General features: G+C 42.9%; 1 protein-coding gene across 1 annotated transcript; it reads right to left on the bottom strand.

Moving 5' to 3' along the window:
- Positions 1 to 19,959: 19,959 nt before the first annotated feature.
- col18a1a (collagen type XVIII alpha 1 chain a) lies at positions 19,960 to 55,599 on the bottom strand. Its single transcript, XM_061088763.1, has 40 exons — positions 55,266 to 55,599; positions 45,529 to 46,070; positions 42,633 to 42,722; positions 40,582 to 40,653; positions 33,813 to 33,891; positions 32,296 to 32,426; positions 31,649 to 31,675; positions 30,778 to 30,984; positions 30,666 to 30,692; positions 30,464 to 30,526; positions 30,266 to 30,343; positions 30,094 to 30,144; positions 29,799 to 29,921; positions 29,609 to 29,671; positions 29,324 to 29,368; positions 28,439 to 28,570; positions 28,227 to 28,298; positions 27,662 to 27,688; positions 27,431 to 27,529; positions 26,896 to 26,931; positions 26,589 to 26,708; positions 26,293 to 26,328; positions 25,696 to 25,755; positions 25,480 to 25,557; positions 25,309 to 25,344; positions 25,153 to 25,206; positions 24,783 to 24,854; positions 24,386 to 24,460; positions 23,528 to 23,558; positions 23,113 to 23,157; positions 22,948 to 22,982; positions 22,723 to 22,854; positions 22,365 to 22,518; positions 22,122 to 22,186; positions 21,796 to 21,924; positions 21,552 to 21,584; positions 21,145 to 21,465; positions 20,638 to 20,835; positions 20,323 to 20,438; positions 19,960 to 20,173 (listed from the first exon to the last, which is right to left on the bottom strand). The coding sequence occupies exons 1-40, from the start codon at positions 55,594 to 55,596 to the stop codon at positions 19,960 to 19,962; spliced, it is 4,299 nt and encodes a 1,432-aa protein (XP_060944746.1). The 5' UTR covers positions 55,597 to 55,599.
- Positions 55,600 to 72,089: the final 16,490 nt, after the last annotated feature.

Genomic DNA, 72,089 nt, shown 5'->3' with positions numbered 1-72,089 from the left:
TCAGTGACCCACTGCACAACGTGAGACGCTGCTGTCAGTGGGATTGTTTATTATGAACAGGTCATAACTCGTGTCTGGGCTCGTTTGTTCCCTCATCCTAACCTGAATGTTCCCTGTCAGCCTCCACCCGCCCAGCACGTGTCCCAGGACTTTCCTTCTGTCTCAGGATCCACCGCCTCACTTCAATTTACCCGCCCACCAACACATCTGTTCCCCCTGTAACTTCCCAGATTATTTGCTAATGTCATATTCCCACTGTTCTGCCCTTTCTGTGGACTTTCTCTATACCTCCTACCTGTGAGAACTTACCAAAGACTGAATATAAAGATGGACGATATGACCAAATTCTAATGGCTGCGGTATAGGTCATAAACCCCTCCACGTTAGTGTATGGGACATGAATCAAAAATAAAAAAGTTACAGCTCACGTTCACGGTGAAACATCAAATTTTTAAGCATTGATGTTCATTAGCTGCTTGGTTTCTACAACTATAAATATACAACATCTTTCTTGACCAGAGAATAAACATAATAGTATATATTATATTTGATTTATTCAATAAATTGCAACCCTTGAGTTGTTAATGTCTATGTGACTATATTAAACGTTTCCGCAGGAGTAAATGTTAAAGGGGCAGTTGAACAGAACTAACATTTGTACAGACGGTGTCATGTGAAAAACACAACTAGCGGTGACACAATGTGAACAACAAAGATCAGAGTTGTTTATGCTTTTGTTGGCTTGATGAACAAAAGGAAAATGACTTCTCTCCATTTGCAGAGTGTTCTTAGATTAAACCTTTTACATTTTTCTTACCGCCATGTCCTCATTTCACAATTTGCATTTGAAACTATTATAAGTGAGTTTATAAGTCTGTCCAAATGGTTCATGTGCAGTCATAGTTTGTCAAAATTACCTTCTAATCACAGAAAGAGCTTGTGAATGAACTCAGTGCTTTTAAATGTGTCGAACGCTCTATTCCGTTCTGTAAGTGTGATGAGATTTAAACTGTAAAAGAAACAAGTATTTAATCTCTTATATTCTTAGCCACAGTAGAAGTTCTCTGGGGACAGAACTCTTAGTCTGTCTCCACCATGATTTCAACTGAAATAGCTCCAGATTGGGTTGAAATACTCAGACGTCCACGGTGTTTATGTAACAAATCCCCTGACTCTTCATCTACTGATACAATGAGGACAAATTTGTTTAAATAAAATATTTTGACCAGATAATGATCTTGCAAATTTATTTTTATCATCCTCTGATATACAGTAGAACTAAGTGGCGTTTACATGCTACCATACTAAACAAAGATCATATACTGTAAAGATGGACAACCCAATTAAGATAAAAATATCCCTGATACAAACACTGACTGCCACGGTAGTGACGTCACCTTGATAAACATGCTCGTCCAATCCTGAGTCAGTCTCAGCTGTCGATCATAATATTTTCCCCCATTTTTATGTCATCAAATAACAGATTAAATAATGTGCAGCTATGGAAACAGAAGACGAGTCGCTGTGTTGCAGCAGGAAGAAACAAACGTCTGAGCAGAGAGAAAGTTCACAAGTGCTTTGCTAAGAACGTACCAACATTACGTTGCCAAAAATTCTCCCATTCATCATTTGCTTCAGACCATTAAGACCTCAAACCAATGGCAGTTAATGGAAATATGATTGAGAAAGTATGAGGAAGGATTTGGAGGATGGGGACACACGTACATTTTGTTTTTTCTACGGGACAATATGTCCGACAGGATGGAATCTCTGCAGGGAAAAGGTGGGAGTGGTTGAAAATTCTGACTCAGTGGGTGGGTGCAGGATTTACAAAAAAAAAAACTCTAAATAATTAATGAAATCACATGTTCGAGACCCAAATATGGTGCAAATAATGATTCTCCATCACAGCCTGGATTACAGGGATAGTCTAAATGTATCACTTGAGAAGATTCTAAAATAAAGATCCTCACTCAGTAACAAATATAAACACTGGATCTGAGCATTAATTGAAAAAACTGGGTTGAAGGTGAAACTCAGTAAAGAACAGTTGTTGGGATTTCCAACTTTTAAACATAGGTTGTGTCTGACTAAACTTTTAACAAATAAAGATAGAAGCATTTCAAATTCTATTTGTACTCTTAACAATGAAGATAGAAGTATTTTAGTTAGATATAAGGCCTTAGTACAAATGATTTTATAATAACCTTTTCCTCTCCTAATGTTTAATCTACAAATTATAAATGTGTGCGTCAAATTGTTGGTCAGTCTCACAGCTGTCGTGATAGGACGTCTGTTGATGGTGAAACTCAGTAAAGAACAGTTCATCTCCTGGGTTGAATATTGATAATTTTGTCAGTGGTCAATCCTGATCACCTGAACTCTAAATAACCTTTCTATCAAACTGCTGTCTGTGTTTTGTGATCCATCCTTCTCATGTGACGACCTCAGTTAATTCCAGTCTGTTTCCATGAGCACAAACAAGTAAACACTCTTTATAATATGAAGATCTAATATGTATTAGCAGGAAAAAACGTGGAAGCATTTCAGCGTTGCATCATTCTGCAGACACGTCGTTGAACTTTTGACCTCTGGCTTAATCTTAATCCAAAACACCATCACAATCTGAAAAAGGCCGGGCTTCAACACGTGTCAGATGGTTCCTCAGCCGGAATCACAAGATGAGAACATTAAAGCTCAAGTCTAATAAAAACATAACAACACCAGGCTCATTCTGCCACAGCGGCTCCTCCGCGGGTATGTGCTTCGTCCTTTGATCACCGCAGCTCTCCTAATTCAAAGCCAACAATAACGTGTTCTCGTGACTCCACCTCCGGAGCTGCTTCACCAAACCCCCCCCCCCCCCCTGTATTAGCAGGTGTAAAAATAGCACGGGCACAGGGGCCTATTTATGACCACCCTTGACCCCCCGGAGTGATGCTAGGAAAGCAGCAGGGAAGGCCAACGCTCTGCTCCTGCTCCACCTCTCTCCCTCCTTAATGCTCAGCCTCTTCCACCCCCCCCCCCCCCCCATTCCCAAGACTTCATCCTCTCTGATTGATCTTGCCACCCTTCACTAGCTTAAACTACAATCAGCCAATGGCTTTGCACAGAGACCAAAAAAAAAAAAGAAAAGGGCGCCCTCAGTTTTCACCGATCATAATTCTCTCTAATAGCTCCAACTTCTAAAAAAGCTGCCATGTTCAATTTTCAGCCTCTGGCAAATGCCTCAACACCCCCCCCCCCACCCACCCCCCCACCCACCATCGCATTCTGATAGGAATTATGACTCGCGATGGACTGTTTTTTAAGTTCACAGCCCGGCTCAGTGACAGAACGCTGCCGACCAATCGAATATGTGAGAAGGAGGAGGCGGGCAAACAGACAGTGACTGCAGGGAGGCCCAGTGCATTGCGTGGACAGTTTCCTGTCAGTGTCAACAACCACAAGTTCAATTCCTGCATCTAACTGCCCATACACACATGTACAGTGGCTAAAACCCATCGCAAACATAAGATACAGTCACTGACTTGAACAGGCAAATATGGAGGCGTGGCTATAGTTATTGGAGGTTTAGAGGTTCACAGGTTTGCAGCGGTGTCCATCCAATACCAACAGTGTCTGAGCAGCCAATCAAAAGCCTGAGTACGTCATACAATGGACAGAGAAGCAAGATTAAGAAAATCTAGAAATTAGTACATAAAGCATTAAGTACTCAAAAGGCACTTCTGGCAAGAATGAGTGTTGTAATATGGGAAATATATTTAAGTGTGTATTTACAGACGTCAGTATTCATGATTGAAAATCAACAATTACTATATATTATATCACCTCAATATTAACAGCTATGTACCACTTCAGATTGTCCAAACATTTCCTTGTTCTTTCATTCTCATATTCATACAGACGATATTGGTCTTCAAATATATAACAGGCTATCTACATTTAATTGTAAAATACAATATTATAAAGTTAGAGGGGAAAGCAGCATTGAAGTCAGCAAGCGTTCTATTTTATTCCCTTAAGAGATGTAGGTCTTGAGCTTCTGTTTGATGGCACCACAGCAGATTGGGCACTTGATGAGTGACTTTGAACACTCGCTGCAGCTGACCAGGTGACCGCATGGGATGAAGACGATAGAAATGTCTCTGTCCATACATATTTTACACTGTTTTTCCCTCTGCAGCTTTATCAACTTCTCCAGTGGGTTTAATCCAAGCCTCAATGACAAAGAGCAAGATCAGCCAAAGGCAGAATATCGTCAACATTCAGGGGAACTCCATCAAGACTGAAGATCTGGTGCCACAGTTTGGACCAATCCCCTGAATAATGTGAACACCCATTGTCTGCCGGGTCCAAATACAAACCGTGGAGAAAATGGAATGAACCATTATGTCACAGGGGGAAAGTGTCTCACGATATCCGAGCAAACATCAGCGTTTAAAGAGTGCAAGCGAGGACCAGGAACAGGTGTACAACCGGCCAACGCTATTTCACAAGTTAAGTGAAACACGGGGGTAAAGCGACAGAAGCAAATTGGTATATTTATCATTCCAGCAATAACTTCTTCATGAGGCAAAAAAGATCGGGACAGTAAAACACACGTTAGCCAGAGGGATGTGGTGGGAGCGTCTGCAAAAAAAAAGGTCATGGTGGTGGATTACAGACGAGAACAAAACGCAGTTAAATACCAATGTGATAAAAAGTTGTATCCACTGGTGTAATTGATGGATTCACTGATTAATAATCTGCTCCATTGGTGCTAGTGTGTAATTGGTGAATGTGTGTTTGAAGTGACCTCGAGATGCCTTGTTGTCGTTGTGTTTAATTTTGTGAAGCTGGTGCCCCAGCATGTTTATTAATGTGTGTGATTGTGTGTGTGTGTGACCGAAGTGGGTTTGTCTTTTATCTTAAAACCCCTGGGACCCCATGGAGGTCTTCCACCAGCCACGGCCCCAGATGGTGAAACCCCATTTAACATATTTTCTGTTCCACAAACTACACTGGTGTGTATATGCTGTGGTTCATAGAATCAATCAGATCATTACATTTCATAGACTAGAAGAATATCATACCATGTCCACAACATTAAGTGTGTGGAGAAAAAAGGAATAACAGATACGCTGATTTTGTGTAAGTGGTAATTCTTTCATTTTCAAGCCAAGGGGGGCAAACATTACTGGATAACCTGGTGTATTTCAGATGATACAGAAATGTTCATAAGTGTTCAGATCCCACAGATTCTGAGCTTTCAGAGCTTTGATGTGACTTCATGAGATGAGTGAGGACGGGTCAAATAAATGTAGAGAAAGGAGCAAATTGAAGGATTAGATGATGATGATTAAATCTAAAATAACATCCAGCAGAAATAGAAAACATAAGGATAGATAGAATAAATAAATGAATTAAATCCTGTAAAATATATCAATGTATATTATTAATTCAGCCTCAGTGTAGAATGGTAAACTGAACAGTGAGGTTCCTTAATATAGTTGAAAAGACAATGAGATTCAATATTCAAACACCAATTCCCAATGTTTGGATTCATTTTATGTATAAAAGGTCAATTAAAGATGTAAATTATGCTTTTTTTTCTCTACCTATGCATTTTCAAAGATTAAAAGAAAAGTTATTATTCTTGATAGTATCATCAGACTTTGTTGAATACGTTATAGTACTACTTTGTAATTGTCCTTGTTTTGCATCACAACCTGATCCAAAACAACTAAATGATCGTTACAAAGATTGATGGAATATTTATTTAAGCCTCGGAAAAAATACATAGAGGGATAAGACCATCATTTAACAATGGTGCCAAGGGTACAATAAAGAGTTGATACATTGAAGAGTTAATACATTGAATAAATAAGATGTTGATAGATGTGACAGGGGAGATTTATTCATTAATTTAATTAATAATAATAAAATGATGCTACTCCAGAGTACAGTTAGTTTCCCATATTAAGTCTAAAGTCAACCGAGTGAACTCAGCCATTCCTCCACAGCCTTTTGTTTGTGACCATTTGCCCTCAGTCTCCATGTGTGTGTGTGTGTGTGTGTGTGTGTGTGTGTGTGTGTGACCGCTACCAAGACGGCAGCCAGTCGGTGTCGTGGCCTTTTCCACACTGTGCCAGTCCCGGCCCAGGACGGAGCCGGGCCAGCAGGAGATCCGGAACGGCTCGAACAAGCCAAGGCACAAAGGGACCAGCTGCTTGCAGAGCAGCGGCTTTACATGGAAGGAAGTGGGGGCTTACTGAATAAACTGGATACATGCACTCCCTTCTTTTTATAGTGCGGTTATTCCAAATGGAATATTACTGGGTGAGCCAGGCACACATTGACAAGTCACTATTTATTTATTTATGTGTGTAATTACTCACGATTCACCGGAACCATAATGAGCAAGTATCCCATGATCAACCAGTGAGTTGTGTGCTTCCCCAGCTTTAATCCATCTTTTCTCAGTGACATTGTTAAGAAGCAAAAAAAGACAAAAACCGTGATGATTCACATTTCATTTATTTTCTGCCACTTCATGTCTTCGTTTGTGTGTTTTGGTCGAATCGATTCTCTGCACCGGCACAACACCTCGAAACCCAAAACTGACATCTGTGGCATTGTATGTGACGTGAAAGTGTAAAAAAAACCGCTGAGCCACACTCATTGTCTGCATTAGCTCAACGCTGCTCGACGGCGGCTGGAAGCAGAGGCTTCTGAAGGCAGGCGAGTGCACAACACATCACACAGGCTCATAAATATCTCATTCTACAAGGGGATTTCACGTATGCATTCTTATGAGAGCTTACACTGGGAAAGTTGATGTGCGGTAAGTGCATTAAATATAGCTGCAAACCGAGTTGCCAGGCTAATGTGGAGGAGGGGAGAACAGTTTTGTGGAAGATAGCGAGGCCATTTTATTTTATTTCACAGCTCTATGGATGTTTCTGTGAGGTTTATGCATTGATTTTCATAAATACACGAGGTCTATGTGGGGTAAGTTGTGTGACATGAAGTACTAGAGATACTACGGATATATTTTTAAGCATTAAAAGTGAAAATAAGAAAGTATTTGACTCCATTCATTCATCAAAATGGAACAAATTCCACAAAATGCGTGTTTTTCACCTTCATTTGAATTTGTGTTATTGATATAATGAGCGAAATCATTCCATTCATTCTGGGGTCCACTACAGCTTAAATGTCATGTATCAACAAGCTTTTTCTAGATTGTTTAATTAGAATACAAACGAGAGTCTGCATTTGGACCCAAAGACAGACGAGAAACCGAGGGACAATGCAGACAAACACCTGCATGTTTTTTTCTTCCAGAAGTAAAGACACTCAATTTACGCGTCCTAATAAACCCACTGCTCCACCAGCTGAGTGATGATATGTGACGCAGGGAAACAGCATCGTAAATATCCGCCTCCCGGACGTGTTTATGGTCGGAAAGCTCATAAAAATAAAAAAAAGACAAAACGGTCACAGTCAAATTCTGAAGTCAGGGATTTCAGTTTTTTTCATCTAGTGTTTCAGCACAAACTATCAGAATAAAAAGCCTTTCAGTGAAAGCAGGGCTCCCTGGAGGTGACCCCTGTCGGGAAGACCCTCCCCTTCAATTTTCCCAAAAGGCTTTTTTTTCACAGTTATGAAAATGTTGTTAACGGACAGAAAGGTCAAACTACCTGCTGGGGAACGCCAGTTTTTATAAAGATTAAAGTCAGAGGATAAACTTAACGATACAAATATAAATATACTAATAAAATGAAGGAGAAACCTGCGATGTGGAATGTGGAAGATTTGATCATTCAAATTCACGATGTAAGGGATTCATAAATATAAACATGACGATCAAATAACAACATACGTGACTAAAAACAACAAAAACGACAACACCACATCTCCAGAAGCATTTCCCTCAGTTGTTGACATTGTGTTGTAAGATCCGATTTCTCCAGATATGACAGAGCAGCTTAAAAAACTCAGCGCTGGCAGTATTGATGTCTAAAGCACTTAAGTTGTATCTGTCTCCCTCACACATACACGCATGCATGAACACACACATACTCACACACACACACTCACACACACAACCACACACACACTCCACCTCCCCCTTCCTGGTAAAGTACAGGATGTCAGGATGGAGAACTAAGCAGTTTCTCTCTTTTTTCCTCCACTGCCAGGAATGCTTTATGTGTCACGTTCATCCTGAAGTTCTCTCGATTCAATCAAGCCAGTCCCGGCCCGGTGAGGTCATTACACTTTGTGCAGTGTCATGCTTTCTGGAGCCAGTGTGGACAGAGCTGCGTTCTGTCCCGGCGTCGGGGGGGGGGAAGCAGATACAGATACAGCGGAAGCACGTGGGCCTGTCACGTCAGAGCCTATAAATAACCGTCACCAACAATCGTAAACACTTTTTTCCTAAAACAATCAATTAGACATGCATTTTTCCCCACAGGCACAACACACAGCACCGTGTCGGACGTGTGGCCGGTGGCACAACTAGAAATAAAACACTTCTTTCACTTTCTGGCTGAATTTGTGCATCACAGGGGGTTGAGATGAGCAAAGAGAAGATGAAGAGATTGTGGAGGGAGGAGGAGGAGGAGGAAGTTGATATCTGGGTAGGATATCAGAGGAGAGGTAAAAAATACAAGTGACCTCACTGATATCATCTTTACGGGAGAGGGTCAGGAGTGCTGCAGGGGGGGGGGACTTATAAAATATGCAAACAGGAAAAGCAGAAAGGGCAGAGAGCAGCGAAAGAAGAGAGAGGAAAGACATGATCAAACAAGAGCAGCAGTTTCAGAGTGAGAGGGGGAGGAGGAGAGGAGAGGAGGAGAGGAGAGGAGGAGAGGAGGAGAGGAGGAGAGGAGAGGAGGAAGAGGAGGAGAGGAGAGGAGAGGAGAGAAGATGAGGAGAGGAGGATTTCCTCTCTTCAGGGTTTCTTCATAATGTTCATTTGTTTAAAGACAAGGAGAGGAGAAGATGAGAGGAGGAGAGGAGGAGAGGAGAGGAGGAAGAGGAGGAAGAGGAGGAAGAGGAGAGGAGAGGATGAGGAGAGGAGAGGAGGAAGAGGAGGAAGAGGAGAGGAGAGGAGGAAGAGGAGGAAGAGGAGAGGAGAGGATGAGGAGAGGAGAGGATGAAGAGGAGGAAGAGGAGGAGAGGAGGAAGAGGAGGAAGAGGAGGAAGAGGAGGAAGAGGAGAGGAGAGGAGAGGAGAGGAGAGGAGAGGAGAGGAGAGGAGAGGAGAGGAGAGGAGAGGAGAGGAGAGGAGAGGAGAGGATGAGGAGAGGAGAGGAGGAAGAGGAGGAAGAGGAGAGGAGAGGAGGAAGAGGAGGAAGAGGAGAGGAGAGGAGAGGAGAGGAGAGGAGAGGATGAGGAGAGGAGAGGATGAAGAGGAGGAAGAGGAGGAGAGGAGGAAGAGGAGGAAGAGGAGGAAGAGGAGGAAGAGGAGGAAGAGGAGAGGATGAAGTTGAGGAGAGGAGAGGAGGAAGAGGAGAGGAGAAGAGAAGAGGAGGAAGAGGAGGAGAGGAGAGAAAAGGACATGACAGGAGAAGAGGAGAGGAGGAAGAGGAGAAGAGGAGAGAAGAGGAGAGGACAAGACAGGACAGGAGAGGAAAGGAGAGGAGGAGAGGTGCAAAGAGGAGAGAAGAGGAGAGGAGAGGAAGAAGAGGAGGAAGAGGAAGAAGAGGAAGAAGAGGAAGAGGAGGAAGAGGAGGAAGAGGAAGAAGAGGACAGGAACTTCTTTTAAAGCAGTCAGCATGTGTTGAAATAAGCAGAGTCTTACCTGGTTGTGGTTGGTGGGACGGAGAAGTGAGGAGAGTCAAAGGGTCCCGGGGTGGTCTGGGTGGTCTGGGTGGTAGGTAGGATAGGGGGGTGGGGGGGGTGGGGGTCTCGGTCCGGCTGGGAGCAGGTCCGGAGGGTGGTCCAGGAGAAGGGGAGAGGAAGGATGGAGTGACAGGGAGCAGGGAGACGGGGAAGGCTGGAGGAGGGGGGGAGAAGAAACGCCGCTCGCCTCTCCCTCCCTTTCTCTCTCTCTCTCTCTCTTTTTATCTCTGTTCTCCCTCCGACAACCACACACACACACACACACACTCTGTCGCTGGCAGACACCAAAACCCGGAGTCACTCAGATCATAGGCAGAGGAAAGAGTCTTCACATTTACACACTCCGCCACAGGGAGAGAGGATGGGGCGAAGCTCCTCCCACTCTCCTCCGGGGCAGCCAATGGGAGGCCGCGGAGAGGACGTCAATGAGCCAATCACAGCGGAGGCAGCCGGTGCCTTACCCCAGCCAATAAGTGCAATAGCTCATATCCAGTTGGAATAATTACAGTATGGAAGGAACAGCTTCCCCCTTCTTTCTGAAGGACAGGCCAAGAGTCGCTCTCCAGCCAGCGAGCGTGATTCAGAGCTGCCACCGACATTAGAGTGATTAGATTCTGGACCACTTAACCCAGCACGGTATCCCAGCATGCTCCTCTGCAGACCTGGACCAGCAGAGGAGGAGGAGGAGGCCTCAGTCAGAGGGAAACACAGGATTCCTCTTGTACGCTCAAAACAAGCAAAGACATGAGGACAGATACACACACGTGAACTCAGATTTAACTTTAGCAATCCCCTCGGGTCAGGTGTAGGGTTGCAAAATTCCGGGAATTTTCAAAGTTGGAAACTTTCCATGGGAATTAACGGGAATTAACGGGAATATATGGGAATTAAAGGGACTCTTACCTTTGTTGCATTTGAGAATTACAGCACATTCAAATCATCCCGCCTTCCTCCAATGCCCCACCCCCTCGTTCCCATCCGCGGTGTTTTTTTGAAGAAACTTTATTTACAAGCAGACTTACAATACTGCCTCCGCGCACGCACGTGAGTTTTTGTTTACCAAAGCAATGGATTCGGTAAGTTATATACATTTACATTCACATGCCTTGATGACGCGGGCCCGAATGCGCCACAAGAAGCAGACGGAAACCTGCATGTCCATGCAGCAAACAGACAGGTCTGTCGGCCAATAAGGTCCTTCGGTCCGAAGAATTTTATTGGTTGAAGTTTTCACTAAATATTATGAGAGTGAAATAATTGTTTGTTTTTACTCCTGGTGGGTCTGTCTTGCATTTTAGAGTGTCATTACCTTATTAATACCAATTTAACCTTATCCACAAAAAGTGTAAAAATGCAACAAAGGTAAGAGTCCCTTTAACGGGAATTAACAGGAATAAACTGGATATGTTGTGGGTAATTTATACTAACTGTATTTACCTTGTCATATACAGACATAAATATAAACATTTTGTTTTGTCATAGGCTGATTTGAGCCCTGAGGAAACTTTGGGCACTTGACTATATGCTTCTGCATCGTTGTGTCATTCTTAACATAGGTCTTTGCACAGTATTTGCAAATGTACACAGCCTTTCCTTCTACATTGGATGGGGTGAAATGTCTCCACACATGAGAGAGTGCACGTGGCATTGTTCTGTAGAATAAGATGAGAAAAAAGTTTGTAAAAAAACACTAATGCAATGCCAGAGATATAAATAGTTAGCCAAACAATTGGAATCGTCTGTAAACATATTTTACAATTGATGGATAAATGAATGGAAATAGGCTAGATGAACAGATGAACAATCCTCAATCAGCATGCTAATATATTTTCCTGATTAATATCATGGAAACTTACCTGACTAGTCCTGCACACTACAGCAGGCCTCAACAGCCCTGCTGTAGAGTGAAGGATGCTGGGAGTTATCTGTGCATGTGATGGAAGAATTGACAGTGGAGGCTTGAAACTCAACGTGCAGTGTGTGCTGCATTCCATACATCTTTAAAATAGAGTTTTGAATGATGTTTTTATTGCTCAGCGTTTAATTTGCGTTTTTTTTTTTTTTTTTTTCAAATTCCCCAAATTCCCATGGAAAGTTTCCGGAAAGTTTCCGCCCCTTTGCAACCCTAGTCACGTGCAACAGATTCACACTCAGTGATGATCTCCTGCAGCTCTCATCAACGACTCGGAGCGGATCATATTAGCAAAGTGTGACATTTCATCAGGTGCCATTTCTCACATGTTCACCAAGAAGCACACTTCACTTCCTACACACACACACACACACAGACACACACACACACACACAATCGATGGCTCTGGCTTGAGCCCAGCTTAACACATGATCAATGGTGAACTGTCATGTTGAGGAATGAAAAGCACATCATGAGTGGAGAAGCAGGAGCTCTCATCAGAGACAACGCTGCCTCTTCCTGAACGCCAGGGTTTTGAATAAGAGGGAGGAGGACATCCTGGACTGGGCGGAGCTAAACTCAGGGTTAAAGGAGAATTCCAGTCATTTCCAACCTGGGTCCTGTGTTTATAAATGTGTGTGTTTAAATGAGTGGTACTTACAGAATGTCACCTTAATGGGCTCCAGCAACAGTCTGGTAAGACTTTACAAACTGTCTCACTCCCGTATAACACACAGACAATCACACTCACATTCATCTGTTCTTCTGTTCCACTCGCTGAATTAATTGATGTAAAAAAAATGTAAAAAAAGGTTAAGAGTGAAAGTGATTTTTGGTCTATGACAGTTTTACAGAACTCCTCCACTTTTACTTTGACACATTCACGGTTTGCTCCTTAATTAACCTGATTTCTTATAAGAAATGGTTTAAAAAATATGTAACTCTGTCAGTAAATATGATTGATATCATATTTTAATGAATCAGCAGTAGCAATAAATGCTGTTTTGCATTGCACTGGAACAGTAATTCTTTGCAAGTGTTAAGACCGGTCGTGTGTATCTGCAGGATTTAATTGGAATGTGGTTTTACAGAGTCCTCATTTTCAAATGTCCAGAATATTTCCTCTGCTCAGGGTTGGTTTTAACATTTTTGTTTGAGGTTGAAGCACATAACTTTCACCTAAAAGTGAACCTGGTGCACTTCCATGTTCGAGAAGCTGTGTCCTTTCATCTGAAAAGGACTGAACGATTAACAATTAATCATTTAAAACAACTTAAAACTACTTTTCCATCAATCGACTGAGTGTTTTGGTTCTAATTGAATTACAAAGCTACACAGCACTTAATTCTGTGCCTTTTCCTGTTTGTTGCAGACTATTCTGCATCATATTGATAATGCTGCTTAATTATTAAAAGCTCTTAGAGGAGATTGTAGATAAGACGACCAGATGGAATATATTCTCCCTCCACTCAGGCAGCACTGTTGCATGCATCGAACCTGCAGGATTCCACCTCTCTCTGCTTTGAGTGATGGTTTGCAGGGGCTCTACAAATCAATGAGCTGGTCAATACCTCACTGCATTATCACATGGTCAGGTATGCACAACAACCGTCAGTTTAGCATTAAGTCAAATCCAGATATGTGCCTCTACACCGGAGAGGCTGCAGAGCAGATATCCATCTAATGGTCCACACCGGGGTCTTTACCTGTTTAATGGAATCTGAGATCAGACGCACATGCACGAGTCCTAATCAGAAAGAATCAGTACATGGATATTTACTATTGACGTGACTTCCCTCCACAGACGAGTTTGCATCTTAACAACACAACGGCTGTGAATCAATTTGTGTAATATGCAGACACTGTGCGTTACAACAACAACAACAAAAAAACACACACAACCCAATCAGTACCGAGGCTTCAGTGGAGCGATCCATAGCAATAGAGTCGCAGACTGCAAAGGCAACACTGTCATTTACGGCAGCATAGTTGTACACAACAGGGCTGATGCAGGCCCCGGTCTGCGTGTGAGTGGGAGAGGCAGGGACATAAAAAATTCATTAGAGGATGGAAGGAGATGTCATATCGAATATGTAGCCAGCTGCACTGACGGCCGCGGCTACTGAGCTGTGAGAGACCGGTGAGGTAGGAAGCCGTGTGGCGCTGTGGACCTGACCTGGGTGAATTCTAAATATCACCATCACAGGGGTCTGGTGGGGGAAAACAAAAATATATAAGTGGTTGCTTTGTTGTTTATCATTAAAGGAAATTAGAAATACTTGCTCGGGTTTGATTCAGTCCTTGATGATCAGTTACAAAGACTAACCATGTTGCCAAGGAGCTGCTTTGGCTTGGCTGAGACTTTTGGCAGGAGCTGAAGAATTATTTATCCCCCCCCCAGTGCTAAGTGACATTTTCATGCAGGGGAAGAAAGAATAATTCATAAAACGTGCATTAACGAAAATGCGCCGGCACAGATTGCATTAATTGATTTAAGCAATTACTAGAAATGCAATCAGTCAGAGAAAGACCAGGATTGGGTTGATCGGGATCTTTTTACTTCTTCAGACAACTTCCTGTTCTCGTAGTGACAGAAACACGCTTTAGGTTTTAACTTGAATTCTTTGAACCTTCTTTTTTCAAATGACAAAAGCTATATGGAACCCACCTGCATGAGAGGAAACGAGAGGCTGATGTATGACAGTGTGGTCAAAGCCCTTCTTCACAATGCCAGGAATATCCACTCTGGATAACATCATCCTCCCTCATCAAATATTTAAAGTCAGGAGGGAAAAAAAAAAAAAATAGACTTAAATGCCAGAAGATTCACGGGGGGATTTAAAGACTGGGGGATTGTTACTCATTATCTCTCTAAATGTCAGAGGAAAGTGAAAGCCTTGCAGAAGGACTTAAGCACTTCAGTCACTACACAAATGTTGCTTTAGGCCTCGTTAACCGTTCACTTGACGGGGAAACACGTCGGAGGCAGAATCCATTAATGTGCTGATACTTGCAGTCGTTTCCTAATGATTAATGGCAGCGGTCTTTACCCACGATGGCTGTGCACGGAAATCCAAGGCAGATTTCAGTTCCTCATTTCAGGGGCCTGAGGTACGTACGGAAATAATTTCCCTGTTTACAGGCCATTTAATTATCACCACAGGTGCATAGATAACATTACACGCTGGTGACAACACAATCTCTACACGGCTCTGGAAGCACGTCACGTTATCGCCTTTTCTAACTAGAGTCGTCTGGAAGGAAATGGGTCGAAACTGTGGCTGTACATCACACAGAAGGTTTCTGACACCAGGACGAGCAAATGTCCGAGCAATAGCCGAGAGGGAGCAGAGTGGCTGGACCTGCTGCTGCTGCTGGGTCCCTGGAGCCCCAGCTTGTTGTGCTGGTGCTGGTAAGATGTTGTTATTTTCCATCTGCCAGTTCAGTCTGAGGAGGAAGAGGAGGAAGAGGAGGAAGAGGAGGAAGGCAACAAACTTAATGAAGCACCTTAAAACACGGTGGGTAGAAACATAATGATGATTTTCGAAGCTGGAGTATTTAGCTGAATTTATTTAATTAATTTAGTTGGATAAGGTTTTATGCATTGTCTGATTTAGTTACGTAAATGTGTATACTTATTTATATATCTAAATTAAGTATATTTAAAGCTGTTAACATGTTAAATTTCAATTCCCAATTTCCCTCAGCGATAGAAGAAAGCAGCTCTTACTGTGGCCCGTCAGTCTTTTGTCTTTTTTTCAGTCTTTTTTAGAAATAAGATTCAAGATTCAAGATTCAAGATTCAAGATTTTTATTGTCAAATGCACAGAGATAACATGAAGCAGTGTCACTGTCAATGAAATACTTGGGTCACAGGCTCTCTTTAAGCAATGCTCAGTAATTTCAACCCAAAAAAATAAAATAAAAATAGAAATAGTATAAAATAGAATAAAAAAGAATAAAAAAGAATAAAATAGAATAACAATAAAATAGAATATCAAAAATTTAAAATAGAAAATAAAATATATATATATCTAAATATCTGTTCTGTCGCCATTTCTGCACCAAAACCCTTTTAAAAGTGTTGATTTATCTGGAATCCGACTAAAAAACAAACATATAATACCCAATGCTTACGTTTGATATCACATTAAAAATAAATGCCTGTGCTCTCTCGGGTATAAACCCATGAGAAGGTCACACACTGTGCAGCCTCCTCTGCAGCAGCAGCAGCAGCGGTTGTAGATTGAGGTTAATGTGACGAAGAGTCACGAGCTCCGGATAAACACAGTCCAGAGATCTGGTAACTGCGGCTTCTTGCTCCCACCAGATATCTGCTTGTCACCTTGTTGTATAATTACTGTCGCTGGATCGTTCCGTCGTACTTAGTTATTACTTAGCACCCACTAAATATAGCTTCCCCCCCGGCAGCCTGTGTGATAGCACTTTGCAGCAGAAGCCAGCTGTGGGTTGTTACATCCCAACAACCCCCCACCCACTCTAACCTCAGTCAGTCAAGACTTAATGGATGATATGCCACTCAGTGAGTTATGTTTTTTTTTTTTTTCTCCTGAAGATTTACCCGAGCAGGGACAGTGAGGAATTGGACAGGAGTTATTATGCTAGTTTATTTTCTTTCAAACGAGGGGAATTATTATAAGCCTTATAGCTCTCGTAGGGGCGCTCAGTGGGTTGAGATGCTTAAGCGGCAGATTTGATGAAATTGAGTGTGTGTGTGGGGGGGTGGGGGGTGACTGTATGTACTGATTACTTTTAGGAAGGCTGATTTTTGTTATTATGGGGTTGGCGACTGGATAGATTTGGGCTGCCGTCCTATCAGCGACACGTCGTCTCAGCTGACGTGCCACATGAGGATGATGCCTTCAGGCGTCACGTATTTAATACAGACTCGAGCATAAGTTTACTGAAATGTCAAACTGGAGAGAAACTGACCCCTGCAAATTTTCTACAGTGTCGCTGTCCTATAGGATTCAATTACAGGCCTGTCTATCACACAAATCCATGAAATTATAAATGATATCAACGTGAACGAGCTCACGAGTAAACCAATCAGAGATTTACATGCATATTCACAGGCTCTCCAAGCATCTTAAAAATAAAGTTTTGTAGAATATACAACACAAACTAGTATGTAAATAATAAAAGATAAGGTCAACATTGACATTGGACACTAAAATGATGACAACAGCGAGAACCCTAGATCTCTGGAGATCTAGAGCAGGCCTATAGATCAGTGACCTCAATCGCTTGCCTCTGGATCTAAAGATACCAAGACCTATCGATCGGTCTATCGATACCAGCAGTAGTTCAAAAGAGATACTGCTTATTCTGATTAGGTGCAAAGTATCTTTTTTTTAAATCACATAGTTGGTTTCGAGGTAATTCAAATCAACGCTGCCCTCTGAGGATTTGTAAGACAGAATACAACTCAAGCAGAGGCAACTTGTAAGACTTTCCATCTCGTATCTTGTCTTCACTTCATCTGTCGGAATATGTGTAAGAGAGGAAAATATCAAATATTGGTATTGTGTACATTTCTCACTATGCTAGCTGTTATCTCCAGGGATCATTGCATCTGTCCATCGGTCACTTTGACCAGATTTTCTGAAAACTGACGGGTTTTCAGAGGCATAAAACTACCTGATGGTCAACTTGTTTCAATTATACCTTGATGCCACAGCCCTGTATGGACGTATTGATGAAGAGCTCTGATAAAGTGCGACACCTGCTGGTCAGGCTTTGTAAGTATGGTTGATGCCAAGTCCTTTATAAATGCATTCCATTGTTCTTAATTGTTTATTTAAACAGTTTATCTATCTACTTGTGTAGATTGATCTGCTACAGGAATCTTTGAGCCTTAATCTGCTATGACGAGCTCAAGGTAAGATACGCCCACCACTCTCTTATGGTGGGCATATACTTTTAGAATAACCAGCAAATTAGGGCAACTTTGAATAATTCAGATTAATCTTCTTAATCAAGTATTATCTTGAAAATGCCTCCTAACTTTAAAGAAGAGATTTAAGGGGATTTCAGAAGCCATCGCCAACGACTGGTGACCCAATTCAGTTCTCTTTTGAAATCCACTTTACTTAAACCTACAGCCGACGGATTTATGATTAGCTGGTAATTTCATTTTGAACAAGAATTACAGCCACACGGTAGGGTGCCTCATCCAACCAGTCAAGTTGCAGTTTACATGCATGTGTCTGTCAAAGATCCTTTCATATACTAAAGTCATTGAAAAAATGCTTTATGAAATATGTATGTTCCCCTATTTGGTGTTTGAAAGCTTTAGTTATGACCAAATATGTATTTTGTGACACATCTTGACAATTGACCATCGAAATCGAATCAGTTCTTCCTAGATTTCAATTAGATATTTGTGCCAGATGTTTGGAACTTCCCTCCAGCTGTTCCTGAGATGGACAACGACCATCCAAAAACAGGAATTTAACAAAAGTAGGTATAATGTGTATTTTTACATTATTAGACAAGATTCCTATGTTAACATGTTCATCTGGCAATGTGAGACCTGCCTTAAATGAAGAAGAGGAGCAGAAAGGCTCGTAAACTTGTATCTTTCTAACATCACACTTAGATTTTCGAACATGTTTGAAGCAGTAATATGGTAGAAACATTTCTCAGGAGCAACTAAAGGTTTTACACAATTATTTTTCATAAAGAAACAAACTTGATGTACAAATTCACTTCTCCTTTATACAAGCAATTACTTCCCCAAAAAAAAACTTTAATTAAGACACAGTGATGGAGTCTATAAAATTCTTGTTGATGTAAATGTTTAGGCATATCAATAAAAAAGCAGTCATCCCTCTTATGGTTGTACTGTAGTATAAGGTCACACAATTAACCTCAATGAGCTTCTTCCTGAACACAGGCCACCAGATGTGACAAATAGATATTACCAGTGAATTGAATTGAATTATCTTCCAGGTGGAGACAGACTGTGAAGGTTAACACATGATGTAGAACCCAGAGCAGGACATAAACCTGCTGGTCAGAGCGGGTGAGTGAAGCATGTCAAGGTCACGGAGCCGTGGCCGCAGGTTGTCATGACACCGAGTCAAATAACTCACCACGCTGTGCAGGCCGATGTATGAGCACATCACAATATCGCTGTGGTTGAAAAAGACTTTAATTCAGTGCCTGGGAGAAACAGTACAGCACATATTGTTATAAAAAATGGACATCCACAGGTTGTGTCTCTGGAATTCAAAGCAACGCAACTGCAGAACAACACAACTGCCACTTTAACAAACTGGGTTTTCACTCCAGCAGAGATTGGCCTCAAACAAATCATCTCCAGCTCACTCACTGCTTCTCTGGTGTTTTAGAAAGTGGGGAAAGAATCATTTTTTTTAGTGTATTCATTACAGTAGTGTTTGTGGAACAAGGTCATTTCAATTTGGGGGAGCGATGTAAAAGCATCTGAAGATCACAGTGATATATTCGTAGAATAGTGTGTACAAAGGAAGTGGTTGAGGATATGAGTCCAGTCCCGGTTGTGTCTGATCAGAGGCTCTTCTGGAAAAAGAAACAACGGTTCTGTGCTGTGTAGAATATAAATGTGGGTATTTAGCTTTTTTTTTATAATATTTTACCTAATCTTTCTCGTTCTTACATAACTTCATTTAAAAATAAATATCTATTATCTTCTTTAAATTCAAAATAGTCCTTAAATGTCTGCTGTACCCCATCATAACCCACAATTCTACAATGAAATAGTAAAAATGGTCCATACCTAAAAAATAAAACTGAATGGATATAGCATATTTTTTTAAAACAGTTCAAAAGTTAAAAACATTGATAACGTCAAAATAAGAACATACAACAAACATGTAATATACAGAATTTTTTAAAAAATGGATACAATTTGAGAATGTGTGAAGCTTCTCCGCTGCCGTTCCACCCCTCGACGAAAAATATTTGCCAGTGCCCTGAAGAAGAAACGGACCAACCCCCCCGCCCCCCTCTGTTCGACCCATCTCTTTGGCGTTCCTGGAGGGGGAGGAGCAGACAATGCAAAGCGTCTCTGCCAGGCAAAAGGAGGCGGGGCCAGTTCACCGGACGCCGTGTGATCAGGGAATTGAACACATCGTCTGCTCGGACAGTAAAAACTGGGTTTAACTCGGGGCCCGGGAAAACAAAAAGGGAGAAAAAATTGGACGGGATTTATTTTTTGGAGGGTGACACGAAGGCGTTCTCGATGCAGAGGACGATGTAAGAGCCGGAGCAGCTGCTGGAGGTCTGCTGCAGGAGGTGGCCGCTCTGTAGTGATGAAGCCAGGCCGGTGACGGCGTGGTCGCCTGCTCGCCATGTTTCACAGTAGTGGTCTGTTTGCCTGTGGCCTTTGTTGCTCGATCCGTGCCAGACCATTTTCTCTGGCCTGTAGCAAAAGCAAAAAAACAAGAACAGCTTGAGAAAACTACAAATCCATTATTTGATTCCTGCAAATTCAAAACCAACCAGAAATTGAAACAAAAACTGTACAATGGGCTCATGCTGGATTAAAAGCTACAGGATGCTGTGACTCACCATGCACTGTCCCTGATGATATCTCTACCGTCGAACGAGTAGATCGGCACGTTCTCCCTCATTTTGCTCGCCTTGTCTCCAAACATCGACTCCCAGCTGCTGAACAACACTTGGTCCTGAAAGGAGGAGGAGATCATGTTGAAAATTACATTTCCTCTTTATTACTATGATCCTCATGAAGAGGCAAATACAGATGCAGATACAGAGAAGACAGTTTATTTAAGAAAACCGTGAAAACAGAGCAGTGACAAATAAATGAGATAAATGCCAAAGCCCTTCAGCCGTATCGCTGTGTCCTCAGCAGCAGGATCTCACCTTCAGGTTCATGATGGGGAGGTTCTCCCTGTCCGACCTGCGGACGATGGTGTGCAGGTCCTGCAGCTTGGAGGACAGGAACGCTCGGTAGGTTCCCTTCAGGCCCACAGCTCGGGCCTGCTGGAAGCACAGGAAGTCTGCGCCCCGGATCCCTCGCATGTTACCAGTGTAAGGGGCGTTCAAGGAGATGATGTGTAGCTGTGGAAGAGAGGAAGAAGGTTTAGGTAGGAACAGCAGCCTCTCTTCCACCTGCTCTTCTTAAAGATCAATATAAGGCTAATTATTTCGGCTAAGTTTCAATTTAAGAGTCAATTTGTAGGGTGCTGAGGGGGATTCAGTTTTCTCTGAGCCCTGGGAAATAGATCCACAGAAATCACTGAGTCCTAAAGGTCCCGTATCTGAGTTTGGGGGTTTTAAACCAAACTATCCTGGCTCTAAGTAACAAACTCCCTCATGAAGTAATGCATGAATGTACATGGTGAGTTCTCCTGGTCCAGATCTACTCACTCCTGATCCTGATCCGTCCACATGGCCCCCGGGCTGTGGGAGAGCCGGGCTGGGTCGTCTCTGTGGAGTGACTGGGTATCTGTTGTCAGTGGTCTGGGGGGGTAACCTTCCATCCGTCTGACCCGTCTGTCTGGGGTCTGGGAACCTGGGATCGTAGCGGGGGGGGAACACGGGGTCTACGGCTGGTTGAGGAGGAGGCTCAATGGGACGAATGGCCGAGCCGCCCTGGGAGTAATGGCCAGCTCCGTTGTTGTGGGACTGGTCGTGGGACTGAGGGTAGTGGATCACAGGCGGAGGCTGGACCTCTGCCACCTCGTTCTCCTAGTAATGAAATATGATTTATTAAAAAGATGGTCAAACAAACAGTAAGCAAAATCTGTTTTGTTATTTGGTGGCGTTTAACTCACCAGATCTCTGAAGAATGGTCGATAATCTCCGAGCTGAGGGGGGAAAGAAAGTTATTAGGCAAGAAAACACTTTGTGACTCTTCTCAACAAATAGAGACACACAGAATTGAATTGAAGTCAAATAAACACAAACAATCTTCCTGCTGAGAACTAAGCTCTTTTGTTTGAAAGCCTGTCATGAACTATATGATACGATTCAGATCATTCATATTTCCAGAGGTGAGAAACAGATGTGCAGCTGTACCATGACTTGGCGCAGTCCGTCTCGTACTCTTAGATACAGGTCGGATTTGTCGAGGATGTAGATGAGGCTGCCCTCTTCCTGACGTCTGGCTGAAGCAATCATTGTGTCATACGACCTCAAAACTGTGATCTGTGGAAAACAGATAAGGAAATAAGACTCAGTGTTTGTCTTTCATAAGATTCTGTAATTTCACTTCAAATTAGATAAGAACTGGGCCAGTGGACGGACCATTATGAAGTTATCTGTTGGCTTGAACATACTGACAGCTTCTGCTGAGAACTCACAATTAATGACAGAATTATAAGAAATGCATTGATGGTACTTACACCAGAGGAGGAACCAGAATTTCCCGGTGGGCCCGGAGGACCAGGAGGTCCAGGGATACTGACGGCTTCAAATTAAAACAAAAGTTTGTATAAGTTTTGACTTGTGAAAAGCTCCAGTGGTCAACAGAGCAGCAGCAGGAGGCAGAAGCTCAAGGTCTGACTCTATAGATGCTGTGTTCATCCCTGAAGGCTCTAAAATGTCCTCATGAGTGTGAACTGAATATCTTTATCTAATAAATTTACCGTGATTGGGCCGATATGGTCCAGGCTGCGAGTTTGTAGGCCCTGGAGGTCCAGGTGGTCCCGGAGGACCTTGACGTCCATCGTAACCGATGCCTGGTGACCCTGGTGGTCCCTGGGGTCCAGATGGGCCGATTATGGAATCTCCCTTGGGACCCTTAGATACAAAGAGGAAAATCTACATTACTGGAACATGACAGGCACTTTGTTCTTCGCTGCTGGAACACGGCAAATTTCCCAGTTGTGGGACTGATGAAGGATTAGTTGATTTTGTGCTTTATATACTTATTATAGATGTATAACAGGATGTCTGAATGAATGAGGGTTCATTCCTGACGGACATTCCACTCTCAGAACTCACCGGTAGGCCTGGTTTGCCAGGAGGCCCCGGTTGACCCTGCACGCCTCCGAAACGTGAGTCATAGTAACCCCCACTCGGCTCTCCCTTCTCTCCCTTCACACCTGGATCTCCAGCCTGTCCCTTCAGTTCATTCTGTCGGGAACAGGTTAGACATTAGGATGAGTTTTCTTCTGACAGTACATCCATCAGACTAACACAACTGACTGTAGCAAGAAGGTGGTTTACCTTGAATGTGTAGATATCAAGATTAGATGCTGTTCCTAGTAAAAAAAAGACACACAACAGAAATTTTATTACAAACAATTCACTTTAAAATCAATCCTGCAGTAGAGAGGATTTGTATGCAGCCATGATATTATTTTTGTATTTTATACAAAGTTTTGGAGTCACCTGGGATTCCCTGAACTCCTCGGTCACCACGTTCTCCTTTTTCCCCTTTAACTACAACAACAACAAAACATGGGACACTGTCAGACGCAGTCTCACACAGGTGTGTGTGACATCGCCACTGCAACACTGTGCGATAGTCGATAGTGACGTCTGTGTTTTATCAGTTCATTCTCCACATCTGGACTTGAAAGTTTAATCTCTTAACAATACAACGAATATCCTCTACAGGCTGAGGCAGCTGGATCCAACCTGAGTTAAGATAGAACGGTTTATCTCTCACAGACACTTCAAATCTTTTCTAAATCTCTCTTCCTTATGGATTATGGTTTATTAATTCTCCGCTGTGAAACATCTCTGTCTCCCAGCACTATGTGTTCGGTGTGTGTGTGTAGGTGTGTGTGTTAGGAGGCCATACCTTGGTAATTCCTTGAAGCGTCATCGTATCTCTGAGAACAAAAAGAGAAAAATACTTGATGACACCGACAGCACCAGAGGAAAAACATCTGTTCAGGTTTTAAGCTAAACTATGCAACTCAACCAATCAGGAGTCAGACTCATCTGTCAGTCATGATGTTTCAACCTGTTTCTATAGCATCAAATAACTAATTCAAACTAATTCTAGATCAGTGTGATATGAAATGTCTAAAATGGCATGAAACCTCTTTGAAAAAACTTTATCTAACATGTCCTTCTGACGTTTGGTTCATGTCCCATCTACTAACATGGAAGAGTGGGGTTTATGACTGGTATATACTGCCACCAGCCACCAGGAGGAGATCCAGGAGATTTCGCTTCACTTTTGAGGAGCTGTCATGTCATCCATCTTTATATTCAGTCTCAGTCACAACAATCAAATCCCATTCAAACTAATTCAGGTCCTGTGTAACATCTCATGCCAGAATGAGCCTGTAGAGAGGAGGCAGCTGCTGAACCTGGAGTTCATCTGGTGGTGGAATCTATTTCCTGTGTATTTCCCTATAAACTTGCTTGGATACATCTAACATGGCACGTTAGGACCACAGCCAGCTGTGTTGTGTGTCCTGAGTGGGAAACTATGATTTGTTGTTGTTGTTATGAGGATTGAGCCAACACACGCAGCATCACACAGAGTCAGAGCCATGTGTACATGTGCTGGGCAACTGATTCAATATGATTTGGTTTAGCTCTCAGCCACCACACGATACACACAAGATACCTGAACTGTTTGAACACTGACTGCTCCACAGAAATGTCTTCATGTATTGTTAATATGTTTAGGAACTTGTGTACTCACGTTGAAGCGGTCCAGAGGAGTGGGTGGCCCTGGGGGTCCCGGTGGTCCGGGTGGTCCTGGAGGTCCAGAGACTCCCTGATGAAAACAAAGTGAATTCCCCCCTTTGTCACTATTTGATGCGTCGATACAGAGCGACTCTCGTCAGAACTCTGCTGTGAGCCCTTCAACAGCTTTGACAGTATTTTATTATTGTTGGCAGCTGCTGTGACACGTTGATCGGTCACATGGATCTGAAACGTTTAACAGCTTTGACACCGACTCTGGAAGAATCCACTCAACAGATAGCACAGGGACCCAGTTGCTCTTTTAGAATGCAACAAACAATAGAAGGTCTGTGGCCTGGACAAGATGATCAGATGAACCTATATGAGGTGTTGTTGATTATATGAATACTCACAGGGTAACTGTAGCCAGAACCAACTGTCGAGTCTCCTTTCTCTCCCTTGTATCCATTTACACCAGGACGACCCTGAAGGGAGAAACCAAGTCATTAATTTGTTCTTGCACATTAGAAAAAAAACAAACAAATTAGGTTAAAATATAATGATACTAGTGAAACCATGAACACTATGTTAACAGCACATGGCTTCAGAAAGTATTTTGTTATTCTGCATTGGCCGAAGATGTCACTTATATCTATTTATAGTTAAATTGACAACACAAGTGTGTGGAAAGTAAAGAGGTCTAAATAGTTTTTGAAACACAGAGTAGGAATTGATATTTATCAGTAAATATAGCAACATAAAACACTATGAACGAGCACTTACAGGTCTTCCAGGCATTCCAATTTCACCCTTTATTCCAGGAGGTCCGTACTGGCCCTGCAGCAACACATCATGAAATTCAAGACAATGAGATCAATGGAGAGAAGCTTTTAATTAAAACTCTTTTGGTGCATTTGGTTGAATATCAGATAAACTTACAGAAGGTCCAACGGGACCAGAAGGTCCTCTGTCTCCCTGCAGGGGAAAAGAAGCTGATCAGTTTCAACAAGACTCTTCCTGATACTGTAGTATGCTGTACACTTAAGGTATCTGCATGTATTTGTTTGTATGTGTTTTTAATGAGGACAACACCAGAACAACACAACTCACCTTCATGCCACTCAACCCATCCAGATACAGGAGATTTCCATCAGGTCCAATCACCAAGCCGGGCTCACCTTTCTCTCCCTGAGCATAGAACCAGACAACACAGACTCAGTTACAGTTCTGTTGTCATGAGGAGGAGGAGGAGGAGGAGAAGGAGGAGGAGGAGGAGGAGGAGGAGGAGGAGGAGGAGGAGGAGGAGGAGGTAGATGAGGACTTTACCTTCACCCCAAAGCCTGTAGGTCCTGGGTCACCCATGTCCCCCTTTGGTCCAATAGGACCCTGCAGAATGACAGTGTGACAGTCAGTGTTCATGCATTTCCAATATGGTACAACTCTAGTAAAGAAGTAGGAAATCCAGTGGATGTCAAGCTGTACATTTTCTGGAAGCATCATGGGTCATTGAAAGAAATATGGGAATATTCACAGGGACCAGGATCTATTCTCATGTACATGCAGACACAGTATTGCTTCAAGACAGACTTGAATCCTTTGTAAGAGTTAGATCTTTGCCACGTTATTAAACCTTTAGGACTTCAGCAGGAATGATAGAGAAGCTGTTAACTACTGAGAGGTAAGACTGTTGGATGATTCAGATTCACATATAGGAAAATAAAAAGTTAATGTAGAATGCTGCATAATGTTGGTTTGGTGTAGAAAAACAAGTCAGTAGTTTAATCAGTATCTGCTGAAAATTCCATGATCTTCTCATTCACTTCTCTTAAGGATAAACTCACCAAAGATTCATGTCAATAAACTTCACGTGTGTGGTTATAACAGTGGAAAGGTAAATTGATTATGAAATACAGGGAGACTTACAGGGAATCCAGCTTGACCAGGTAAACCAGCTCCACCCTGCACAGGAAACATTACATGTTACATTTAACTTCATTCGACTGATGATCTGTGGGTTTAGTAAACGTGTGAGCTTCTTTCTCTAGTAGTAGATCTCAGACTGAGCTGAATTTGCATTAGAAATGTCATGTTGTATAACTGAGCAATTCTACCTTAGGCCCAGCACTGCCGACGTCAGACTGCAGAGACACAGAGAGAAGAACACAGTGAATGAGAATCAGCTGCAAACTGTCCTGATGAAAGCTGCTCATGAGGCAAACGTCACTGTGTGTGTGTCCTCCGTCACTTACGTTACCAGATGTAGAGTAGATGATTTGTCCGGGGGGTCCAGGTGGGCCTGGTGGTCCTTGGAGTCCGGTTCCATCTCGACCTGTGTCTCCCTAAAACCACAAGACATCAACAGTCAATTCAACACACTTTACACATGTTAACACACATTTTGTGTTTCATGATGACAATCAGACATGAATCAGCAACAGCTTTCTGCAGTGAGCATATAAAAATTTATATTTCCTGTATATATAAAGACTACATTAACAGATATTCAGGTTTACAGCTGATATTTACCCTGTCGCCTTTGTCACCAGTGTCTCCCTTTGGTCCCTGTAAGATTCAACAAGCATGAAACAGATTATACTTAAACAGAGATCCACACACCTGCTATATGTAATCATTATATAATACAAGCTTTTATATAGGATTAAGACTTAGTTCAAATAATTATACTTTGTTAACATGTTAAATTCGATTGATGTTTACTTAAACAAATCAGCGTCTTGCCTTCAAACACATTTATAAAATACTCTAAATTGTCAAAATAGGCAAAAGAAGAGTTCATATAACATTGGATTTGAACTTTATGGACCTAAAAATGTCTACAACATATATTTCAACAAATTATAACAAAAAACTAAATATATATGACCAATCCAAATAAATTAAACTGGTTCACATGCAATAAAATGTTCTCAAAGATCAAGTGACCTTATTAGAACTTGTCATGTCTGTCACACGGGTTTCAAACAATAACATAATACTATGCGAGCTCTGGTGTCACGGCTTGAGTCAGGACACCAGGTATAGAGGGAAATCCCTTGTTTACCTGAGGTCCCTGGAAGCCGTCCAGCCCAGGTCGCCCCTCTCGTCCTGCAGAACCTTCACTTCCCTTCTGACCCGGCATCCCAGGTAACCCAGGTTTACCCTACATGTTCGAGGTATCGTGGTAAGACGGACAAACACCAATGAAACATGCACAAAGAACAATGTTATAAAACCACATACTGACAGTTGTGGAATAGAAGAAAAGAAGAAGAGCAACTGATTATTTACTCACAGGAATACCAGGGAAACCAGGAGAACCCTGAAAGCACAGAGCAGATATATTTTGACACTTCTTACTAAAGAAATACCTGTTATTTATTACACACATGTAAAATATAGACATGTATGAAATAAATACTATGTGGCTTTAATAGAAAGTGACATTTTAATAGATTTTAATGAAAGCTTGGCCTAATAGCCTATAGGATTAATGTGACTCATAACACAGTTTATCACAATTGTGCAAGATATACAAAAAAAATAAACAGGCTACACTCATTCCATGTTCAGATTACTTTTTGGTTTTCAGGTAAATTGCATTGTTTTGGTTATTTTGTTATTTAGGATATGTTGATTTGTAAACCCTGTAATTAAATGAAGATATGCCATCAGCAGCCAACAAGCTTGAACTAAAGGATAAGTCTGGTTATATTAAGTTACTGATCATTGTGAATGAAAATGACGTTTAAATATAAAATATAAGGTGAGTGATCACAGATGTGTCATACTGCTTAACTGAGGCAATATTATCTTCTGCAGGTCCTTTAGTCTTATGTAATTTTCTATGCTGCTCTTACCTGTCTTCCTTCAGGTCCTCTGACACCAGGAAGTCCATTGCTGAAGCCTCCTCCTGATCCTTCCATGTCGTCCTGCAAACACCGACAGAGACGTTGGGACAAACAGACAAACTCTCTGAGACTAAACTTAATATTCTGAGTAATGATCTTTTATCACGACTTGTATTTGACAGTAGTTTCAAGCAAGATCTTCAGCCTGGGAGTGAACTTACAAATCCAGTACGATAACTTGTTCCAGGGGGTCCGGGGGGCCCGGGTTGCCCCACCGGTCCAATGGGTCCAGGTAAACCAGCGAGTCCGGACTCTCCTGCACGTCCCGGTAAACCAGGGTTTCCCTGATCTCCCTGTGGGACGATAAGACAGAAGTAAAACCAGTGTTCAGAGTGAATAAATAGCTAAAAGCAAACACAAAGGTTTCATCTATAATGATGTGCGTGTGAATAAGCTAAAGGAAGCATTGTTGTTTCTAATGTGTCGTCACAAAAACACTACTAATGCCTGAGTCATGCAGCTTTAAGAACAGAACAGAACTAGTGAGTGTTTCAAAGTGCAAACCATCACACCACAAACAGCCATGCTCACTTCCCTGGGGATCAAAGGTGTCACTAGATGTTAAATCAAACCATAGCCAGCACTCAGATTAAACTTCAAGTCTGTAGCGGACGATATTTGACAAACATTTGCATATTGTTAGACGACACAAATCCCCTGTGACGTCTGACGTGTACCTGCAGATGGGACGGCTTAGGAGAGGAAGAGGAGGAGGAAGAGGAGGAGGAGGAGGAGGAGGAGGAGGAGGAGGAGGAGGATAAATAGTGAGGCAGCAGATTGGTGAGAAAAGAGAAGTAGGAGATTGGCTGGAGAAATGAAGGGGACGGTAAAGGTTTAAGAAAGAGTCGACATCTCAATCTCGTTATCCAGTGGACACGGTTTCCTACGGTTGTGCCTCACAGAAGACTTGAATCTAAGACTCCTCTCAGGACTATATCTAAAGAAGTCTTCTCTACTGGACAGTGGAGCTTATTGTAAAGTGGCAGCAACTTTAGGGTAAAATTCACAAAAAGCTAATTGGACATATGAAAGTCATGAATCTGCACCTTCTCTCCAGCGACTCCTGGAAGACCCAGGTCGGCTGAATCACCCTAGAGAAGGAAGACAAAGACAAATCATGATATTTAACTGAACTTTAACTCAAACTATGACATAAATCACAGCTGGTTAATGACCTGTTTGTCCATTGGATTTGGTTTTAATCATTTAAGTCTCATGTGGACACTATTGTCAGTATCGAGCAGCTTTGTGGATTGAATTTCAGGGATGCTAAACATTGATTCTGGTTATTGTCTTTAGAGAAGGAAGAATCAGTTTAACAAATAAAATACCTTTTCTCCCTTGGGACCAGCAGCTCCCGGGAGGCCGTCAGTACCCGGTAAACCAGACAAACCCTGGAGACCCAAAGGATTTGGTTCAGGTACAAAGACGTTGTTGATTTGGTTAGAATGTGAGTTCTACTGTTGAATTTGGGGAGTTATTTGACCAGTGGTGGTTAGAGACACAGGTATTGCCACTTACAGGTTGACCAGGCGTCCCGTCTTTTCCTGGTGGACCGAAGGCTCCAGAACTCGATGCTGTGCCGGCTGTGGCAGGACCAGGAGGCCCGGGAGGACCAGGGGCCCCTGGGAGCCCAGGTAGTCCCTACAACAACAATAACATGTAGTCAATTCACACTGATGAGACCTCAGGTAAGAACCTGCATCACAGAGAAATTAAACTAGAAATAGAAATAACTTTCATCAACAATTTATCTTCTTCATGCTTTGATTCTAACAATCAGGACACGAGCTTCTTTAAGTCAAACGAAACTCACCCGAATGGATTCCAGATCGGGGAAACCCGAACCTTCCATGTCCACAAAGGTCTGAAATACATCAGTTCAAATCAATCTTATAATTCAAAAAATGATTCACAAAGGCCGAAAGTTCTCTGCTGATACAAACAGTGTCTGGATGTTGTCAAGTATGTGATTGAGATTCACTTACAGATCTGGATCCTGTTCCAGGGGGCCCGGGAAGTCCGGGAGCCCCCCTAGGGCCGGGTTGACCCTCTCCACGGTCTCCCTGTATGAACAAGACCATTTAGACTCAGCTAATCCTATAACTTTTTTCTGTTATTATATTGTACTTGTGCTCTAAAGATATATACTTTATTTTTTTTGTGAATACACCTGAGGACCGTACCTTCTCTCCTTTGTTTCCGGGGTCACCTGGAGTTCCTGGGAAGCCAGGAGGTCCATCAGGACCCTGTGGTGAAGAATCCATAAAGTCAGGGCTCTACAGATTGTCTCAAACTAAACAACCAATCATCACACAACCTTTTGATTATGAATAACATGTAAAGCTACTGATCAGTGTTTTCTATTTAGAAAATAATAAAACTTACAGTTTTCCCATCCTCACCAGGATCACCCTGCAAGATTGAAATAAAGAATCATTCTTCTACAACACAATTGGGATCTGAGAATAAACATTAAAGTATAAAAAAGATCACTAACAGCCTCTCCATCAGCTCCTGGTTGTCCCTGGGAGCCTGCGACACCTGGTGGTCCGGCTGGTCCTCGGGCTCCAGGCCCTGTCGAGAGAACTGAGCCATCGCTGCTAACTGAAACCTCGGTTGCAGCCCCTGGAGGGCCGGGGGGGCCGGGGGGCCCAGCGATGCCGGCGTCCCCCTTCTTTCCCTGATAGCCAAATCCTGCGCTGCCCTGGAGATGAAGAAACATTCGTGTGAGGGTTTGATCAGACGGGATAAATTCAAAGATCTTTTCAATATCTGTAAATTTTAGGTGAATTATTTTTAACAGTTTTCTCAGCCGTGACTTTAAAAGAACTTCATGAATAACCAACTCACTGATATGAGGAGGAATTCCCTGACAGTATGTGGATGCATTAATAAAGGACCTGTACTACAAAGCAAGTGCAACACACCCAGGATATCTTTTATTTGTCATCATGTTCATGCTGAATCTTTGTAGAATTCAAATTAAGCTATAATAACATCTTTGTTGTGTTAATATATATTGTGATTAACTCCTCCTCGGTTTATTTGAAGCTCTGATTTAAAACCCGAATGTACGAGAGAAAAGTCTGACACAGCAAAACCATTCCTCTCATCTCCAAGGAAATCTGCTGACATTTATTATCTCTCACTTTGCTGTAAACTCCTCTGGAGCAGGTTCGTGTTTCAGCATTAGTTACCATGGTGATCTACCCCGGTAAGAAATTAACCAGCTGTGTAGGACTGAAAACTCAGAGTTAAACCTGAAGTTAGCTTGATAAATGCAAATCCTTCTTCTGAGCACAGGAACCTGTTTTACTCAGGGACGGAGATAAAGACCAACAGAGAATAAAAGATAATCTGTAACTCACCTTCAATCCCTTTTCTCCAGGTTCTCCCTGAAAATTAAAATGAAAAGTGAAGTCAGTGACAACTGTGACATTCATATCCACAGAGAATTTCCCCCAATATACAAAACTCTAAAATCAAATTCTATTTTGATCACCAACCCCATCTCATCCCTAATCATCATTATAGCATCATCATCATCTTCATCATCATCATTGCTCAGAATCTAACTTTTGTCGGTCAGTGGAAATAGTTAAATTTGTGTATTTGTCCTGTGGCATCTTTCAATTGTATCACCTTGATTTTGTGTGTGTTTTTATGTCTATATATCGTGTTTGTCCTTGTTCGTGGTTTGTGTCTTTATGTTGTTTTATGTCAGAAGACATTGAATGAGAATGACCTCACTTCAGAGGAATCTCCTCACAAAGACAACCGAGCAATTACACACAAACATACATCTTCACACATCTTACTCTTACTACAATAAAATGTGTTAAGAATGAAAATAAAATACATGAAATGCTAAATGTAAAAGGAGACTTAATCCATTGTATATGCTTTCATCAAATCAGGACTAGCAGCGCCCTCTAGTGTTTGTCTTTGAGACATTTCATTTAAGCTCACATTCTCACAACTCATCCCCAAAAAATTCAAAATAAAAGATCCAGACCTTCTCTCCACGGGCTCCCCCCCGAGAGCTGGAGCTGGATCCTGATTCTCCCTTCGGGCCGAACGGTCCCCGAGCTCCTTTCTCTCCTCTGTCCCCGCGGTCACCTCTCTCTCCTTTAGCCCCAGCTGCTCCTGGAACACAATGACAAAAGGTCAGAGCCTTTAACGCCCTCATGAAAAGACTTCTCACAAATGATAAACGATCGTTTCCCACGAGCCCGACAACAAACAGGAAGTTTCCTGCTCACAAAAGAAGAAGAGGAAGGAAAATGACAGTTTGCTGGATGCAGCAGGAATCCCAGTGTGCACGGCTGCGATTTATAGGCCGTGTCAAATGTTGGTAATGTAGGTGGTAATTGAGGACACCTCCCATCCACTGCATGCTCCACCATCCCTATATTTATTTTCTGGTGTAAATTGATTTGAACGTGACATATCATTGCATCACAGGCCCAAGCTGCTCCTGCCTGTTCCACTCCAAAACCATATTTATACATTATTTAAATCCTGGTAGAATAAAGGATAAATAAAAGTTCACAAATGTAGCTTAGGGCTCTCACTTTATATTTGAACTTTGAACCGTTCATGTAACCATGAGAGTAAAGTTCCTATTCGACCTGTAATGACCTGTTCGAAAATACACAGTCTACAAGCACATCAGACGTCTGAAGTAGTTTCTCTCCTGATCCAGCAGAGGGCGCTCACTGAGAGCTTGACCTATGACCTGCCCTCTAGACCTGTCAGGGAAGCAAGTCCTCAATGTTTCGTAGTTTTGTTAAAAATAAAGAGCTATTCCAATGTATTGGATGATTTGATTATTAGAAAAAAGTGACAGCCCTACTGCGGATTCTAAAAACATTCAGTATCCACTGAATACTGCTTGATACACTGTCATTTTGGTCCTTATTCATGTAAACATTCACTCTTCTACACCCTTGAGTTAAATATTATATATAAATGCAGCACAATCGTAAATATAACTAAATAAGTTATAATTTATCCAATTTGACATTGATAAGTTATATCTTTAATATCTTTATTTAGTAGTATTGTTGATGCTTTGTTAAAGATATGCTCACAAAATATAAAATGTGTAATCTTGTGTACTTAAGGTGGGAGAATGTGACCTCACCAGGTTCAAACAAATACACAAAGGCACTGAAGATGAAGAAATTAAACCAATGTCATTTTTTTTAGATACATGCTTAATGTGTCGTTCCTGTTGCCACCACCAGAAGGCAATAGAGATCAAATGCATTCAATGTACAAGTGATGAGTGTCCTGAGCTCAGTGCACAACCTGCGTTAGCCTGGATGGCCACTAGATGGAGACGTGTGTCAAGTGAATGTGTTTCTCAGGGGAACTCTCCAGCACCATGAGCTGTTTGCCATTCCCCATCTATAGAACATATTCATATTGTCCAGCTGCTGTGTGCACTATGGGCTAACTTGATAAAGATGGTTTATAAAAAACAAACAAACGTCTTTTCAGGACGTGACTGTTTCCAGTTGAACTCACCAATCCCTCCTGAGACAGAAATCTCTTTTTTCTCGCTAAGCGGTGGCATCGGAATGGGCCCAGAGGACGGGGGGGCAGTCTGCAGGAAGATGAATCATGCAACAGAAACAGACACATGTTTAAAAAGGGCAATCGATGGCATTCAGTGAACTGAGCTCCACTGAACACACACACACAGACACACACACTGCATCTCCCTGCATGGGAAAATATTGTCCTTGTTCACATTAGTCCCAAACAAACCCAACACAAGTGACTCATGCTTCCGCCCTGTGTTACCATTCAACCACACTGGTGTTTATAGCTGGAGCAGCCAAAGGCTCTATTTCTAACTGGGGAGAGACATTTTCCCAGCTCGGCACCGAGACCTTTTTTAAACACGATTGTGTCAACATAACAAAAAGACGGATTACAACTCATGTCTCTCGTGTGAACTTCATTCAAACTGTCGGGAAACACACTGATGCAGCTGCAACATTGATTGATTATTTATTTAAGCCTCAGAAAACACATTGAGGAATAAGACCCTCATTTACAATGGTGCCGAGGTACAATGAAGAGTTAACACATTGAAAGAAAAAAATAAATAAATAAGAATGAAATAAATATGCATATATATATATATATAGTTATACAAGGGAAAAGGTCACAAACAATCATTTTTGACGATTCAATAAAATACTATGGTTAAGTCAACTAACAGTTACAATCACTGCAGGAGAAGTCAGTTAACATGTCCGGACAGAGAGTTATAGCGACACCTGGAGGACAACGACTGACACAACAGCCTCAGTTAGATATTCGAGATCTTTGACACTGTCTTTGAGTGTGTGTGTGTGTGTGTGTGTGTGTGTGTGTGTGTGTGTGTGTGTGTGTGTGTAGGATTGTGATGTCGCTGCTACTCCAAACCTCACCTTTAACCTGCAAAGACCCACTACCAAATAAGAAGGGGTTGAATATAGGGAAGGATAGAGAAGTGTGTGTAGAGAATGCATGATAATAATTGTCTTCACTAAGATTACAACACATGTGTGTCTCCTCTTTCTGTCCACCTCTCTTCCTCTCTCTCCTTGTCTGTGAGTAAGTTCAGTGGACAATAGAAAGTCAGTCTCCTGCCACTGAAACCCAGCAGGACTGAGGAGAAGCAACAGGAGCAATTGAATATTTGCTCGGGGGGGGGGGGGGGGGGGGGCTCATTCTTCACCGGTGACACATCTCGAATTGTCACCTGAGTAATTCAAGAGAGGAGTTGGAAAGAGGAGGTGGGCGGGTGGGCGGGAGGGGTCTTGTTAATCAACCATTAACCAGTTTCCTCCTTTGGAAACTCCCCTCGCCCCCCCAACTCCCCTCGCCCCCCCAATCCCCCCCGGTGAGTTGCACAGCCCCGACTATGCTAAGAATTCAGAGCAGAGCCTCCCTGACAGTTCTGAGTTGATGTATGTATTAATGTGATGAAGAATCCTGTGCTTGTTCAGGGATGATCGGTGGGAGCCCCCCCGCCCCCCCCCGCCTATAGGACCTAGTGTTGACAGACCTGACCCACACATAAGAGCAGGTATGCAGCTCCGTTTGGAAATCATATTCCACCTCTGCAGGAGGGAAGCTTTGTGTTCCCAGTTCAGGTCTGATGAGGCGAACAGAGGAAACTTAGTAATGTTTCACCGGAGGAGGATAAAGAAACAACAGTCCAGCTGTTTATGAAATGAAAGAAGCTCTGACTCTCATCTGACTCTTGTGCAACACAGAGAAAGAACAAATGTAGAGAAAACAACTGATGGGAGGAGAAACTTGCCTACACACACACAAACACACAAAAGAAATATTACTACACACATCAATATGAACTCCTTTAATAACCTTGACTAACGCTGGAAGATATGACTTCAAATCAATGTCATGGTTTATGGGTTGTACTCTGCTTTCATTATGATAACAACTACACACCTAGTTGTGTTACTGTATCTTGTATATTTGGTATAAAAACTTCCCAAAGTACTCACAGTACTTGCTCTTTGGTAGATCTCACTACACATTTTCCTCCAGGGCCACACACACACACACACAAACAGGGATAAACAACACCAGCTCTCCTGTCAAAGCTGGAAACACAGTCAGCTTGAGACTTTGCTTCTTGGTATTTTAATTTAAAGAAGTAAAAAGTAAGGCTCTCTGGGAAGTTTTAAAACTCAAATTAAGATTATGATTTTCAGTTTTCCTTTCCTATCGTATAACATCCCGATAAACAGAGCATGATGTAGCTGCAACAGCATTTCCCACAGGCTCTTATTATTATAAAGATGAATAAGAAGATTAGATTTGTTCCTTTCCATTTTGTCTAAGAGGTACTTAGTAAATCAATTTTAAATCTATGTTTATATGTGTCATATGTTACTGCAATGGCAAAAGCTATGATTTGTGACTGAATTCAATTGAGCTGCTTCATGGTCTAGTACTGGGAAACTCCACTGGGACCTGATCATCATCAATCAGACACTGTGTGACCTGTGCAGACACTCGAACAGTCAACATAAAAATCCAAAAAGCCTTTAACTCCAATTGCAAACATAGAATAATCTGTAAATATGTTCACATTTATAAATCTCAGAAGATTCCATGAGGTTAAATGTCATTCGTGAACATTGTGGATATTAGACTAGGAACTAACTAAATGTCTGTATCAGAAACAATAAAAAACACAAAGTTAAGTTCCTGTTGTTCTAAAGACAAGTTTCCTCTTTAGGTTCCACTCTGACTTTAGAGCAGTGAAAAAAGCCTCAAACTCTAAATGCAAACTTCGAACAATCTGTAAATATGTTCACATTTATAAATCTGAGAAGATTCCATGTGGTTGCCATGACATTCGTGAACATTAAAGCTAACTGTCAGTAGCTAAGTTCCTGTTGTTCTAAAGACAAGTTTCCTCTTTAGGTTCCACTCTGACTTTAGAGCAGTGACACTTTCCAGGATGACTGAGGAGCTCTCCCATCCATCACCATCAACTCCAGGATGACAAAATGGAAAGTTTCACTCACACAACGTCTTCCTGTCTCACTTGTCTCTGCCCGGACTTGCCATAATTGCACCGGTTGGACCGTTGTGTGCAGAGTTATACTTTCTGTGAACACACATCAAGTGGGAAAAAAATAAAAATAAAAACCTCAGCAGGTAGGAATTAGATGGCAGCTGTTTGTCTTCTGCATTACACTGCGTATTACACCATGCGGAACAGATGGAAAAGCCCCTTGTAAAAGCTACAGGGCATCGAGATGAAGGAGCCCCCCCCCCCCCATGTCTGCTTCTTCTTCTCTAACTCTGTTTCCACCGCTGTCACTTCCTGTGCGCAGCTGATTGAGAAACCAGTCAGAATAACAAAACCTTGAAGCAGGATCCTGGGAGTGGGTGGGTGGGTGGTTGGGGGGGGGGGGTTCTTCCTTGGATCAGATCAGGTCCAAATTAACATCTGTTTTTTCCACCTCGCCACTATAATTGCGAGTGGGAGTGAACGCACGCACGGCGGCGGCGGCGGCGGTGTTTCAACTTGCGTGGCTATCTCTGAAGGGAGGGAAGACGTGAGTGGGTGTCTGTGGAATTTGATCGTGTGTGTGTCTGTGTGTGTGTGTGTGTGTGTGTATGTGTGTGTGTGAGAGACAGAAAGCAGACAGAGGAAGAGTGGAGGACCAGAGATAGACAGAGTGACAGATGGAGCGATGAAGGAAGAGACACAAAGACACAAATAGACGCAGTGATTTCAGAGTCACTGCAGGAGGAAGCGTTATCTGCTGCTCTCTGTTGGTTCCAGGTCTTTTCATACAGGTGAGAAGTCTCCAGCTTCTTGAACCCGGAGCGAACACACCTCACACAACACCAAGAAAATCCCTTTTATTCTCAATTACTGTCCTCAAACTTCCAATAAAAACATCTCCAGCTGACCGGACTTGCTGTGTTTTCAGATTCACTGCAGAAGGAAGCGTTATCTGCTGCTCTCTGTTGGTTCCAGGTCTTTTCATACAGGTGAGAAGTCTCCAGCTTCTTGAACCCGGAGCGAACACGCCTCACACAACACCAGGAAAATCCCTTTTATTCTGAATTACTGTCCTCAAACTTCCAATAAAAACCTCTCAAGCTGACCTGACTTGCTGTGGTTTCAGATTCACTGCAGAAGGAAGCGTTATCTGCTGCTCTCTGTTGGTTCCAGGTCTTTTCATACAGGTGAGAAGTCTCCAGCTTCTTGAACCCGGAGCGAACACGCCTCACACAACACCAGGAAAATCCCTTTTATTCAGAATTACTGTTTTCAAACTTCCAATAAAAACCTCTCAAGCTGACCTGACTTGCTGTGGTTTCAGATTCACTGCAGAAGGAAGCGTTATCTGCTGCTCTCTGTTGGTTCCAGGTCTTTTCATCCAGGTGAGAAGTCTCCAGCTTCTTGAACCCGGAGCGAACACGCCTCACACAACACCAAGAAAATCCCTTATATTCAGAATTACTGTTTTCAAACTCGCAATAAAAACTTCTCCAGCTGACCTGACTTGCTGTGGTTCACTATCAGCAAATGAATTGAGATGTGGGCAACTTTCAAACGCACCAGTGTTTTGTTTTTAATATTCAACAACAGGCAACTCTCTATGCAAAAAGGTCTTTGTCTCCAAATGTATAAGACAGAGGCAGCTCCGCTTCCACTCGTCCACTCAGCAGTTTTTAATCTCTCTTGAGGGACCAGCGCTCGCTCGCTCACGCTCACGCAGCAGTAACTGGAGACGTGAGTGGTGCGTCCAGCTCGGGGATGAGAGAGGCTCAGTCTGCTGTTTGGAATCTTTGATCATCTTTAGGGAACAAAAGCATTTTTCATCCACTCGTTCTCATTTTTACTCTCTGGTGCACTCTGGATTTTACAGTTTGAGTTCCTGAGCAATATCCTGGAGGGGTTATCAATCAAATATGAACTCTGAATTTTACATATTGTGGAATTTCCCTTTCCAGTATGAAAATGCAACAGGATATCGTCAGTTCAGACACGTTTTGCAGCAACAGGAACATGTGTGGAAAGTTCATGTGAGGGCCGGCACAGGGGGAGAGCGTGCAGGACACCCAGTTAGATAATAACAGAATTCTGTTTCCTGCACATCGTCACCTGCGTCAGCCCATTATCGCCAAAAGCTCTCGTATCTCAAGTGTTCTATGGCTCCTCTACTCATCCTCAGATATTTGTATCCAGGGGTGGACTGGCCATCGGGCATACCGGGCATAATCCCGGTGGGCCGTTGACCGAATGTGGGCCGGTCTGGTCCGCTATGTTGTTGTTTTGTTTTATTTCTCTTCTTCCTCTCTAAATTCCCTCCAATTGGGCCGGCCAATTGGCTACAGAGGGCTAGCAGTGTGTTGCCAGCATCGACACATATTATTGGTCTATTGTTTGTCATTGTCAATCAATCATGGGCTGACAGGCTCAGAGAGCCCTGACAGTGCTGTCAATCACAACACAAACCAGGGTGGGGCGGGACCTCATTGCATTGGCGGTGGGAGTCGCGGGACGGGCTGCTGCTGAAACAGAAACTTAAAATGGATAATAAGAGTAAAAAACGCATCGGGGAAAAAAAGCAGAAGTCTCTGGAGGTGGAGGCTGCTAAATGTGCCAAACTGACGGACCTATGTGGTGCCGGGTTCACCAGCCCAGCAGCAGCAGGTGCGCCGGGAGACGAGCGAGGAGGACTCGACAATGATGAGCGAGTGGAGGCAGACATGTGAGCGTGCATTTTCAATTTTCAATACATTCTCCAAACTGGCTCGTTACTTGAGCAGTGGAGGTTGGCGTCGCACGCCTCTACCGACGGCGCACCTCTCTCTCTCTCTCGCTCTCACTCGCTGCCCCCTCCCTCCTGAGATGTGCAGGTCCCGGTGGCGTGTTTGCCGTCTGGGGGGGGCAGCGCGAGAGGTTGGTCTATCCCTCCGCAGGTTCACCTTCAGAAATCTTGTTACGACTTTTACTTCCTCTAGAATAGGATAAGAGATAGTGTCTTATTTTGTGTGCCTATAGTATAGTGGTTATACTGTGGTTTATTAATGTTCTTGGGCAGACACAAGAGGCACTTGTTTATAGTTAATTAGAAGTTCAGATGCACTGGTCCATTACTATTTGAACCTCAGCATCTAGGGTTCAAAATTGGTAAAATTATACATTATATGCATATTGTTGTTGTAATTTTTCAGTCAGTTGAGATAAATCTTGAGGAGAAACATTTTGGGTTGTTTTGTGTCTGTATAGACCTACTATAAAAAGCAATTTGCATTTTTAATTTTAGTTCTTGTACTTTTGATACTTAAGTACATTTCAACACCAGATACTTTAAATACTTAAGTACTTTTAATATGAGCTACTTTAAATTGACGTAACTTATGTCTTCTAAATGTCTTAATGGCAGATGTGCTCGGCTAATTATGTGGGCCGGTCTGAGCCAAAAAATGCCCGGGCCGTTTTGTTCTCCCAGTCCAGCCCTGTTTGTATCCCTCCAGTTCCCTCTCTGGTGCTCGTTAGAAACGTCATCAACACAAACACTCGTTCGCTGGGAAGTTTCTGGACGTTCTCCTGGTATCACTCAGACATTTTTGGGACATTTTACCAGGAACATTTGCGTTCTCACATACAGCCTCTTAGGAAAATCCCACGTCTTTCTTGGTATATTGTGTGTTTCTGTCTCTGGGGCTTAATGAAGTTCAATTTAAATAACGAGGAAGTTAAGTAGAAGTAACGGGAGAAGAGTTTGTTCCATACCGTCCATCTGCGATTTTCCACAGCCGGTCTGGTGGGTCTTGGAGTGTAATCGCCACTTCCATCACCTGAAGCCTGAGGAGACCAAACATACGTTGAACATTTAATATCAAAATTGTAGGGCTGGGCAAGTTAACTCGTTTTAATCGAGTTAACTCAAGTGATGAGTTAACTCGATTGTTTATCCGCCAATTATTTTCTTTTTTCCTGTTCTGCCGCAGTCAGCAACAGACTTTCACAAAATAAAAGCCGGACTTTCACAATAAAACAATAAATAATCAAACCTGAGTTAATGCGAGATAAAATAATTAATCGAGTTAACTCATCACTTGAGTTAACTCGATTGAAACGAGTTAACTTGCCCAGCCCTACAAAATTGATTTTTTTACCTTTGAAATCTAGGAACCTCCTACATTTTACAGTGCCCCTTGTCTTTCTACCATAATTATCTGTTCATGAACTCATTCAGTCAAGTCAGCTTTAAGGACATTTAAGAATTTAATGCCAATGTTGTTATTGAATATCTGGAAAAATATATTTTCTGATGTGAACGTGTCGTCTTTATCGGCAGACTCCTGCGTCTTTTTATATAAAAGACCCATCCACTGGGAATGCAATCCTTCCCATTTAATCCAAACAACATTTTACGATTTGATGACAACAAGCAGTGGAGTCTTGAACTTTATTCTCTCGGTTGGTTTGTGGTGGTCTCGAGGGGCGGGAGCAGCTGTGATGGCAACGTTTGACTAAAACAGAGTCCAGGCTGCTGGTGGGCTGCAGAGAGGCACCTGTGTGTGTGTGTGTGTGTGTGTGTGTGTGTGTGTGGGTGGTCAGGGTCAGTGGCTCCTCTCTCTCTCTGATCTGCTGCAGATTTACTGTTGGTAATTAGTGAGGAAACACGCTGGAATACATCATCGTTTCATCAGTCGTGTTACTTCAGGACAATATCCTTTTACTTAAGTAAATAGTTGAACTAATAGTGAGTAAATATATATTGTTTTTTTATTGTTTTTCTTATGTGTGGCGTATTTATTGTGTTTTTATGTTTCTATGTTCATTGTATGCACCAATAACCAGAGCGAATTCCAGGTAGGTGTAAACCTACTTGGCAATAAATACCTTCTGATTCTGATTCTGATTCTGATTCTGATTCTGATTCTTTACGTTTGAGAGAAGCAACGGGACTCAAACAAAAGCAGACTGATGTTATTACCGGTGCAGAGAATATGTGACCAGTGGAAAAAACCTTTATCTTTTGCCAATGAGATCACAATATAAAGTGATTTTATAGTGAAGTAAGGGTTGTGATATTGTTGCCATGGGAAAGAACAGAGATGCTAATAAAAGCCTAAACTCTATTAGTATCCACTGTTTTCATAGCTGGTTGGACGAAGAAAACATATTTAAAAAGCCTATTTGAGCCATAATGATTACAAAATAAAAACAGTAGTTGTCATGTGGCCTTTGATTATCTTTATCCTCACATGACTCCTGAGGTGATAATAACAGACAGACCACAGGGGAACATGTGCACTTTATTATTAGTGTTTTAAAACTATCTTGAATCAGGATCCTTTGTGAGATTCAACCACCTCCAGGTATGACAACCGTTTCATCTCCATGCCGCCATTGCTTTGATGACCAGGGGCTGAAAAGTTTGGGAACTTCTGCAGAACTTCAGTCACATGTAGTCAGAAGGTTCTGTTTTTTAATGTTATACCACACCTTAACCATAACTGTGATACGTCTAAAGTTATCCTGTTGTTCCTTGTTTTGTTCGACTTATTTTTTATAACTGTGAATAAATGAAATGTGTCAATAGAACTTTAAAATCTATATGAGTTTTTTGCCATTTTAAAGGATATGAACCAAATGACCCCTTTGCATTATCTAAGAATCTACATTTCTTTGAAGAACACCATGTACGTTGTGCTGAACAACCCCTGCACTCTCTGTTAATGGGGGGGTGGGGGGGTGGGGGTGACATACCGCTCATATCCCCTCAAATCAACTACTGCATGTAGACTATTATCGTCTGAATGTGATTATCTCACCATATCAGAGTCGTCCCCGTCCTCGTCCTCGTCACAGTAGGTCTCAGCAGCTCGGGGGTCTCCCACCACCCTCAGCTCCTCGATCTCCCCCTGGTGGAAGACACGGACGTTTAGATGTTTGATGATAACGTCACACACACACACACACAGACACACAACACATGTCTCACTTTCAACTTATAAATATGGATATTCATCTGTGCAGTTCCTGCTCAGGGTTTTGAAAGCAGCTCTCAGGGAATTCCCAGTTTCCACAAAAATCAGAGGAGCTCTTGATGTCTGGAGTTTTAGCCTCGACCTGTGAAGGGCCTCTATCACTGCCCCCCCCCCTTCCCCTCACACACACACACTCACACACACACAGTCGTAATCTGATGTTCCCACACAGGATGCTCACAGACAGTATGAATACTATCTTCCTATCAGCGGGCCATTAGCTCCGTATGTGTCGGTGGTTTCTGTGCTGATGAGTTTCTTGATGTTGAGTCTTTATGTCCTGAGAGAAAACGTCTAATGCATTCTCTAAAGCTCTTTGACATTGTACTTCAAACTGTCCTTTAATGATCGGACTGATGTAGATGACATGTTTTGGTCTTTTTCGAACAAACGGCTTCAGATCTTTACATTTAATTACATCCTGTTCACGGAACTGTCCCCGCAGCATGTTTCTGCCAGCGATGCATTATAAGAAATCATATTTCGGAGTGGAATGTAGACTTTATGAATCCAATATGTCAATATTTAGAAGCGTAAGAAGCCAAGTCTTAATGTGATTTGGTTAATTAAATCCACGAGACCTCCGGGGCGGACGGTGCTAAAGGTCAACAAACAGCACATGGTCAGCGAGACCCTGGAGAAGATGGTTTTCAATAAGTTTAACTTTATAAAACAGCTTTTTGAAAACAGACCGATTCAAAAGGAAAAACCCATAGATGAACTCTTCAAACGCAGCTATTAAAAAGATCAAAACATGACATCTGAGAGAGGAAGTAAGAAATGATCTAGACACACACTATAAACTTTAATTGGATTGTTTTGAAACCAGATGGAAAGTATTCAGTTGGAATTTGAAAGTTAAAGTGTTTACAGTGTCTTCCTTTATGTCATGTTCCTTTAATGTGTATGCTAAAAAGTAAATACTTCTATTATAAGGAAAACCCTCTATCTGCTCTTAATGGTTTCAGTTGTGTCCTGTTAACAGAAGAAGCTCATTTACGTCCATGTAACCAGCGAGACTCTATATTTAGAAATGCTGAAACGTATAAGCTGCAAGTTAACGGACGACCATCATGTTAAAGTTTAACTCAATGTGAGAAGGACACCAAGGTCAGAAGGTCGTGTTAGCACCTAATTTCAAATCTTCAAAGACTTCTAAAGCAAGTAGGCGTCTTCTGTTTCAGGGATTAAACTTGTAAAACTCCAAGTGTCTATTCCCCAAATTAAAGATATTGCACAAGTTCTCCGGGTTTCCCTCCTGAGCACCGGATCTCCAGCCCCTGGTTTATTAGCTGCCTGACCAGAAACAGAATGAACAGCCAACACAAGTTACATATTCCTGCTGGCACGCCTGCTCTGAGCCGGGAGCCACGGCTGAACTCCTCCAACCCTTTTTACAGCCGAGGTCAACATTTGCTGCAGTCGACCGGCCGAGCTTTACTGCAGTCAAACGACTCCAGCTAATTACGTCCCAGCTGTGAGCTTTCCCAATTACGTGCAGACAGCCCTGAGCAGGACGGAGCCCGGGACATTTATGTTATGCTTTTGGAGAGTCGGCCAATTTGGGCAATCAAGTCATACGAGGGTTATTCAGGCGAGAGGTTTCACATGCCTGACTGTGGGCAACCAAAACATGACACGGCACTTTTCCAGAGATTCCAGCAGCAGGACTCACCATCACGTGGCTGTCAGTGTCAGTAGTTATTCAGAGACAGGTATTTCTTTATCTGAATTAAAGCTTTTAAAATGAAATTAGTTAAAACTTAATTGGGTTATATATAGGGTTGCAAAGGGGCGAAAATTTCCGGAAACTTTCCATGGGAAGTTAAGCATGGGAATTTTGGGAATTTTGAAAAAAAAAAAAAAAAATAAGCAAATTAAACGCTGAGCAATAAAAACATCATTCAAAACTCTATTTGAAAGATGTATGGAACGTTGAGTTTCAACCCTCCACTGTGCATTCTTCTATCACATGCACAGATAACTCCCAGCATCCTTCACTCTACAGCAGGGCTATTGAGGCCTGCTGTAGAGTGCAGGACTAGTCAGGTAAGTTTCCATGATATTACTGGGAAAATATATTAGCATGCTGATTGAGGATTGTTCATCTGTTCATCTAGACTATTTCCATTCATTTATCCATCAATTGTAAAATATGTTTACAGACGATTCCAATTGTTTGGCTAACTATTTATATCTCTGGCATTGCATTAGTGTTTTTTTACAAACTTTTTTCTCATCTTATTCTACAGAACAATGCCACGTGCACTATCTCATGTGTGGAGACATTTCACCCCATCCAATGTAGAAGGAAAGGCTGTGTACATTAGCAAATACTGTGCAAAGACCTATGTTGAGAATGACACAACGATGCAGAAGCATATAGTCAAGTGCCCAAAGTTTCCTCAGGGCTCAAATCAGCCTATGACACAACAAAATGTTAATATTTATGTCTGTATATGACAAGGTAAATACAGTTAGTATAAATTATCCACAACATTTCCAGTTTATACCCGTTAATTCCCGTTAATTCCCGTTAATTCCCGTTAATTCCTGTTAATTCCTGTATATTCCCGTTAATTCCCATGGAAAGTTTCCAACTTTGAATATTTCCGGAATTTTGCAACCCTAGTTATATACCCCTCAAATGAACACAGACAACACCTTTGTATATACGCACCAGGAACTTGTCGGGGTCCACCCCCCCGGCCTGCCCGACGAACACCCCGGCCCCGGCGTCCAGCTCCATGTCGTCCGGGGACCTCTCCATGCGCTTCACCCACGGCTCGGCGACACAGTTGAGGTAGAACATCACCTTGTCGTCCCTCACAGCGATGGCGAAGCGGTTCCAGGTGTTGGTCATGGCGACCACGGGGAACCTGGCGGCTTCGTAGGACCGCTGCGAGCCGGGTTCCGTGTAGTACAGGATGACGCTCTGGTCGTTGCCCTGGACGGGCGACAGCTTGACCGCCACGTACATGATCTGCTGCGTGCCGTCCGTGACGGAGAAGATGACGCCGCCCTTGTCGGAGGTGGGCTTCAGGTTGAAGATGAGGGAGAAGTCTCGGTGGAACGGGCTGGGCAGGTGGGCGCGGGCCAGCTGGCCGGTGTTGGCGTCCGGACCGAAGACGAATCTGGAGCTGTTGTCGGGTCCGAAGACTCGTCTGATCTCATCGGGAGGAGGGTCCCCGATCAGCTGCAGCAGGGAGACCCCAGTGTCTTCTACAGGGGGGGGGAGAAAATAGATGTTAGGCCCCAATAGGCATGAAATACAGTGTGGGTTAGAAGGGAGGGCAGCAGGTCAGGGTGTCAAGTTAGACAAGGCTCTGTTGGGGGGGGGGGGATTTAAGGTGCATGTGTGATCAATGTCACTCGGACAGAGGTCTTTGTTCCAGGAAAACAAAATTTAAATCAACATCTTAACTGGTGATAAAGTTCTGACACTTCTTCTCAGGGGAGGAAAACCAAGCAAACACATTTTTGTCTAACTACACCACAACATGGAAGGGTTGACGTTCCTACAATAGAGTCAAAGAATCCAAGGGTCATAAGAGACTTTTAAAATAAGTAAATCACTCCAGGAGACATTTTTAAGGTCTATAATCCAAATACAAGACCAGCTGGACCTAAACTCCCACTTCCTAAACCGTAGGACGATGCACACAGGCAGCGACCTGGTGATACAGAGATGATAGATTTAGATCTCACAGTAAATCTGCCAAAGGCGCTAAAGCCATAAAGAAAAACGTGCAGAGTTGTTAGGATCTAAATCAATTACTCTCCAAATGTCAAAAGGCAGAAAATCCCATATTTTGAACCTTCATCAATCTCCTGTTATATTATGATGGATATCTTTGGATCACTTTCCTAAAGGTACAACAACAACAAAAAAAGAAAACTCTTCCGACTTGTGTGACATCTGCTGAATGCCAGGCCCCCGGGGCGCCCAGCAGCTGGGGCCTCCTGCATATCCCTGCTCCGTCTTCCATCACCCTGGGTGACTCGGGCGAGGTCAGCACATAATTATCGGAGGCGTTTAGGAAATGCGAGGAAACACAAAGAGCAGTTGTGTGTTCGTTCACACCCACGTCAGAGACGCTATTACCTCAACCTTTTCTGTCTAGATCGCTCTGCTTTTCCAAAAACAATATTACCTCATGTTAAAAGGCAAATGACCAAAAACCACTGTTTTGGGGAAACCACTTGATGCCGTTTCTGGAGCTTTGAAGAAACGCTTTGCTTCACCACCTGGTGACTAACGTGCTCGGTTCAAAGGCCCCCCCCCCCCCCTCTTCCCGATGTCCAGAGATCACTGGGGTCTGCAGTCGGCTCTGTTGAGAGCATAAACATGTAAAGTGTTCAGCCGGACCCGAGGCGCTGCTTTCTGCTTTATAACCACCTCACAGCGGTCTGAATATTCTGCATTCTGTCTGAGGAATATGACGCTTTGGTGTTTGGGTCTGAGCTGTAACAGACGACCCAGTCAAGCTGAAACAGGACAGCAGTAAAAATACCTTCCAGAATTACCTGGGAAGTTCACCTGGTGCCAATCAGACATATGTTTAAAAGTGACGCTCAACACTGGCTGTTGATTTAAATATGTACAAATGTCATCAGAAAATATGAAATGAAAATAAAGCATGAAGATGTGTCCATTTTATAATAGCTACAAATGTGAAAAAGTATTCTTTTGCATCATTTTCTAAATAAATTAACTGTAAAACAATCCTCCTCAGTTCAGATTTAAATAGGAGCTTGGTGGAAATTCAAATAACACAAGAGATATAGAATTGTTTAGGATATTCTGCGCTTCATTCAAAGAGGATCAGTCCCATATCCATCTAAAGTGTCATTGGGTAAAAACTTAATAAATCTTTCTGTGCATAAAACAGATGTTCTCAGTGGAACTCAGGTTGAGAACAGCAGGAAGGCCGAGGGTCCTCGACTGCTGCATGGATGGCAGTAAACAAATTAACTGTCATTTGCACAAGGCCGACCAGATGTTTACTCTGATAGAGTCAGAATGAGAAACCTGGAGGGTCTCTGCAAGTGGGCCTGTGCTCACACGTCTGAACCCGGCGCCCTCCTACACACCGTCTCTGCCAGGCTGGGACTGGAGGAGGCAGAACCGAGTAGTAAATCAGAGGTGAAATCCATCATGATGGAAAGCACACCATTTTAATTTGTGAAATCCTCCTGCTACAGGTGCTGCAGCCGACATGTGAGCTGCCTCTGATACAGAAACACTTCATCACTGAGCGTGCGTGATGACTCTTCTTCCACTTGAGAGGTAAAAGCTCTCAATGACGTTGATTGTGTATAAAAAATACTTGATTTCCTTGTTTATGTGCAAGAAAAAGGTGTTTTGTCAATATGCAGGTAGTCATTTGATTTGTGTGTAGATTCAACTTCAAGGTCTGTAATAAATTGGAATGTGAGGCCCATCTCTAAAACAGAGCCCGGTTGCAGCATGCAGCATTCCTCCAGAGTTCAAACTGAGGCTTCACAGTCACGGTAATATCATCATCTCTCTCTGTCAAAACATCTGATTCTCTAATGCATTTGCCAAAAGAACCAGCAAACTTCCTTTTGAAAGGCGTGAGCACGAGCTTTCCTAAACTCCCATTCGAGAAACGTCTACCCGATGGTCAAGATTTGCACCAACAAGGAGTGGGTTCAACTGGAATTTGTTCAGAATTTACCAAAAAGAAAGAAATATCCGTGTGAACCAGATTATCATTGAGCAGTGAATGTTAAGTAGTAACTCAGATCTTAAAAGGTGACTTTAATGGTATTAGGCCCGATGTCAAAAGCCTGGGACTGGGAATTTCATTACCGGATGTAACAGTGGATGAAAAGGTTTGATCTGCCTCAGACTTCCATAGGAATGCGTTTCCAATGCGCCTGCAGTGTCAGCAAAGGGCCGGCGGATCACTCCTTCTCACAGATCAAAAAATCCCTGGGTTTACAAAGGCCGCCACCATTAGCATTTTAAGTGCAATCTCAATTCAGGTCTCCAAACAGCTTTTGTTGTCCGGTGACAGCTTCAAGGCCAATTGGCTGCAGAAAGGAGCTGGTGATGAATGGCGCGCTGCTGGATTTACGGCGCTAGTTTGTCTTGTCAGGCCGACCACTCGCTGACCAGGACCCGCGGCTCTCCTTCGCTTCCTCACATTCCAGGAAAACAGTTTGCGATACCCTGTTGATGAAGCCGTACATATACACAGCGTGAAACTGTATATACAGCTTTTGGGAAGTACGGGGATCCTGTGTAATCCACGGGAAAACATTGGAACATCTGGACAGTGCCGTACAACTTTACTGTTTCACTGACTTCACAACATCACCGTTTAAAACCTCCCTGGAGTCCTGCTAGCAGGGGCAGGGATCTCCAGCCCACTCTGCACAGAGCTGGTCAGGGATCCCACCCTGTGTTTGGAGGGTCAGAGAACATCACAGCCCCGTGAGTGTAAAAACAAATGTCTACAATCGTGATGCATTCGCAGCCTAAGCCGTGTTATGGCTTCTCAGCTAATTGATTTGAAAGGTAAATAAAATGTGGCCACATGATACAGTGGTTGTCTTGTTCCCTGCTTCTTTAATCCCTTGTATATCTTTCAGTTTCAAAGGACTGCAACCTTAAATCACAGTGAAGTACTTGCTGAATACTGATTCATCAGGGGTTTAATATGACAAATGCATTTACCTTTAAAAGCCTGTTTTGTTTCGTAAGGCTTTTTTCTCCAGAGGTATAATAATGTGATGGATTTATGGAACCTGACATGAACTTTTGTAACATTAAACCTTTAGCAGCAAGTGGAGAAAGCTCCAAAACCAAACTCCAGGATAAGGTCTCAAATCTAATTTGGCAACAAACTGACGGAAATAAGAAGACAGCGTGTTTTAAGTATACGTTATCCACGACATGAATATTATATCTCTCTGCAAAGTTTATTCCGTGAAGTATCATTAACCCAATGAAGCAGAATGCTCGGAAAAAGATACGAAAACCCAAACAAACCACATCACAGGCCAGGAAGGAGAACTTTATGTTGGCTCACACTAAGCTGTAATCCCGAAACCACTAAAAAGAAGAGAGCTCGACCACAACCTGTGCACTCTGCTCTGTGTGGAAGCAGTAACGTGAGACTGTTCATGTTCTCTACCTGTATGTGTAGAGCTTTGAAGAAACACACGAGGTGTAAACAAACCCGTCTGCACATACCACAAATATGTCCTCTGAGAATTCCGAAGGCAAAACATCACTTTATGAATATTCTGACATGGAATGGGAATACGTTTGAATAGGTTAACATCCAAAACGACCCTTCAGAAACACACGTCAGAAACTCTTACTCTGAGAGTGTCACAAATGGGCAATTATCCATCTCATCCCTGCGCTTCTGAGCCGTGTTTAGCAACACTGCCTCATCAGTGCTGGTTTTCCTCCTGATGCAACACAAACCAGAGGGGGCAACGGGTTTCTGGCAGCAAAGACGTCGGAGAGGACTGTGCCCATAATTGGAACCCTCCTGAGAGCCGAGTCAGAAATGATTCCCTGGCAAGCGGCGCACGGAGCAGCCGGAGCCGGAGCCGGAGCCAGCTTCAGGCCTTTCCTGTCATGAGATGCAATATCAATCTCGGCTCACTGGAACCACGGTGCTGCAAATCAGCGTCAGACCACCAGAAAGGTGTAAAATCCACAAAACACAGTGAACACGGACACAGAGACGCCATTAAATAAGAAAAATGTGTATCTTCACAGTTCAGGATCCTTTATATTGTGGCCAGACACAGGATTCTGTCAGTTTTGATCAAACAGTTTATGTCTGACAGATCATAATGGAGTTTCTCTTTCTCTTATGATCTGGGATGTGTCTTTACCATCAAGAACTGGCCCAAAATAAATTGCTGTTGACCTTTCAGACCCTGATATGAATGACTGCTCATCTTTCAGGCAGGGGGCCGGTAACCATGGAAAAACATCATTAAAAGACCTTTTGTGCCCCAACAATCCCGTCTCTCCCACCCGGGTAGTGAAGGACCACATCTGACAGATTTCACTAAAAGTTTTCATGCATTGAAATCTCTGCAATTTTCCACTCAGTAATCACCCACACATATATATATACGCACATCTATAGGGTATGATATTTCAGTGAATACAGTGCTCTTTCTGTGTCGGTGGCCCCATCTTTAAAAAGAATATACCAACTTAAAAAGCTGTAAATATATCATGAGGCATTCTTTCATGACAGGTCATCGTTCAGGCGATGCGGGAGCTGGGATGGTATTAAGGCCCGGAGCGTTAGAGAGCGTACGAGTGCCCTCCTCCCTCACACATCAGCCACGGAGCTGCAGAGTGGCTGAACCTTCCCAGACGCTGCTGCCCAGTATGGGTTCTGATTAGTGAATCCTAGAGGTCAAAGCAACTTGCAGAGCTTTGTGACACATTATCAGCGACGTCAGTCAGACAATTCTTTACGGATTTATCAGATCACACACCGGCACATAAGCAGGAGGAGATTGTGAAGTCATAGTTTAACTGAATCTGAAGTTTACAAGTAATCCTCAGGATCTGGCAGCAGAGGAACCTCACAGGGACAGAACTAAGTTATACATCAAGTTCAATAAACTTCAAAAATAGTGAGCATTGGCCATTGCAATGCATTTGAATGATTGATAATAGATGGTATTGTTTAAGGTTTTCTGTATACCTCTCCAGTTTCAGGCTTCTTGTACATGCAACACACAACAACTGCCTTGGCTGTGAACTAGGGCTAAAAAATTGACACAATTGAAACTGATTCAATTCATAATATTCAGAACATCTCTGATTGGTACAGACTGCAAATTAATTCCCACTAAAATCGTGACTCAAAATAATCACAATATGATTGTATTTTGAATTTCATCCAGCCCTATCATGAGCCTACACTGATCAACCCAAACATTTACTTATGTTACACAGACCGGCACATAAGGAGGAGGAGATCGTAAAGTCAAAGTTTAACTGAATCTAAAGTTTACAAGTAATCCTCAGGATCTGGCAGCAGAGGAACCTCACAGGGACAGAACTAAGTTATACATCAAGTTCAATAAACTTAATAGTGAGCATTGGCCATTGCAATGCATTTGATGATTGATAATAGATGGTATTGTTTAAGGTTTTCTGTATATCTCTCCAGTTTCAGGCTTCTTGTAAATGCAACACACAACAACTGCCTTGGCTGTGAACTAGGGCTAAACAATTGACACAATTGAAACTGATTAAATTCATAATATTCAGAACAAGCCTGTTTGGTACAGACTGCAGCAAAGATCACAACAATCCATTTTCTATATTCTTTTTCATTGGATTTAATTCCCAGTAAAATCGTGACTCAAAATAATCACAATATGATTGTATTTTGAATTTTGTTCAGCCCTATCATGAGCCTACACTGATCAACCCAAACATGAACTTATGTTACCTGATCTACGCTGTGTCAGGGCTGCTGGGATTAGCCCCTATAATAATAATCAATCAATCTATTATTTGCTTTATGGACCAGAAAATTAGACCATAATCCCCTTTACTAAACTTCCTCCTGTAGAGAAACCACACCAGCAAACACAAAGTTCAAGCAATTCACAAATACACATCAGTTTGGACCCAGATGTGTTTCTTGAGCCAGAGACTCATGTCCACTCACGTCTGTCCACGGAGCCGGCTGTCAGAGAGATAGCAGAGCTGTAAAAGGACACAGTCTTGAACTCGGTGATATGAAGAGGAGGCCAGCAGAGTGACAAGGGATTTGATTTGTTGGAGACAGGACTGAGGACACAGGATGTTCTCACATGAATCAGTAGCAGCAGTAAATATCTGAGTCACGTTCTCCATCAATTTAAGTCACCAGGGGCAGGGGCGGTGTTTATTACTCTAAATCCTACAGAGGATGCTAAAACACACATGTCCTGTTGAATGTATCCATAAACTACCACATTACTATTACTTCACTGCAACAAATGAACTACTCTGGTATTTGATTTGCCATATTCATTGAACCTGAATCAGTTCGGGCACATACAAGCACATGAGATCAAAACTACAGCAATCTGGAACATACACATCACTCAAGATCAGACAGAAACTCATGCTTTCAATGCTGATTCAAAATGTGTTACCTGTGTGCAGTCAACCTCCAGCTGTCAGAGGTGTTTTTAACATCCCACTGAAAACCACTGATGCAAACATGACTGTTTCTCATGCTCGACAACCGACAGTAATCCGTCCGTTTACACAAATGCAAATCAAGCCGCCTGCAAGTCACTCACTGTCAAAAGAGACATGCGATTCCACATGCCACAGTATCTACAGTACTTCATGCACGACTTGTTCACAGAAGAAGGCGTCTGTCTTGGGATTGAGAGAGAAAAGCAAACAGATCCATTTTACCCAGTAACCCTAGAAATGTCACAATGGCAAAAAGGTATTTAACTTTGTTTCTACATAACAAAGAAAATAATTGCAATGGAAAGGAAAGATTTTGAGTTTTCAGATATTTAAAACCAGCAGAAACTGCAGTTCAACTGAAAGATAGAAGCTCTTTCAATTCACATGTTATGAGTCATGACAGCTTGACACCATTTAACTCTATGGACTGTTTGTGTGTCGATGTGACGGCTGCTCTGCAGGACAGGAAACAAAATGTATACAAAACCCAGCGCTGTCCCTCTGAGTCAACATGACCCGTTAAATCAATAAGCTGCAGAGGATCCGTACATCATCTGGTTTGCTAATGAACCACAACCCCACTGAAGTGTGTGTCTGTGTGTGTGAGTGTGTGTCTGTGTGTGTGTGTGTGTGTGTGTGTGAGTGAGGAGTAAGTTCCATGCAATCCAAAGGACAAGGGAAACACATACAACAGGTTAAACACTGCAAAGCATTCTGGCATCATGCTTGTTAGACTGTGACCAGATTAATGTGCCGGACCTTTTACCAAAGAAGTTTTTAACAGGGACACATGTCAATTAATCGGGTGGGTTCTGGGAATTGGGTGGAAACACCAGACAAACTGGGGCAGTGGGGATTTTGAAAAACTGGTTCAAAATGAACCCTAACTCTAGGATTCATTTTGAACCAGTGATTACCTTTCTGGTTACTAACTGATAAGCACTGATACCCATCCTCCTCCTCCTCATCGGGCAGAGAGTGGCACTCCACAGGGAGGTGTCCCTCGTCCAGGAGCGTCCAGCAACTGTCCCGCAAGACCTCGCAGAAGCTGCGGCAAGGCAACACGGGGGGTGCGCCCGGGGAACCACACTTTGGTACCAGGAGAAGGCAGAAGAACCGCTCCACACTATGGTGGCAGCGTGAACTCAACAGCCATGCCCACTTGCTCAGGAGGGCCTGCACCTCCTCCACACTGCTCTGGTTAAGGTAATTGGGCACAAGAAATCTTTCCCCACGCATGAAGGAGCAGAACGGAAGTGGTCTATCCAGCAACAAGCATCCTGGGGAATCTACTAACAGCGCTGAGTGAGCTACTTCTGTGTGGCTTTCAGCTGTCGAGCTCAATAAAGCTGCTTTGCTCGGCTCTTGCTCACTCACGGATGTTTGTGAAGCACCTGAAATGAGATTGATTTGACTGGTTGCTACTGCAGCAGTAAGTTCTTGATGTTGGGCGGCTATGGTTGCAATATAAGTAGTATCTGGTCTGTTGCTCTGTGTTTGTTGTTGGTGAATTAACCTGTTTGGGGTATTAGTCGGTGTTGGGTTTGTAGGGAATGTCTGGCTAACAAGTGAAGCTTGGCTAGTCTGTAAAACTTGGTCGGCTAAAACTTCCTGAGCAGCTGTTGACTCACCAGCCGGTAAATGAGTAACTTCCACCAGTTGGTTGCCGTTAGATACTGTGGTGATCTCCACAGAGCTGTTGTCTTCCACGGGAGTTTGTAGATCCCCTGGGGTGAAGTTTGCATGAGAGGGCTTAGTCAAACTAAAGCTACTTCTGTTAAGACTTCTAATTCTGCTCGTGTTATTGGGAACTTCAACAAACAAATCAAGATTTTGCTCTGACTTCCTGGAACCAGGATTTAGGGCCTTGTCTGTTCTGTTCTGAATGATTAAGGTCAGATTTAGATCATTTTCCTGGGATGCCACACTGCCATCTATCCTCTTGTGATCTGTAGGTACAACTGCTTCTGTGTCAGGTTCCTTAAAAATCCTGTGAGTTTCAATTTCAGATCCCCTGCTAGTTTGAGCCACTGTTGCAAAGCCAGATTCAAACCTGTCTCCAGAGCCAGACCACAGACCTGGCCCCGGGTCTGCTGCCAATTCAGACTCCAGACCAGATCCGAGTCCTGATACCTTTCCTGTAAGACTTTCACGATCAAATCCTTCAGACCCCATACCCTTTAATGAAGATGTGCCATTACCAGGTTGGATTTGGGGTGACGAAATCCCCATTGGGCCCTTTTCTGTTGCCTGCTCATTCTCCAGTGGTGTAGATGGTATTAAAGTGGTCAGTGCTGCAGATTCAGTGGTGTCAACCCAAGTCGGCCCAGTCACTTGGATTCCAAGGGCCTCATCAATGATCTGTGTCCCATCCTGGGCCTCTGTTGGTTGTTCTCCACTACCTGCCGGACTGCCAGAGCCCTCTTCCAATGTTGGGGCCAGAGTTGTGGTAACAGTCTTGGACCAGAACCAAGCATCAGAGCAGACCACCCACTGGGCCAACAAAAACAAAACTCCAGCCTGGGTCCTCATCTTGGGCACAATGTCAAGTCTTGTCCAGCTGCTTGATTAGGGTCCCAGAGATGACTAGGACATGTCCACAGAGCCACTACCCTCCTTGCAGACACTTTCCTCACAGCTCTGTCCCCCACGCACACTCCACTAAGCAGAGAGGAAAAGTGAGGGGGAGTGCCCCATTCAAAAGAGTGAAGGGGGGGTTAGCAGAAGGAGATGTGCTCCGCATTGGCTGCTCCGCCAATATTTCCTTTCCCAACTCCTCCTTCCTTCTCCTCCTCCCTTTGTCACAGCAGTGAAAAGCGATCTCTCCTGCTGACTGATACCTTAGAGCTACAGCTGCCTTGCCTTTCAGTGTACAACACTGATGCTTCCACTGTTTTAGAGCTGAGGGGCAATTTGTTCCCCATGACTTCTTCTCTTTGTTCAAACACGATAATAAGAACAACTACAGATATCGCCTCGAGGGAAATAGCAAATTGGGTGAAAATGCAGCGGGAGCCAAAGTTATGCTTTTCACAATTAGATTTAAATTGGTTCCAATTCCACTTCAAAAGTGCAACAAATTACTGAGCAAAGTTTGGCTGTGATATAAAGAAATTGTATTATCTGTTTTTTACCATTTTAAATCCACTTTTAGATGAAACCAGTGGAATTTAAGACATTCCACTGCTAAAACTCAAGACTTGCTGACATTGTCTCAACTCTATAAAATGCAGTTTACTACCCAGTCCAGTTTAGACCAGTCTCTCACTGCTCAGTGGTTACACAGTAATCCAGGCCCTCACTTTCTTGTCCAGACGGGTTTTCTCATACTGCCGACGGGATCAGTTGACAGAGACCCTCCACATCTGCTAATCGCAGATTAGTGATTAAAGGAACAGGAGGTTTGTGCAAGTGTCTCTCTAATAGTGCCGGTGTTTAGAATGAAGAGAGATATTTTGCACATATAACCTGGGCTTCTGATAGATTTTTAGATCAGATTAGATTCAACTTTATTGTAATTGCACAGTACAAGTACTTATACAACGAAATGCAGTTTAACATCTAACCAGAAGTGCAAAAAAAGCAGTAAAAGTGCAGAGTATCGTGCATATTTAAGTGAATATGTAAGTAAATAAGATCTGTACAGTAACAAATATATATGGAATATTACAGTATTAAGAGGAATTGTATGATATAAGAACGATGAATACACTATGAGCAGGATAAATATAAAAATATATGATATATATATATATATATATGAATACACTATAGATGGGAGAATATAGTGTATTCATTCTCATTCTCATTCATGAGAATAGGAACTCAGGTCATTTGTGCATCATCCACATGTTCATCCTTTAGGTCACTGAGGATCCAACTGACCCCAATATTTGTACGTAAACAGCTGATTAAAAACAAAGATCTTGACTAAACTAGGACATATTAAAGAAAATAAGGGAGCTCAGTTATTTTATCACAAGACTAGATTATTTCTGGACTTTCTGCCCCAATGAAAGGAAAATGTTGTGTTTGTGATGTGTCATATGAAAAGCAGTTTCCTTTTGGGCAAACATGAGTATAGTGGACTCGTGATTGTCTTTGGCCGGAGCCCATCTCAGTTTACCGGCTTATTTATTTTTATTAATAAGAACATTTATTCTTCAAGAAACAGAAGATAAAGGAATAGCTTGGGTGAAGCCGTTCTAGGGGGGTGTGTGTTTGCGTTGCCCTCTGGGAGAGAAGGAGTTAACATTCTTGACTGTTCCCATGTAATCGCTCACTCTAGAAGCCGTCAAAAAATAGACAATTTAATTATGGCCATGAGAAAACATGAAGAATGAAAACTTGCTGTGGGAAAATAAGTTATTTTCAAGGTGACTTCCAAGACGCAGCAAAGGGACGATCACCAAATGTTTAAGGAAACCAGCATTTCTGTGGATAAACCAACTCAGTGATCAAAGCAATTGTCAGTTTCAATTTGTCAGTGTGTAAAAAACAAAATAAACACTGTTTATAGAAGGAACTCTGTTAAACAAACCCTGAGGTAATGAAGTCCGTCTTGTGACAGGTAATGATTAGCCTCAAACATCAAAACCCCTTTAAAGCACTCTAGTGGCTCATTTTATTATTGTGCAGGTTTGGGTTATAGAACATCATTAAAGCATTGAGCCTTGTTTCAGAGATAATATCTAAATATTTAGACCAGGGCTGTTCAGAACCAGATCGATGTGGCAGAGGTTACAAAACTGAAATGCAAAATCCAGACAAAGAGAAACTGTCAGAAACAGAACTTCTCATCCCGAGATTCCAGTCAGAGCGGGGTTCCTCCGAAGATGACACCCAAAGAGCCGCAGGTTGTTTTTATACCATTTGATTCAAAGTTTAAAAAGTGGAAAACTTGCCAAAACAGACTTGGGTGCTGACGCATTGTCAAAAGTCTTCTCAGATTTAGGAAAAGCTTCACTGAGAAGGAAAAGGCAAAATTAGACCAGATGTCATCACTGCAGTCACGCTTTTGGAGTGACAGCTTTAACAGCAAAGATCTGACGTGTTCTGCAGGAGAATAACATGTTCCTCTTTTCAACATGCTTTTTATGTAAATAACGACCTCAGGGTGTGAGAGTTATCAAGAGGAATCCTGTTTTCATTTGTAATCAATCAATCAATCAAATTTAATTTGTATAGCCCACATTCACAAATAACAAAAATATGTAGAAACCTCAGAGAGAGCCACATGTGAGGATCCGTCTCCCAGGACGGACAGAAGTGCAATAGATGTCAAGTGTAGGAAAACATCATCAGGATTAAAGTTTTTCAGCAGCATCGATGAGGGTAAACATTTTTGAAGGATAACTTCAATACTACTGCTGCAATCATAGTCTCTGGTCAGCAGCCAGCAAGATCATGATCCAGCATCAAGATGGGCTCCACTATAGTCCACAGTCTAATGACAAGAGGTCCTTACAGTAAGAATGGCTGAAAGGTTTACACACTGTATTACCACCTACATTATTTCAGAAAGTGCAGAAATGTATCTCCACACAGGATGCGTTCAGGCCTAGTGTTGAGTACAGATCACCCACGTTCAGCTCCGAATGCACTAAACTGCATAAACAAGCCTTCAGGACACGTTAACATGTGTCTGATGTGAGTGAAACTTGAGCTGCAGATCACACACCTGCGCTGATCAGCATGCGGGCGTGTGTTCGGCTGCGGTGGATCTTTCTGTGCAGTTGACAGCTGGATGTTTGGGTTTGTTAATACATCGGTGATATTTGTAATGAATGTTAATATTTTACATGACTTGTAACAATCTGATACGAGTCAGAGCTAAAATAAAATAAAACAGCAACTAAATATTGGGTTTTTCATATTTTTCTTTGATCGCAAATTCAGTGATTCTCACTCTAAAGCTTTTCAACGGTCAAAGAGATTCTTGTTTCCCACTTGACATCCTGGGGACTTGTTGTCACACACAGGACAATAATGTCTCATTGTAATTGGGAGTTTGCAGAACATCTTCACAGCAGATAAAACCAATAATCAAACCAAAAGTAATTCCATGGCTCGGTAGCAAAGCTGCTTTCAGACATGCACTAAACTCCAGGTAATCTCCTGAGATTATCCGTGAGAACACAAATGTTCGAGTGAGTTGCTTTGGACATTCTCCAGAGTTTTTCCTGACTGAGCTGAAAGTGAAAAAAAGAGCTGGAGATGATCTGCAGGATTCACCACCAGCGAGAGGCTCCCTGGATGTTTCTAACATGTGACTGACGCAAAGGAATAGAAATATCTCATGATTTCAAGAAGAAAACTAAGCATGTAATGTGCTTAACTTAAAATAAATAAATAAATAACCCATTATATCATTATATTGAAAGTAATTAATCTTTAACACAGGGAGTCAGCTCTAGAATCTAAAAGTTGACTATAAAAGTGTTGAATTCATGCATTTGCAGTCACATTTTGTTTATCCCATGATTATGCTCTATGTTTTATCCATCCGGACAAACAATGACTGCCTTTATTACACCAGTGTAGATGTTGCACGGTGGAATCCCTCATAAACTCCTGCAGCGTCTGTGACCTGTGAAACCCTGAGACGCTTGAGCCCCGGCTGAGCTGAAATTCCAGGCCTCCCCAGTGTCCGTCCTCACAATGCACGGACAAAAGCATGAAACCTAAGACCAGGAGTGAGTCTGAGGCCCCGGGACCATCAGTGGGAGGATAAATGATCGACTAATTACAACGCACACAAAACCCGACGAACATAATCCACGAGTGGGGCCGAGGGCGTCCAATTATGTGTCACTGCTGACTGTCCTTCAGGAATCACATTTCATCTGCATAGTGCCAGTTTTCATTGGGGCTAAATATAGCTTAGGTGAATAATTGAGGAACACGAGATCATACACATGCAACGTAATGTCCTGCAACTTAAACATTAACCCAACATCCACTGTGTGCGTTTACAAGTCACGTGCTGTTAACACAGGTCGACAATTCAGAAACGCAAAGGGTCTATTTTCTCTGCAGCCTTCAGAACAGCTAGAGGGCCTTTTGGCTAAACACCCCCCCCCCCCAAAAAAAAGGCCTGCACCTTCGCTGGTGTTATTTCAGCAAGTGGGGGTCGCTGACCTCTTGCTGTGAGTCGTAGTGCGGCTGCTGTCTCAGTGGTTACACAAGCATTTAGCTCCGAGACACTGAGCGCCGGGGGTTTTAAATGACACAACACAACTCAGGTCGTCCAGACACTGGTGGACGAGCCCACATTTGGACACACACACACACACACACACACACACACACACACACACACACACACACACACACACACACACACACACACACAAACAGACTGTGGGATGCAGTTGCACAGCAAGACACAGCTGAGCAGCATTGTAAACAGCAAGATAAACATACACAAACCAACCCAGTGAACATATGTCTGTAACACAAACACACAAACTTTTGTAGTTCTGTCTTAGTGAGGACATTCATTGGTATAAAGCATTCCCTAGTCCCCCCCACTCTAACCTTAACCATCACAACTAAATGCCTAACCCTAACCGAATTCGAACCCTCATAACTATAGATAGACGTGCACGCGCACAGACACACACACACACACACACACACACAGACACACACACACACACAGTGGTGAACCAGGCTACATAAAGGGACTATTCAGTGGCCTTTGAGTAAATTTAAAGCCTCTTGCGAAGACAGGTCTTAAATCAGCAGTTTGTGGTAATGTCCCGTTGTCTCCTGTCTCCTGTCCCAGTCCCGTGGGAAGTGAAGTGAAATATACAGTTGGTCCCAGAACGTAAACTTGACTTTCTTGGGAGTAAAGGTCAGATTGATGGCAAGGACGGTGGCACCAGAGAGTGAAGGATGTTTTACACTGGTCCAAAAAACTCACATACGCCCACTAACATCCGGCCTTTGTCTGCAATGTGAATGGACACAGAATTCACTCCCGGGTTCGAATGACTCCACAGTCTATATGGATTTTAATCGGCTCCGATCGGCGATGAAAGGAAACGTGATACAAAAGTGAACTTGGTAATTTGGCGAGGTGAGAGAGCAATTCAGTTTTCGGTGCATTCCTCACGTCGAACCACAACACACAAAGGCAAACTCGCAATGGGAAAGGAGTTAATCACCTTATTTAGAAGGTTTGAGTGTCACCCACTGATTCAATGCTGGGATTTGGAGAATGAGCAGCTTTAGCTTGAGTCCTATTGTATCATCAGCGTCAATGTATGTTAGAAGGTTCATTTAAAATGGCAGCAGGAGACATGCAGCACAAGGCCACACCACAGTGTTCAAACGTCTTCTTTAACATCTCTGAGCTCGTCAGCCCGTGAATGTGTGTCACTGTGTGTGTCACTGTGTGTGTGTATGTGTGTGTGTGTGAGGCAGAGAATGGAAGGTGGGGGGTTGGCTGACAGAATAGAGGTCAGAAGGTCACAGCTATCAGATTAGGAGGGAAAGGGGTCCTGCCTCCCACAAATAGAGACTTATCACAGAGCTGCAGGAGTGAGTGGCCCGGCCTGGTGCCTGGAGAACACTCTCAGTCACACATGTTGTTTGTGACTTTAACACAGTCATTTTAAAAATGAGTTTTCACATGTTGACAATTCGATAGAGTCAACAGTTGGTGTGTGTGTTGGACAGATGGACAATGAGTTGCATAGTTACACTGCATGTTACAGAGGTCAAAGTTCATCAAATGATCAATTGCTTTGTTGCTATATTAAGATATTTTACTTTATTTTACCTCAATATCATCGTCAGACTATTAATCAGATGTTTCATGGACAACAAATTAAATAAACCAATTAATGAATGACAATAAGAATCATTAGTTGTGGCTCTAAATAATAATCAAGGCCTTTCCTTCTGTTCTACTGATATTGTCCCCTCCATATTTAAAAATGTGTCTGTCCGCGAGAACACACAAAAACTACAAAATGCTCAAACAAGCGTGCTGTGCCACCAGGTGGCGATGAAGTCTTCAACAATGATCAGTGAAATACCAGAGAACAACGCTGGGCGAGGCACACGCCCTCTGGAAATGTGAAGCTAAATTTAGCAGCAAACTTGTAATAGGACTTATTCGAATGATGTAGAAAACCTGTATATGTCTGTTACTGTTATTACCTTTGGCTCATGTTCACTGCACCAAGCAGAAGTGAGCATGAGCAAAGTAAACTGTGACGTCATTGTTTCCCAAACGCTTCATTTACATGGACACAAATGGACAGACAGGAAGTGGAGATATTTGACAATCCGCCCTTTGGAAGGCGTTTGTAATAAAAAAAAGTCCGTAAAGCTGAAAGTGTGTTTCTCTTTTAACGTGTTTTTTAACAACCCGTTCTCATTTTACTATCAGCCGTTAGCTGTAAATACAACATTGTCTCAGGCGAGTCTCCAGCCCTGACTCTAAATCCAAAGATCCAACAAAGAACGATCACCTCTATATATCCACCTCTATATAACTGTAACTACTGCCTGTGCTGAAAGGCGGCAGAATTCCCTTATTGGCCCTTTGGAGCTAAGCTGCATCCTTCCACTGAGGATCCAGTGTCCTGTGGAAAGAGACAGAGCGTCAGACAGCGCCCTGCAGGGCTCCTCTCAGTCCTGCTCAGGCAAGCAGAAACAGCTCGGCTGTCACTCTGAATAAGACACATTCCATAACAACAGGAGACGACGTAGCCCGTGGTGCCTAAACAACGGTTACAGTATAGCACAGAGAGAGGGGGGGGTGCACCGTACTGTATGTAGCACAGAACAAAGGGCTCCCATGTTTTTCCACATTTAGTGCATTAAAGAAATGTTGTTTCCTCTGCTGCTAACGCCATCACATCAAAGCTCACTTGATTTTTTCTCTACATGCAGAGAACCCTGGGAACACGGCAGCCACACGTTCCACTCAATTTGAAAAAAGACCATGAAATGCTCCCGCTGAGAAAATGGTCTGATTGGCTCCTTTGACCTTTAATCAAAACCTAGGAAACATCTTTGTTTTGGGAAACGCACCAGTGGAAGAGAGGACGTCAAACTCTTTACATGTTTTATACAAATAAACAACAGAGTCGACTTTTATAACTCAGTCGCACGGCCATCAAGATCGACCCATTTCTTTATTCTATAAGCTTGTCCCCAAAAAGTTGGGAAACTGCTGCTTGAAATGTAGAAAAATCTCTAATGCAGGAAACTACACGAGACCTGAAAGCCGGCTTCCTTTCCAGTGAACCTTCAACTTCATCAAGGACTTCTCGAAGAGTTCCTGTACCTGGAGTGCTTCCACTAATTAGGACACTGTCGAGTCAGAGCATCCAGGAAATGTACTGTAATTGGTCCAAAGTGCCCGTGAGGTGTTATCTCCGCTAATGACAGACGGCGTGTTGATTCTTCTGCCCGAAACAAAAAAGCTTCCTGATCTGAGTCGAGACTGAAGCTGAAACTTACTCTCATAGCTGTTTACCATTAAAGTGCATATTGGCCGCGACAGAGTACTTGTTACACTTTGACATTTAGGAGTTGTGTGACTGGTTCATGGCTGTTTTTATGGCCACCTATTACACGCTATTAGCGGCAGGTGTTTTCAAGTAAGGAAGACTATCTCCATTGTTCTGAGGAACCCTGGGGATACGCACTCCTCACCGCAGACTTACACACTAAGCTGTAAGATACACATGCATGACAGATCTCCAGCAGCAGCAGGAGCTTCAGAGAGTTGGATTGTGCAACGGAATATTTCTACCAGAGGCATCACATCACCACCCAACGAGGGGAGGTGCAACTGTGGGGAAATAGCTCCCTCTAACGTCCACATGTAGCATAACACATATAGACTGACTGCTTTGCCACTAAAGTACATTTAAAATGCAGAAAGAAAACATGCTCATTCCTCCCCACATGGATTTACAGTCGCATGAGGATGAAGACATCCTGTGTGACTGCTGGTGACGACTCCAGCACGTGACACTGGACAGGTGCTGCTCTCCCAGCAAAACCACACCTGTGGGAAATCAAACACAGCGTCGATGAGGCCTGTCATCAGCGGACAGTGACGTCATGGCAGGTGAAGCCCACGGTCAAGACACTGAGGGGGGGGAGGGGGGTTGCTGATTGGTTCTTAAAGGGTGTGCGTCTGACGTCAATTCAGCTTTTATATTCACTAACTTTTTGGGGATTAAGTACATGTAGGAATGGAGAAAAGGAATGAACTGTAATATCATGATAGTTTTATGAGCAGTGGAATAAATGTCCTCGTCATTCAGTCGTTGGTGAAGATTGAAAGCAGCTGCTTCTTCTTCTGTTGTTTAATGTTGTCTCAACCTCAATGTAACTTATCCTGAAGTCCAAACGATAAAAAGTAAAAGCTACGTACTCTTATGTTATCTATGCTTTATGAAGGAGGTTCAAGAAATATGCAATGGTACTTTATTTGGACGGATGTGTTGCCAAAAAAAAAAAGGGGACTTTCGGGACAGATGGAGAAAGTTTATTGAAGCTGAGGGCTGGAATTAAATTTAGATCAAATCAATTTATGTATTTATTTATTTTCTGTTGTTACTTAGAGATAATACGGTTGTTAGGGCTGTTATTGATGTTGTGATACTATATGTATGAGTCAGATTTGTTATTGTTTAGATCAGGACCAAGTTGTTCTGCACCGGGGTCCGAGCCACCACCTGTTACTCGATTTCAAACTAAACCGATGAGGAAGAAGGTTCCAGACCAAACAAGGTAAGTCTGAAAAGCTCCCTGAGATAATAAAGTCATTAGAGCGTGTTTGGTTTGGTCAGCTCCACCGGGGCAGAGGGGCCTCACCACACCTGCACTGATGTCACAGGACAAAGACAAAAACCACAAACACGTGTTCGCGGTTATTCTGTTTGGTGATGAGGGGACTGACCCATCAAGCCCCTCAAGGTGCCGCCTGCTCGACATCTAATAGCCCGTGAGATGACTCGCAAAGAAACATATGGAAAGATTATAGAATCACACTCGCTGCCAGAGTAAACCTCTGCTCCGGTCCAGTGAGTAATTCAACACAGATCTTTAAGAGAAAAGCAACATGATCTCCAGATACTTATGGAAGATATAGAGAAGAACGTGTTAACGCAGCTTCGGTCACTTGTGCTGTTCTCTGTTCTCAACAGTAGAGGGCGACAAAATCACTGTGTGGTCTGCTGTGGGGTTCCACGGGACACTGACCTCATTACAGGCCAAGGGGCTAAGGTCACAGGGCTGTCATTACACACAAACACACACACAGACACACACACACCAACTGAGGGACAGGTGGGGCCGACAAACAGGATGACAAAGTCCATCAAGGTCAATTCTAAATATTTAAGGTCACCACAGGAAACAGACCTTAAATATTTAGTTTCACAAACTTGCAACAAAGTGCCGTGTCGGACGAGCAGGTTCCTCCAACTTTCAACAGCAGCTACAGAGAATTCCACTTTAACTTCATTTATAATTCAGGTTTTCATTATTCAGTTACCGTTTGTCCTTTTTTGATACGATAAAGTTTACACTTAACTTCCCTTCCGATTTCTCATGTTCGCTAGTTTCAACACAAGACAACTAACAACATGCTGCAGATGTGACTGTATTAAAATCCATCAAACAATCCACTTGCAGAGAGGCTGAAAGCTCAGCGTGCAGCGTGGTGAGACTGTGGGTGAACTTGAAGCGAAGGGTCGTCTTACTCTGACAAATCATTTACCTGCTTTCTGGACCTGAGAAGAAAGAAGAGGGACACTCCCTCACCTGGAATCCAGACCCTGCTTGTCTACCAGGGGCAGGGCCGGAGGGTCACCGGGTTGAAAATGTCCCATTCAACGTTAGTTACATATTTACTATAAATTATCTGGGTCTGGAACAGGAGAGCATATATCGTACACGCTATTATTAATGGCTTGTGACTATTCAAACAACGACTGCAGGAGTTGTGCTTTCTCTTTCTGAGAGGAGCAGCGTCCTTCTCGGGCACCAGGTGGCTGCAGGTCACACCATCGGGCCTTTTGGCTGCAGGGTCACTAGTTGAACTCCGGGGAGCATCTGTGAAATTCTGGGCTGGCGGCCTGAATGAATCATCTGTCCTGAAGCAAGACACTTCACCTTCAATTGGAGCTGCTGGCTGCACTGATGATAAATGATTGAGGGTTGTAACAAGGTTGAGAGCATAGCTCCACCACTTCACCCAAGTTTAACCTGTGTTTTCATTTCATGTACTGGATGGTTGTCCACCCACCAGTAAATTACAGTTGTTTTCCAGACACCCAAATCAACTGGTGCTATATAAATGCAACCTAAATTCTGACTGATTTTCTGCCCGGTGTGGGTTCACCTGCAGGAAAGAGAAAGGAGACGGGTTCATTTCTCTTTTCCTATACATCTCTAAACCCCGTTTTGAGGTGAGTGTGAGAAGGTGCAGAGGTTAGTGGAGGAATTGCTCCCACCAGCTGTTTCCCTGCCGAACAGGACAGTCCATGCACAGCAAGTCTGAACTCTTCCTTCCACCAGACATCTGACACACATGAAAGACGCCAAGGGGTCCAATTTGGGGCCAAATACCGGGGCCATATTTTGTCACCTCATAAAAAACGTCAAGATTCCACACAAAAGCCAATGTTTAAGAAAATCAACTCAAACTGCAAAAAGAACTGAGCACTGATTACCACCAATACTTGAGAGAAAGAGAGAGAGATGAAAACCACTGGCTGAAGATCAGACGGTAAAATAATTTGGGGTTTTGGAGATACGGCTCATCTGCGATCAAAGCGGAATCCCGGCGCTCGCCACCTGATCAGCTGCAGCGTTCTGTTCGGGGAATGTTCGTCCGGACGGTGACGACAACGCTGTCATTCTCACGTCCCACAGGGAGGAGGCGACGTGGAGATCGGAAGTCCGGAGTTAGCAGTGTTGACTTTGGGGATTAGGATCCATAACCGGATGGGCAGAAAAAGGACGAATTAACCAGATACTTCTTTGAGAGACGTGTGTGTGTTTGTGTATGTGTGTGTGTCTGTGTGTGTGTGTGTCTGCAGGGACTTGGAAAACAGAACTGGCATCCTTTAAAGAGAGCCCTTGACCTTTATGTTTTCCCTCAGAAAGGCTGTGTAAACTGTGACATGTCTGTGCACATTTATACACTGCGCCTGTCTCCCGGGGATTCGTTCCAAGTCCATATTTATTTTTGCGAGCGTGATTGTTGTTTTTAGTATTATTCTTTCCCACATGAGCCGGGCGAGATGAATGTTGGTTATGAGAATTTCTGTTGATAGAGTTGTGACAGGGACGTGCTGGGAGAAAACCCCTGATCCCCGAGCAGCAACACCAACACAAACCACAACACAAACTGACGTCAACGCTCAGATTGTGTTGCCCAGATTTAGGCAATAATCAGAGGAAGACGAGGAAACAGCAAAATCAATCAAATGCTTCCTCACGAAGAGTTAAGCTGTTGCTGCTTTACATCTTTACATCTTTTTAAGGGTTTCTGCCTTTAATCAAAAGGAAACTTGATGTTTGAAGTAAAAAAGTAAAAACAGCTGTTTCAAGTCCCAGATTCCTTAAAGCTGAATTAAGCAAGATGAAAAAAACTAAGGGCAAAGTGTAAAGAATGAAGCTTTGTGTGAATAGGAGGGAAAATGGCGTGTTTGTTTTGGTCTCGCTACGTTTAACACGCCGTGAAAGACGCCATTAACATGATAACCCCACGATATGAAAAGAAAAAGCCTCATTGTTGTGGCCAGGTTCTCTTTTATGTGGGATTTGACTCGATCATTAGCTTTTGTAACAAGTCTTCACTCACGTTCTTTGGAAAAAACACACTGAAAGTTGAAATTTTTAGTGGTGGTGACCTCAGACGTGGTCGACAGGCTGGTAACCACCGCCGCTCTGCCAGGAACCGGCTGAGACAGGATGAGCTGAGACACGAAGTCAGACAAGTGATTCTTCTTTTTTTCATTAAAGATCTGAAGCATTCTTTAAGGTTATTTATCCTCATTTCACACCATGAGCTGTTCTCTTGTGTAATTCATAAATATTACAAACCGTAGGAGACAGACAAAGTCGTAGATCTCCATCGACTACTGTCCATGTTCGTCTGAGGAGCTCGGGCTGTGAAGTGAGAAGTGATTTCATGTGTCACGGTTGCTGGAGAACAATCAAAGCGAAGCATCAGGGACTCGGCGTATGAGATTGAGATTATAACCTCCGCCTCAGACAGTCTGTGTTTCCGCTCGCTGACTCACGCCAAGATGAGTTCTGTGTTCTGTGTTTAAACAGCGTGAGTCAGTATAAGCAGAGGTAAACTTAGGAAACTTCTCCCACACATACAGATGGAGGGGAAATACCTTTCCAAGAGCCGACAGAGACTGGTCTTTGCATGCAAACATTTAAACCTGCACAAATATTTACGCCACGGTTACAGAGAGTTCTGCACAAGACAACACATTATCTGTGCAACACATTCAAGCACGACTTGAAAACACTCACTTAAACTGATTCTATCCTCAGTTGGACTCACAATCTCTAAATCAAATGTTTTTTTGTGGGTCTGGTTTTGACACGTTCAGGTTCATTGTGTCTCTGAGCTCGCATCAAACTGAACAACCCCGTTAAAGGAGCTGAAGGAGCAGGAATTAAGCCTCAGACTTCACAATTCATTGGGCAATTCCAGCAATATCAACCAGGCCATTCCCTCAGCCTGGTAATCCCAAAATGAATGAAGCATGTGTTTAAACATCAAAAGGTCCTTGGACTGTGGCCGTTCGAGGAGCATTCTTCTGTGACCAGGCCAATGAAAGGGAGACGTTTCCAGAACCCTGGCTCAACCGACCGAGCTTCAAGCCCCCGAAAGTAATCTATTACAAAACAATAAAATGACGTGAAGAAATTTCAATACTACTTGCACATCTTTGTGGGATTTACAAGCAGAAAAAAATGATAAAAATACAACTAAATCTCAACTATAACCCATTACACCTATTTTATTGCATTTTTCATGTGATTCATTGAGTCCAATCATGATCGAGCGATCGCATCTGCAGTCAAAGGTTTAATTCGGTCAAGATGGAAACTAAGCCTGAGATCTCAGACCCCCTGGACGCACTGAAGTCAGCGGTGTGGGAACATGTTGCCTGTTTCAAAGGGAACCGTTCTCCCAGCTCAGCAGATCTGTTCCGAACATCCACTTGTGGAGGAAAGGCCGGGATAAAAAAGAGGAAATTATGTGGCTTTGCATGCTCAGTGGAACTTTATCTCCGTAATCCGCTGCAAGCAAAGAAGCTGTTTGCAGATCAAAGCCTTCATGCGAGACACGACAATACAAAAAGGCAGAGGCAGCCAAGAAAAGTGCTGACTCATCATCACAATACAGCGGAGTATTACAAGTCACGAAAAGCAGGATGAGGACCACAGTGTGTTTTAAGTGTTAAGTTCACACCAGGTATGATATCAGGTAACTGGGTACTTAACATTTTGATTCAAATTCGAATTTTTGGGACATTTGGGAACACGCCTGGAAAACAGAGAGTAACTGATGTTCCCTACTTGTTCATCTGGTTCGTGTTTTATTCTTCTGCTAATGCAGCAGTTTACTGTCACTTCAATTTATTTTAGGACTCACATCTTCAATTAATCATGCAGCATTCAAACCAGCGGACAAAACAGAGACACCACGGATCTCTGAGGAAAACAATAACATTTTAATTGATGATCATTTAGATCCTCCACTATAGAATAACTTTCAAGATATGACCAAGACTGTCGGTGAAAATGACATTTGAAGATGAGACATCCTGACTAATCGTGATAAAATACCAACAAATAAAGGGAATGACCTATTTTTACGCAATTGTGATAATACGATTTCTTTACACAGACTTTCTGCCATAAATCTCTAATGAGTAATAACCGTAACTACGAAAACTGACCTTTCTGTGTAAAATTGATGAAGTGGATGTTGTGCAATATTCACTACCACTAGGTGTCGCCCTAGCACCAGAATCGCAGGCCTACCTTCAATCACGTTTTCAGAAGTCCAGCAAAAGTGACGCTAAACTTTCACAGGAGCTCGTCTGTGTGGAACGCTATCGTTGTTACACGTGAATTTTTAAAAAACATATTTCAAGGGGTTTGTTCACTCTTGTTTGCGCTGAGCTCAGCACAACGTCAGCGGGCCTTCATACCAGCTAGCCGCTAATTAGCATAGATAGCTTCGTTAGCAGAGCTTTACTGTGCTGTTCGTACATGAGGTCACACACACACAAATGCAGCAGTGGCAACCCTTTGTCTCCCAGTGACTTCAAATCTGTGGGAGCAAGGAAGCGAATAAAACATTGGTTTCCTGTGGCGAAGCCAATCCGCAGCGTGGCTTCAAGGGAAGTTTGACCCCACGACATCCGGCTGCATTCGAATATGTGAAGAGAAGTTTGCATCACAACACACAGATTAAGTTTGACTTCATTCTCTGCTCAGGAAGCCATTACCCTAATTAGTCTTAACATAGGAAAAAAAGATGTGGGCTGCTGCTGTATATTAATGTTTTTTATTCGTGTGTTTATAACATGTTAAGTGTGTTTATGGCCACTGAGCGTAACCTCATGTTACATTGGAAGGGTTCGATACCAGGAAAGTGTTGTTTGGATGCCGCGTCAAAGCAACACATAAACATTCATGAATAATGGCCTTTAATGAAGGATATTGAGTCTGAGAAACTGAGAAACCCTCTAAGCTCCTTCTGCAACGTCCACCTTTTCAATCTTCACCCTACACAGCCCCCCACCTCCAACTCAAAGGCCCAAAGTGAAAACATTCCTACTTAAATTATCCCATTAGAACAAAAGAGCCTCTCTCCCAAAAAGGGGGACAAAAGAGGAAAAAAAAATGCATTCCAATCATGTTGGTTCAGGCTTTTGCAACAACAAAATACTGCATGTGAAAGGGGAACGGCAGGCGGGCGAACCAGAAGCACGGCCCCGGGGCGCTGGTTTTGTGTGGTCAGTGAAAGAGGGCGGGGTCTTCTTCTACCTACACCCCCCCCCCCGGAGACAAGCTGATCAGTTCAGTCGTCGGTCAGAAAAAGACTTTCTGACACAAATGGCATCTAGGAAGTTGCAATCAGTCTTTTATACCGGATCACATGCAAGGAACTCCAATGCATTTGGTTGGCAAAAGAACTACGGCCCCTCAGGTGTAAAATGAGAATATCAAACCACCTACGATTTCCTTTAAAAATCGTAAGGGGAAAAAAGCGAGGGAGTCACAGAATCCAGTCCCGGTGATTGGTAAAGCATGACTGAACCGATCTCGGAGGGATTCAGGAGAAAGGAAAAAGATTGGAGGTGTTTTTCAAACCGCTATGTGATTTATTCCACATCTGCAGCGCATTCACGAAGCATCGGGGGAAAAAAATACAGCTGACAGTGTAGGAGGAGAGAGGGAGACAGAAAGGGAGAGGTTGTGGCAGAACGGGTAATCTTCCAGACACACAACACAGCAACTGGATTATAGTGTGGGGGGGCCTCAATCATTTAAACAGACGTGCACGGTTTAACTTCATCATAGCTTTGCATTAGTCATGTTGCTCAGAGCTAGAGGGATTCTAAACTTCCTGGAATGGGACTTAAAGTGACCACATACATTATAAACACGGCAGTAACAACAGCATCACTTCTTTTCAATACAGTATATTTTAAATACTGACTTTTGCGGGTGTTTCAAGTTGATCAAATTGATATTGGGTGAAAAGTGAAGATGTTAAACCAAATCCATTTAGTTTTGGGATCAACAATCCTAAAAGTACATCGAAGGAAAGTCTTTTGTTTATAATGGCTGAGCACGGAAATATCCCCCCAAACAATTTTGAGAAGAAGTGAAGCTGGCTGCATTCCAGACCTGTGAGGACATCACTAGAGAACCTGGGTTGTGCTTCTGATGGTCTGCTACTGAATGTGCTGACTTCATTTGAGCTAATTTTCACCTGT

Source organism: Limanda limanda, chromosome 16 (genome assembly GCF_963576545.1).
Source record: "Limanda limanda chromosome 16, fLimLim1.1, whole genome shotgun sequence".
NCBI lineage: Eukaryota > Metazoa > Chordata > Actinopteri > Pleuronectiformes > Pleuronectidae > Limanda > Limanda limanda.
This window is presented reverse-complemented; position numbering and strand designations above follow the sequence as displayed.

Bases quoted from the DNA above. Each gene is read 5' to 3' on its own strand.
- col18a1a (XM_061088763.1), bottom strand. From the start codon at position 55,596: ATGAGGACCCAGGCTGGAGTTTTGTTTTTGTTGGCCCAGTGGGTGGTC. The intron at 33,892-40,581 runs GTATGGAACAAA...ATCTTCCTGCAG, and splicing joins TGGAAAATCGCAGATGGACG to ACTGCCCCCCCGTCCTCTGG. The intron at 30,693-30,777 runs GTTAGTGATCTT...TCAATCTTGCAG, and splicing joins CAGGAGCTGATGGAGAGGCT to GGTGATCCTGGTGAGGATGG.